Below are 60,948 nucleotides of genomic sequence, written 5' to 3'. Positions count from 1 at the left end.
AGCAGGCAGGCTCCTGCCGCGCTGCCCATCATCGCCCCAGCGAGAGCTGCCGGTTCAGGAAGGAGCGGTCTCCACCCCTGCCTGTGCCTCTGTCTCTGTTTGTGCGTCTGTCTGCCTCCCTACCCCATGTGTCGGGTGCCTGGGGCTGGGAAGTGGCCGGGTTTGCTTGGCAGGAGCGCTCGGCCAGGACTGTGCAGCTCTGTTCTGGGAGGTGGTGGCTGGGCTTGTGCTGCCACCGTGGTCTTGCCATCTCTCTCCTCTCTGGATGCGTTGCCTGTGCCGAGGCTGGTTTATCAGCATGGGTGGGAGGGAGATGGGGCTGGCACTGATCATCTTGCTGGCCCCAGGGCAGCCTGTGTCCTCCCCGAGCCAGCTTTAAGCAGGAGAAGCAGTCACCTCTGCCAGCATGGGGACGGCGGGGCACAGGCTGACCAGTGGAGCTGGGGCTCTGGTCCACTCCTGCCTGAGCTGGGGGGGTGGTGAAGCGGCGCCCCACTGGTTAAGTGCTGGTTTATTTTGCCTGCTGCTTAGCAGATAAGTCCCTAATTGCCAAATAACCGGAGGAGCCTGTGCCATGGGCTCCCAGAGGATCAGCCAGGCTCTCTGTGGGTGTCCCAGCCCATGGACAGGGCACCCCGGCATATTTGGCTCTGCAATGGGTCCTGGTGCTGGGCACAAGGGGCACAAGCTGTCCTTCTGGCTGGTGGCCCATGACCAGGCGCAGAGCAGGTTGGCTAGCTGTGTCCAGATGCAGGTGAGGGAGCGGCTCCATTGTCCCACAGGTTGGGCCCTGACAGCATCACACCCAGTTCTTGCAGATCCATGGACAGACAGGACATCTTTTTTGGTAGAGGTTGGGACAAGGAGTGCCAGAACGCACTCAGATGGTGACCACCAAAGCTGCTGATCTCTGTTGCAGAGCAGGGAAACTGAGGCAGAGCACGGCAAGCACTGCCAGCTCCCCCAGTGTCACCTGGTGAGGTTGAGGAAAGGGGCAAGGAGAGGACCTGTGCTGGTTCTGCAGATGCTTATGTCATGTTTGGAGGAGGTATTGTGGTGCGTAGACATGACTTGAACTACGCATGAACACCTAGCTGGCCCAGCCAGGGTCCCATGTTGCCCAGTGCCTGGCATGGTGATGTTCCTTCTGGGAGGGCAGGGATGGGACCCCCCAGTGTTGGAGAGCTGGGACAGTTGGACACTGTGGAGCAGGAGGAGCAGCTGCACTGGCCTAGAGAAACCCTCTGCGATGTCTCTTGGTGGCCATGTAAATCTCTCTGTGATGCTGGGTGGCATCTCTGTGCCATCCCATGCAGGGATGTGACTGCTGGTGACCGTGGGCGCTCCTCCCTGCCCTCCTTCTCCACTTGTCTGCTCTTGTAGTGGGAGTCCGTAGCACGCCAGCTGGCAGCAGCTGCCAGGGACATCCCCGGGTGATGCTTGGCCGATTGCCTGGAGAGCAGGACCCTCCTGGGAGGTTCCTGTGTCTCCAGTCACCCTGGGGAGATGGGATGTCATGGGGGAGCACGTTGAGGGCTGGCACCTGGGTCCCCTCCAGCCCCGCCAGGTCCCCAGGCTGTGAGAGCCAGGGTGCGTGATGGGTTCCCTCAGGTGCTCGGTGCTGGCTGGGCAGCAAGCTTTGGGGAGAGGGAGTGGGGAGACATCGATGTTGGTGTGTGGACAGCTGGGACAGCCCAGCACGGCCAGGCTCGAGGTGGGTCCCCAAATGCATGGTGGAAAATTCACGTGCACACATCTCTCCAACACTGCTGCTCATCCTCTCTTTGAAACCCACGTGCACATATTTAATCACCTGGGGAGAGTGGGGGGAAATCTTTTGCTGAAAACCCTGTTCTCATTTTTCTTGAGAGGAAAAAATTTCCCAAAAATACCCTGGTTCCAGTTTGTTCCTCTGCCCATTCCCTGAGGGCGCTGTCGCTGTGCATGTCTGGGGTGGGGAGCGGGGGAAGTGCATCGTGTTTGTCAAAAAGTAATTAAAGCTGGGGTTAATTTTCCTGGAGGAGGGTGGGACCCTGGGAAGGTGACAGGCGCGAGTCTAGAGCTGAGCACATCAGAAGCTGCTTTCTATTGTGGCTGTTGAGCTAAATATACCCACGGACGCACATAGCTGTTCCCACATGTCTGCTGCGCAGGCTCCCGGCAGGGTGAGCAGGGTGCTCGCACTGCCTCCCACCCCACTGGGGACACCCTGTCCCCCCAAACACAGTGGGTTTTGGCCCTCCCGGGCTTTGCTTGCTGCCGGCCAGGCTGGCGAGGAGCAGTGGCTCGTGCAGAGCCCCGATCTGCAAAGCGTCTGCTGTGGTCGCTGCGCCGGCTTGCCAGCGATGCGGCTTCAGAGGAATTAATAGCTGTGTTTATGAAGCGCCCAGGGAGGGGAGATGTGCAGTCATTAGCTCTAATGACAGCTGTTTGCCATGGTGCTTGGCTCCGTGTTCCCTCTTTCTCCGTGAGTCCCCCAGGACCGGCCAGCTTCCCGCAGCTGGCACGTCCACCAAAAACCAGAGCTGCTGTAGCCCTAACACATGCCAGTGCCTGCGCCAAAGCAGAGCTGTGCCTGTGCGGGTCTGGCTGCTCTGCACCCAAATTTCTCAGGGAGGGGTTGAGTGCGGTGGGTGGGATGCAGTGGGTTGGGATGCTGCCAGAGCCGGGAGCCCAGCACAGCCTCGCCTGTCCCCTTCCCATCTGCCGAGTCCATGGCTGGGTACTGCCATCGGGCTGGGTGGTGGTTTGGTATAGACGGTTGTTTTGGCACTGGGACTGTCTCGTCGTGTTTTTGCATTTTGCATTTCAAGCTTTTGTAACTACAGTTTGATCTCGCTGCCTCTCAAGCGAGCATGGCTGGCTGCAGTGCATCCCGGCTGCCCGCTCGTACCCTGGCAGTCCCTGTCAGGGCTGCTTTGATGTATTGATCAGTGTCTGTGTGCAGCCCAGAGCTTGCTGCCTGGCCAGGGGCATGATGGTGAATGAGCCAGTATAGGCCTGGGGATGCTGGCCGGCCCCATATGGGCCATGCTGGGCCATATTCAGCTGTTGGTGCAAGGGCGGTTTTAAGTGCAGGCTGCATGTCATTACCGGGTCTGCCTGTGCCATGGTACCCAGCCCTGCCTGTCACCTCGGCTGCGGAGGTGGCATCACTGGGATGCACCAACCTCTTTTCTCAGCCACAGATGGATCAAGGTTGTTGCTGGGTGCAGGAGTTGAACGTCCCCTGCACAGTTTGCTCCACACTGCAGGCAGAGGTGCTGCTGGTCCCCTGCCCACAGCAGCCAGGGTTCCAGCATGGGCCATGCTTGCATCCTTAGGACCAGGCTCATGTCCCCCAGGACTGGGGTGAGCCCTGAGGCTGCCCTCAGCCCACTTCTCTTCCTGCAGGATCCGTCCCCAGCTGTCCAAAGAGAAAATAGAGGGGTGTCACATCTGCACCTCGGTGACACCTGGCGAGCCCCAGGTGCTGCTGGGGAAGGACAAAGCCTTCACCTACGACTTTGTCTTTGACCTGGACACATGGCAGGAGCAGATCTACACAACATGCGTGGGCAAGCTCATTGAAGGCTGTTTCGAGGGCTACAATGCCACCGTGCTGGCATACGGCCAGGTACATGTTCTGCCTGCTCCCTGGGCTCTAGCATGGGCATTAGGCTCTCCTGCAGCATTGGGTGCTGGGGATGCTGAGATGGCACCTACAAAGGTTAGGGAGGGTGGGGAGTGTATAAGCTCCTGGGTGTGGAGGGGACAGAGAGTTATCCCTGGGCTGGGTGAGAGCTGGGGCAGGGGATGGCCTTGCGTGGGAGGAGAGGGAGGCAGGGCTGGGGTGGGAGCATGGGAGCCGGTGTGGTGGGGATCGGGGGGCTCAGTAGAGGCGTTTGGGGAGCCTGGGGTGGCAAGGGGAGGTATGGGGCACAGTGGGCAGAGCTGAGCCTGGGAGGGCCCAGCCAGCTCCCCCCTCACCGTCTCTTCACAGACTGGTGCGGGGAAGACGTACACCATGGGCACTGGCTTTGACATGAACATCTCTGAGGATGAGCAGGGCATCATCCCACGGGCCATCGGCCACCTCTTCAGTGGCATCGAGGAGCGCAAGCGGGCGGCACAGAGTCAGGGTGTGGCAGCACCCGAGTTCAAAGTCAGCGCCCAGTTCCTGGAGGTGGGTGACAGGGGGTCTGGGTGACACTGTGGCCCTGCCCTGTCCTTTGCTTAGCTCCCATGTCCTGGGCTCCTCGAGTCCTCCATGTCCTGGCTGCTCCCCAGCTGAGCTGGACCACACAGCAGGCATGTGGCTGGGGATGCGTGCCAGAGCAGAGGAGATTCAAAGCACCTGAATGTTGTTGACCTTATGATGACCACAAGCCAGGGTGGCACTTTCTTGGCTGCAGGGAGCCCCCACCATGGGAGGGGGCTTGTGCCTTGGTCCCCTGGAGATTCAGGGGGCTCTGGGCTCCCTTACTCCTCTTTGAGGTCAAGGATAGCAGCGTACCTGCTCCCCTGGGTCTGGACCAGCGTTCCCAGTGAAACAAGGAGAGGAAAAAGTGCCATTCTTTTGGGGATTTGAGGAAGGGCTGTGTTATTTCCCATGTCCTTTGGTGCATCTTTGACCCTGAGAATGCTTCATTGCATCCTTTCCCGCCGCTGCTTTGGCCTCTCCATTTCAAAAGCCTGTTCTGTTAACTGCTTCTTTCCCTGGAGGAGTTTGTCCCAGAAAGCCTGTGGATCTTGTGGGTCTGCAGCAGTTTCCCTGCAGGCTGGTCCTGGGGTGCAAGTTCAAGATGGGAACTGGTTTAAGGCCCTGGTGAGAAAACATAGGGTGGTGTTGAGCAAAGCTGAGTTCCTGAACAAACTTAATCTGGTTGGTGTCCTGATCTAGGGTACGGCCCAGAGGAGACAGGCAGGCAGAGAGAGGCCCTGTGCTGTTGTCTTGCCTCCATGTGCTTTGGTGGCCATCACATCTGGGTTCCTTCAGATGTTGATGGCCTGGAGAGGGGAAGCAATGCCCAAAGTCACCTCCTAGCCTGGAGGGCTGACCTCTTCGCCGGATAAATCCTTCCCAGTCAGCTTTCCATCTGCAGAGCCCTTGTTAGCTCCCATGGTGCTGTTGTGTCTGGCCACATCCTTCGCTCCCCACCACTCGGCCAGTGTGAGCCCCTGGCTGCCTTCCCATGCATCCTCAGCTTCATGGGGCTCCACTCTGGGGAACCTGTGGGCTGGGATGGAAATGGGGACAATTTCCTGCCTGTACTGAAGTCCTTCTGGGGGATGAATCTTGTCAGGCTTTCTCCCTGCTGGAGAGTCCCCTAACCCTGTTGGGGCTGGGTTACAGTCCCGCCTTCCCTGGACTGTAGGATCAGATACTGGCCTTCAGCCCAATGTGTGTCCCCCCCACCCTATGCAATACACTTTCCCTTCCCTCTCAGCCCCCCGTGTCTCTCTAGGAGATCCTCTGCTGTTCAGCTATAGTTTCCCTTGCCTCATTTTCTCCCACTCAGTTTGGGATGACCTGACACTGCCCCAAGGAGCTGGGTGACCTGTTAGCTGGGGTTGGGACATGTGAAGGATGAACTCTGGGGAGGGGATGCCTGTGCTGCCTCTGTCCCAGGCCATCCTAGGAAGTGTCTCTGCAGACCAAGATGTCCAACGCAACCCCAAGAGCACCTGGGGGTGACGGAGTAGTGGCCCTGCATGGGGTCACATCAGCTGCCGTGGGGATTTCCTGTAGCCTTTCTCTCTCTTCACCACCTCTGACCCCTGGTGGCTTTGGCTCTCAAAATAGCCTCAGGGATGTTTGTCCAGTGGCTGCAGTGGAGGATGGGAACAAGGCTTCCTCTGCTGTGTTTCAAAGCCACTCAAAGGACACAAGCAAATGGAATGAAGCTGCATCGGGGGAAGTTCAGATTGGACATTAGGAAGAGGTTCCTCACTGAGACGGTGGTCAGTCACTGGAACAGGCTCCCCAGGGACGTGGCCAGGTCACAGCACCAGTCCTGTCAGAGTTCAAGGAGCATCTGGATGATGCATTTAGTCACATGATTTACTTTTAGGTAGTCTTGCGAGGAGCAGGGAGTTGGACTTGATGATCCTTATGAGTCCCTTCCAACTTGAGATATTCTATGATCCTATGGTTGCGCTCCCCAGGCCAGCTGTGCCCAGTGGGACACTGGCAGCCCAAGGGTGGGGGGGCCATCTGCCAGCTGGGGAGGGTTGAAGGCTTTCCAAGGGCCCTGTTACATGTGGGGAGGGCAAAAACCTGTTGCCTGATGGCCCGGTGACCAAGGCCATTGGAGCCTCTTGAGGGCATTGCCCACTGGTCCACCCTGCAGGCATAGACATCAAACCAGGAGCTCTTGTGCCACTGCACCGAGACCTGTCCTACAGCCACCCTTATCCAGGCAACGCAGGGAGGGTTTTGTGGCAATAATGGCTCTCCTGTGCCAGCATGGGCATGTGGCTGCACAGGCACTAGTTACCAACCCTGCTGTCCCAGCAGTGGTACAGGATTTGGCACTGCTGATCCCTGTCCTGTGACTCTCCTCCTGGGAGCAGGCTATCAGAGCAGAGTTTAAACCCTTGGGGAGCCTGTTTGCACCTGGGGCAGCCAGGGATGGATTAGCCTGATCTGCTCTGCTGGCCAGGAGCCTGCGGTCCTCGGGTGACCTTGCTCTCTGTACTGGGACTTGGGTGTGAGAGGGTGATATGTGGCACTGAGCGGTGGGGCAGGGGGGCAGACGGGCAGGGGCATCCCTCCACCCCAGGGTGAGAGAGGATGCTGCAGGGTCAAGATACGGATGGGGGCGTCCTCTGTCAGCTCTGGGTCCTCAGGGTTTTCCCTGCTTGTCCAGTTCTCCCTGGTCCCCCTTGACCCCTTTCCACCCAGCAAAGGTGACCTCAGGGAGCTGTGGTGGGAGAGGGGCTCTGCTGACTCATGTGGCCTGCAGCTCCCCAGGTGAGCTGGGAAGGCTGGGGGGGATGCGTAGCTCCCGGGTGTCCGCTCAGGCTCAGGGGACAGGGCTCTGAAAGTGTCCTGACTCCCGCACAGCTGCTTGTGTGGGCCAGGGACACGACAGGGTCGGGCAGCTGGAACCAACCCAGACTGCAGCTCAGAGCTTCACGGGGCAGACAGGCACATGTATGCACGCTGCGCATGTGCGTGTGCACACACACACCATTCCTTCTGGGCATCCTGTCCTAGCGGGGTACCCACACATACAGGTCAGAGCTTGTCTGTGCATCATCTCCTATCTGCCCGCACATGCTTGCATGTCCTCTCCTGCATGCACACCAGCTCTCCTGGTCAGCCTTGCCTAAGCACACACATGTGCAGGTGTGTGTGAACACACATGCACCCCCAGCTGTGTGGCCTCTCCTCCTGGCTCTCAGGACTGCAGCAGCAGGAGGGCAGAGGGCAGCTCCTGTCGGTCCTGCTGTGCTGGGCTCTAGCAGCCTCCTGCTTACTACTACTCACCCTGCACCCACTTCCACCCCACTCAGCTTTACAACGAGGAGATCCTGGACCTGTTTGACAGTGCCCGTGACCCTGATGTGCGCCACCGCAAATCCAACATCAAAATCCATGAGGATGCCAGTGGGAGCATCTACACCACAGGGGTCACATCGCGCCTCATCAGCTCGCAGGATGAGGTGAGTGTGGGTCGGGGCAGACATGGAGAAGGGATGGCAGCTGGGTGCCCACTGGCCAGGGACATGCTATGTGGGGACAGGCAGGTGAGGGGGGGATCTCACTTGGGATGGGACAGAGCAGCCCCGGTGTGATGCAGGGAGAGATCGGTGTGCCCGTGGGGCTGCAGCAGGGTGCTGTCCTGACTCAGTAGCGGGGTGCTTCAAGGTTTCATTCTTCCATGCCCCACGTCATTGCAGCTGATCCAGTGCCTAAAGCAGGGGGCTCTTTCCCGCACAACCGCCAGCACCCAGATGAATGTGCAGAGCTCCCGGTCCCACGCCATCTTCACCATTCACCTGTGCCAGATGAGAGTGTGCACCCGCCCGGAGCTGGTGAGATGTGCTCCTGCCTCCTGGCTGGGCCTTTGCTGCATCTGATACCCAGGCAATGTGTGGGGGTCCCTTGGAAAGGGGAGAGGGTTTGAAGTCTTGCAAAGAGAGGCAGGGCTTTGTCTTGCTGCTTTCCAGTCATGGCCAGCGTTAGCATTTAATGGGAGCTGAGGTCTGCCCTGGAATAGCCTCATCCAAGGCAGGGATGGTCTGGCCCAAGGGATGGCCCAGAGCAAGCTGCTCTTGGCATCCTCTCCCCCATCCTTGAGGGGCTGGATGTGGAGGGTGAATGCTCAGGCTTATGCTGACATCTGAGTGGGGCCAAGGGAGCTGCTGCCTGCTCTGGCTCCGTGGTGGTGACCCTCTCCATGTGTGCGTGGCCACAGGTGAACGGGGAGGTGACCAGCCTCCTGGACGGAGCCCAGCCCACCACCGAGTATGAGACCCTCACAGCCAAGTTTCACTTCGTAGACCTGGCTGGCTCAGAGAGGCTGAAGCGAACGGGTGCTACTGGCGAGAGAGCAAAGGAAGGCATCTCCATCAACTGCGGGCTGGTACGGCCCTGGGCCCTGACGTGCAAGGGGAGAGGGGAGGCAGGGCCTGCCTGGGGGAACCTGGGTCACCTTTGGGTCCTGCTTGGAGCTGCTCCGGGCTGTTGGGGTTGCTGTTGTCTCTGCTGGCGTTGATGCTACCTGGCCCTGTAGGCAGGAATGTGCACAATCCAAAATGTCAGGGGTGAGGGCACTGCTCTGCTGCTGAGGGCAGGACATTGGGGAGGGGTACAGCTGGGCACAAGGATGCAAGTCCCCAGAAGGCCAAGGTCTGCTGACTTAAGCTTAAAAAAAGTCCAGGGCTTGATGCTGCATGTGGGAGAGAGGCACAGCCCAGGGAAAGGGCGGGAATGCTGAGACTGGCAAGGGAAGCCCCATGCCACCACCTCTTGCACCCCAAACCTGTGCCACAGCACACACCCCAGGCCTGATGTGCTGGCTACGTGATGGCTATATTCTCAACAGGAGCTGTATTTGGGGTGGGGGGGTGTTTCTTTGTGTTGGTAGCTGGCCTTGGGGAACGTCATTAGTGCCCTCGGAGACCAGAGCAAGAAAGTTGTGCATGTGCCCTACCGCGACTCCAAGCTCACCCGCCTGCTGCAGGATTCCCTCGGGGGCAACAGGTAAGGGGGTCCCAGGCCAGGACTGAGCCCTGCAGGGGCTGTGCCCCTGCAAATAGGGCCGAGGGTCTATGGAACCACGTAGGAGCTATTTCAGGACTCAAATGCCTCAGGGGTTGCCCACTGGGGAGGGGATGCCTCCTGGCAGGCAGTGCATGACTTTGCAGATGTAAAGACTTTGGCTTCTCATGAGTCCCAGGCGCAATTAGCCAGCTTTGGCAGAATTAGCTGATGCAAAAGACTCTGGAGCCCTTGAAGATCTGGGACTTGGCAGGTGGTGTTGCCCAGCATGGGATGGATTGAATTCCCTGCCTGCTTTGAATGTGCTTCTCCAAAGAGCCCGTTCTTCCCCAGCCATCCTGGTGTGTGTGGTCTGGGTGGTGGAGGTTGGCTTTGCTCAGTGCTGTGTGATGTGTTGCTCGTGGGGTCTTACTGGTGCTCTGGCTCTGGGAGGGACTGAACCCAGTTTATACCTTGGTTGTAAAACACAGAAGGGCCTAGGATGAGTGTCTGGGGGCGTGTGGCCTGTACTGGGTCCCAGGTTTCCAGGTGCCGAGTTGGGGTGGGGTGGGGGAAACTGTCCTTTCACCCTGACCTTCACCTCCCCAAGCCAAACCATCATGATCGCCTGTGTGAGCCCATCTGACCGGGACTTCATGGAGACCTTGAACACGCTCAAGTATGCCAACCGGGCTCGCAACATCAAGAACAAGGTGGTGGTGAACCAGGACAAGACAAGTCAGCAGATCAGTGCCCTGCGGGCTGAGATTGCCCGCCTGCAGATGGAGCTGATGGAGTACAAGGCGGTGAGTGGCCAAGCGAGCCTGCAGAGGTGGGATGGAGGCAGGAGCAGAAAGCCTCCTCCTCATGTTTGAATTGGGGTGGTTTTAGCGGGAAAGACCCTCCTGCCTACCGTGTGCTGCCCCTATTGATAGGGGTAATTGCTAGGAGAGGTCAAGAGACAGGGGCTCAGCTCCTGCCCTGTCACAGGTAGGACCTTGGGCAAGTCTCTTGGGGATGCTGAGGCAGGGAGAAGCTTTGAAGCATCTCTCACCCTCCGCCTGTTGAGTTCAGGCCTTCCTGGTCCTTAGATTTGCCCCTGCCCCTGTTTTGGTAGCTGCGTCTGCCCCCAGGGATGCAGTGGTGGGCCCCAATGTCCCAGCTCGCCCTGTTCTCAGGGACTCCCCTCCTGTCCCCACAGGGCAAGCGTGTCATTGGGGAGGATGGCTCAGAGGGCTACAGTGACCTTTTCCGCGAGAATGCCATGCTGCAGAAGGAGAACAGTGCCCTGCGCATGCGGGTGAAGGCCATGCAGGAGGCCATTGATGCTATCAACAGCAGGGTCACCCAGCTCATGAGCCAGGAGGCCAATCTGATGCTGGCCAAGGCAGGTGAGGCTGGGCTAGTGTGTGGGGTGGTGGGTCAGCCCAGCCAGCATAGCTGGGGTGGGTGCTCCAGTACAGCCCATGTCTCGCCTTGATCCACCCACGCCTCTGCTCCTCCAGGTGACGGTAATGAAGCCATTGGTGCCCTCATCCAGAACTACATCCGGGAGATTGAAGAGCTGAGGTGAGCCAGGCATGGGGGCTGGTGGGTCACCGGGGTCCACGCGCTGGCAGGTGCATGGTGGGGTCTGAGCCCAGGTGCGGCCCACAGCTCCATCGTCCAGTGTCACTGGGGTTAGTCGTAAGCCCTGAAGGAGTAGCAGCCGAGACCACTGGGGCTGTGGGAGTCCCAGCCTTGGTACTGGGCAGTGCTTTGGCCATCGTCATCCTTTGTGTGGCCGTCAGTGGAGGGGGAGATCCTGGCAGGAGTGCCTGGTGTCTCCCAGGGACTGCTGGCCTCCTGAAAGCTGGGTCTGTCCCAGTCTCTTCCGCAATCCTGGGGCCCTGTCTTGCAGCATGCTGACCTTCTATCCCAACATGAATGGGAATGGCTTTGTGGTGACTCTGTCCCTGGCTTACACCATCCTAAAACCAGGCAAGATCCCTTCCTCTGGGGACAGTGGGATGTCCCCGCTTTGATCACATCCTGTCTCTACTCCCTAGGACGAAGCTGCTGGAGAGCGAGTCCATGAATGAGTCTCTGCGTCGCAGCCTCTCACGTGCCTCTGCCCGACCCCCCTACTCCATGGGCTCGTCCCCAGCATCTGGCTTGGGTGGCCTGTGCAGCCCCGCAGCTCCGGTGGAGACAGAGGCCTCCGATGTCCTCCGACGGGCCAAGCAAGACCTGGAGCGCCTGAAAAAGAAAGAGAGGAGGCAGCAGAGGAAAAGGTGAAGGCAGCTGCTGTGCGATGTTGGGAAGGGGGAGGCTGCATGTCGGTCCCTGTCTGTCGTTGTAGGGTCAGTTATCCTGCTTCCCCTATCCATGCTAAAGCAGAGCACTGAGACAGCCCAGACACCTGGGTTCCCCTCCCAGTGCTGCCTTGTCCTTTGTCTCCTTTTCACCCACCACACAATCCCGGAGGCTGTTTTCCCCAAAGGGTCCAAAAGCACGAGGCGAGGGGGGGCCCGGCAGGACCCGTCCCCGGGCTCTCCCATGCTGGGACTCACCAGCAGCCCTCTGCTCTCCCCCAGCCCAGAGAAGGAAGCATTTAAGAAGCGGCAGAAACTGCAGCAGGACAACGGGGAAGAGACAGATGAGAACGAGGTGGAAGAGGTGAGCGAGCTTCGTGCTCATACTGAGGGGGGGCGTTTGGGTGTGGAGCATTGTCATCGCCCATGTGGGAGAGGGACCAAGCCTAGCCTGGCCCTGCAAGCAGGCTGGAGGCATTGTGGAGCTGAGGACTCCATGCTGGAGTAGGGGGGAGCTGGATGCTCCCCAGCCAGCCCTGCTGTGGAGTGAGAGCCCACATCTTTTTGGGCTTGGTTTCAATAAGCATAGGTGAATAGGGGTTGGGCGATGCAGTGCTACTCTGCTGGGAGGGAATGGATGCAAGGATGGATGGGGCACAGAGCTGCTCCTCTCAACAGTGTATGCTGGGGGTCCAGAAATGGTGTTGCAGCCCCTGGGCATCCTGCATGGGAGGCTGAGTCCCATTGTGGGGGCTGCAGCCCATCGCTGTGGGGTGAGCTCAAGTCTGGAGGAGGGAAGAGCTCCAGAGAGAAAGGCAAGGCCATGCTGCAAGCTGAGGTTAGGCACTCGTCTCTTAGGAAGAGGAGGAACAGGATGAGAGCGGCTGTGAGGAAGAGGATGGACGTGAGGATGAAGATGAGGACTCGGGCAGTGAAGAGAGCCTGGTGGACTCGGACTCAGATGCAGAGGAGAAGGGTAAAGCGCAGAGCCACGCATGCAGCCCAGGATATGGGGGTGCATTTGCTTGTGTCTCCTGGCACTGAGCTCTGGTCCTGGGAAGGGAGAGTCCACTGGGATGCCCCAGCCATGACTCCTCTGGGGGGCTTGGAAAAGTACCAGGGTTGCTGCAGGGAGTCTTCAACGCTCTTTGGGGTGCTGCCGCTCCCCCGCAGTGTGGGTTCCCATGGGCTCCCTCTGCCCTCTCCTTGTGCTGTGGCTCAGCGAGGCCATGGGAGCAATGCTTCCACATCCCTCCCAGCCTGACTGTCTCCCACTGGCCTCCAGCCGTGAATTTCCAGGCCGATCTGGCGGATCTGACTTGTGAGATAGAGATCAAGCAGAAGCTGATTGATGAGCTGGAGAATAGCCAGCGGCGCCTGCAGACCCTCAAGCACCAGTACGAGGAGAAGCTGATCCTGCTGCAGAACAAGATTCGGGACACACAGCTGGAGCGGGATCGGGTCCTGCAGAACCTGAGTGAGAACCACCTTGTCCATGGGATCCCATCCCCACAGTGTCGGGCCCCAGTCCCTGCTCCTGCCCAGCTGACTCAGAGCCAAAGCATCTACCCCCTTGTCGTGGTTTAGCCTGCAACACTGGCTCTGGTAGAGCTTCGCCATCCCCCTGCCTCTGGCTGAGCCCCTGGGACCCCTGAGATGCCGCTTCTCTTGCCATAGGGGTGGGACTAGTCAGCTGAAGAGCTCCTGACCCCACTGGTGCTGGAGAGGTGGCTGGAGAGGATGGCGAGGCAAAGCCTCTTCTAGTCTTGAGCACCACTTCATGAGATGTGGGAACGCTTGGGGAAACTGAGGTGCTGAGGGGCACATGAAGACCCCAAAGACCTAGTGATGTAGCTGATTTCTAGGCTCAGCAGGGCAGGATCACCCATGCACATGGCTGTAGGTCTAGGTCTGCATCTCCTCTCAACCCAGCAACTGTGCTGTAACCCACTGTCCCCACCCTGTGCTGAGCCCTAACCCACCTCTTCCAGCAGGTGCCCCCAGATAGTCCCCAGCCTGTGATGGGGCCAGAGCAGAGGGATGAGGGACGGGTCTGGTGGGATGGGGAGGGAGCAGTGCCTGTGCGTCCAGGCAGGGTGTGTAGGTGCAGGAGGAGCCTGGGGTGTGTGGCCATCGCAAGCCCTCTCCTTGCTCCCCCAGGCACCATGGAGTGCTACACGGAGGAGAAAGCCAACAAGATCAAAGCAGACTACGAGAAGCGGCTGAAGGAGATGAACCGGGACCTGCAGAAGCTCCAGGCAGCCCAGAAGGAGCATGCTCGCCTGCTGAAGAACCAGTCCCGCTATGAGCGGGAGCTGAGGAAGCTGCAGGCGGAGGTGGCAGAGATGAAGAAGGCAAAGGTACCTGGACATGCCAGGGCAGGGAGGGCATCCCCGGTCAAGTCTGGCTCCCTGCTCAGAAGCAATGTTTTCCACTCCTGCTGGCAAGTGCAGGACATCTGTCTGTCTGGTGGGTGGGTGCCCTGGGACAGTCGGGTGCCCACATCGACACGCAGTACCTTCCTGTTCCAGGTTGCGCTGATGAAGCAGATGCGAGAGGAGCAGCAGCGGAGGCGGCTGGCAGAGACAAAGAGGAATCGGGAGATCGCGCAGCTCAAGAAGGAGCAGCGCCGGCAGGAGGTGAGAGCCCAGCCTGCCCGCATGCCACTGGGTGTCCCTGTGCAGGGGGGGAGCTGAGCTGAGCTGGCTGGGGGTGGGTCTTTGTCCCCCTCTGACACTCTGAGGTGCTCATAAATATCAGTTGGTGAAGCTCGGGGCCCCTCTGCACGGGGGCCGCAAAACCCGAGTAGAGCACACCTGGCAGAATGGCTCCCAAGGGCTTCCTGCAGCTCCCAGTGTGGTTGTGGGAGATGCTGTGAGCTCCCTGCCATGCTCGGGGGGCAGTGTGCCATCAGGGTCAGCATCAAGGCTGGAAACCTGCTTGCTGTTAAAATCAGAAGTGAGACTGTTCATGCCAAAGTAACTGCTCCAAGCTTTGGTGGTGGGAGCCCCAGGACTGGGACCATCACTGGGGTGTCTGGGCAGGACCCCAGGGGTGTCTCTCTCTCTCTCTTTCTTGTGCAGTTTCAGATCCGGGCTCTGGAGTCTCAGAAGCGGCAGCAGGAAATAGTGCTGCGGAGGAAAACCCAGGAGGTGAGGGGCAGGGGGGATTGCCTCCACATAGCCCCCAGCCCCCATGGGGGCCCTGGCCCCAGCGCTTGGCTTGGAGACACCCCATCCTCCAGACAGTGCCAGCTCTGGGAGTGGGTTTCCCAAAAGGGTGGGAGGATTTTTATGGCTCAGTAATGAGATGGGAGATGGTTGCAGGCAGCAGAGGAATTGCCCATCTCCCGGGGCAGCTGAGCCTGGCGGCAGGGGATGGGTTACGAGGGAGAAGGGAGAAGCCCATGGAGTGCAAATGGCCTTGGGGCTTCGGGTCTCCAGAGCTGCCACTCTTGGTCCCATGGGGACCTGGCGGTGACGGTGACAGGTTTGGACTGGGGATGCCCATCTGACACCCTCTCCTCCATCCCTCCTCTGGACAGGTCTCAGCGCTGCGCCGTCTAGCCAAGCCCATGTCAGACCGGGTCGCGGGCAGGATGAGCCAGAAGCCAGCCATGCTGGACTCAGGTGCAGAGGTCTCGGCCAGCACCACCTCCTCTGAGCCTGAGTCTGGTGCTCGCTCAGTCTCCAGCATCGTGCGCCAGTGGAACAGGAAAATCAACAACTTCCTGGGAGACCCCTCATCCTCCGTGAATGGTGCTCAGCCCGCCAGGTCAGGGCAGGGGCTGCGCAGACGGGTGATGAGGCACCCCAGGACTCCCATGTCTGGCTTTTGGCTGGTGGTGGAGGTTGAACGCCAGCTTCTTATTGTGCATTTGGGCCACGTTAGACCACTGACCCAGTGACAGGCTGTGCTGGTAGCGTGTGACTGACAGTCACCTGGGCTTGAGCCCAGTGCTGGCCTTCCACGAGCATTAAATGCCACGGCACAAACCCTGCTGGTCTCATCTCTTGTCCCTCTTTTTGCTAAGGGGCAATGGAAAAGTTGGGCAATCCAGAAACAATGCGGAGGCCTCCTCTGCTCATGGCCACCCAGAGCCCAGGCATCCTTTTGGGGTAAGCACAGCTTTCCAGGCCGGTCACCCATGTGCCTCTTCTCCCCTCTGGCTGTAGGAAGAAGTTCCCCAAGAAGGGGGCTAGCCAGACCTTCAGCAAAGCCGCCCGCCTCAAGTGGCAGTCACTGGAGCGGCGCATCTTCGACATCGTCATGCAGAGGATGACCATCGTCAACCTGGAGGCTGACATGGAGCGGCTCATCAAGGTGATGGTGGCGCTGGGGACAGAGAGGGCTCGGTGGTGGGTGCAGGGCAGGGGGACAGCTGTGTCAACTGTGCCAGTCCACCTCCCTTTTCCCTCAGAAACGTGAGGAGCTGGCGCTGCTGCAGGAAGCATTGCTGGGTAAGAGGGCGAAACTGCAGGCAGAGAGCCCCAAGGAGCAGAAAGGGCTGCAGGAGCTGAACGAGGAGATCGAGGTCCTAGGGGCCAACATTGACTACATCAACGATAGCATTTCTGACTGCCAGGCCACCATCATGCAGATCGAGGAGACCAAGGTGGGTGGCTGGATTGGGCCCAGCTGGCAGGGAGAGAGCAGGAGCATCCCTGGGAGGTGAGGGTGTCCTTGGGCATGGCCAAGCTGGGCACCCCAGAGTCCTCCTCTGAGCGGTGTGACACATTCGGTGGGGCTACACCCCCACAGTCACTTCTCATTAGGTGACTAATTGTGGAGGGGAGTGCTGCCAGGTCCTTGCACATCCATGGACAGGCTGCTGGTGCCCCGTGACCCACCACCCCAGGATGTAGGGAAGCTGCAGCCCCAGTCCTGCCCATGAGCTGGAAACATCCCGGGGAGGACTGGGTTTTTTTCCAGCAGAAACCCTGCAGGTTTTGTGTCCAGTTCTGACACTGGGCATGCCACAGAGACACTGTGCAGCTCCTGGCTCCCCTCTACTGGTTGCAGCCTGTGCTGGAGGCTGTGTGCTGTCCCAGGCTTGTCCCCAGCTGTTACCTAGGTTGCCGGGGAAGAAGGGGCTGTTGTTAATTCACACTAGCCTTTGGGCTGGCGACCTGATCTGCTGTGGATTCAGTTGAGGCTGGTGTCTGCACGTTAGGGTCTAATTAAGTTTTGGCACCAGGATTCCTGTAGCAACACAGAAGCCCTTCAGGTTGCATTGGCCATCTCCATGGCTGGATCTCCCCAGCAGCCACTTGGGCAGACTGAGGAGAGCGCATATCAGGACTGAGCAGTGCTGGCAGGGCAGTGGAGGTGCTGTGATGGCTGCGGTACCTGTTCTGCCCATCCCACGCCCAGCAGCAAAGCTCCCCCGCAGCATCCAACGCCCGTCCCTCCACATTTCAGGAGGAGCTGGATTCCACGGACACCTCAGTGGTGATCAGCTCCTGCTCCCTGGCCGAAGCCCGGCTTCTGCTGGATAACTTCTTGAAGGCCTCTATTGACAAGGTGCGAGGCCAAGCCGGGACCCAGATGCACGATGGGGTTTCCTGTAGCTTGGGGAGGGGAGCAGGGTGCCAGGGTGGGGACCTGGTGGTGGGGTCCTGAGACACCTGCCTGAGGCCCAGCGTGGCCATCCTTCCCCAGGGGCTGCAGGTGGCACAGAAGGATGCCCAGATCCGCCTGCTGGAGGGGCGCCTGCGGCAGACGGACATGACCAGCTCCTCACAGAACCACACCATCCTGGACGCCCTGCGGGAGAAGGCCGAGTCACACCCTGAGCTGCAGGCCCTGATCTACAATGTCCAGCAAGGTGGGACCCAGGGCTGCTGCATCCTCGGGCCAGGCATGCTGCCTGTGGGGCGAGGTGCCCACCCATGCCAGCCCCCCAGGAAACACCTAGAGGTCCCACAGCTGGGACCAGCATGCCCAGGGCTGCTCCAAGGGCAATGCTGTGTGGGGATGTGTGCTCCAGCCACCACGCAACAGGGACGAGGACCGGGTCCCCGCCCCCAGCTGCCCGGGCTGCCCCCTCCACCACGCCATTCGGATGGGGCTTGGCATGATGGGGTCCCCTCTGCGCTGCTGATGTGCTGTCTCCCTCCTGCACAGAGAATGGCTACACCAGCACGGACGAGGAGGTCTCAGAGTTCAGCCTGGCTTCAGATGGGAGGTGAGCGCTCAGCCTAGCCCTGCCTGAGCTGGTGGTGGCTGGGGAAGCCAGGGGTGGGGTAGTATGTCTGGTGCTACCCATGGGACCTCGCAGATGGACATGGATGAACAAAGCCCCACCTAAGCTTTCCTGTGGTGCCCAGCCCTTGAGGAGAGGAGCAGAGATGTCTCTTAGACACCCCAGCAGGATGTGAAGACTAGGTCATCCCTTGGAGAAAGCGTGCTGGGGAGCAGGGGGTGACCCAAGGAGTCTGGTGGGCCAGCGGCAGCCAGCTCTCTAAAAGGAGTTTGGCACTGAAGATCCATCTTTGCTCCCTTCTCCTTGCAGCATCTCCCAGTGTTTCACCATGAAGGGCTCAGCAAGCCAAGATGACTTCAAGTTCAAGGTTAGTTGGTCTTTCCATGTGGCCCTGTCGCAGGGAATGGGAGAAGGGATGGAAGGGCATGTTGTTCAGTGATGCTTCAGGCCTCCGCACTGCAGTCTGACCTTTGGAGAGCCAGGCTTAGCATAAGGCAGTATGGCTGGTCTCTGGGTGGGGTCAGCTCTAGGCAAGGGGGAGCCTCCTGGTCCTGTGGCCCTTTGAAGCACCAGAGACTTGGGAAACATCCAGTGCATCAGCCAATACCCTACAGATTTGAGTGGGCACCAAGGAGGTCCCTGTGCAGTGCTGCATCCATTGTGGGCAAAGGTGGAGGAAAGCGCCCGTTGTTCTGCAAAGGCTGTCACATTTGCATAGAGTATGGAGACCCAGCACTGTGACAGGCATCCCAGCGTGATGCAGGGGGAACCCACCTCCTGTGGCCAGAGAGCACGAGCTGTTCCACCCCACAGCTCTGTGGCTGCTCCTGCTGTCCTCCCCCTGTGCTGCCTGTGTCTGAGCCCTCTGCCCTGCTCTAGGGAGAGCCCAAGCTCTCGGGGCAGATGAAGGCAGTGTCTGCTGAGTGTCTAGGACCCACACTGGATGTCTCCACCAAGAACATCACCAAGTCCTTGGCATCTCTCATGGAGATCAAAGAGGATGGGATCAGCTTCTCCATCCGAGACCCCTATTACAAGGAGAAGGTGTCACGCACGATCAGCCTGCCCACACGAGGAAGCACCTTGTAAGCATGGGGTGATGGGTCTTTGGGCATTGGGAGGCATGAGCCAGCAGGTGGGAAGCTGTACACTGGCTGTGGAGTTGCAGAGCAGTGAGGGTGAGCCCAATTCTGCATCTGTCCAGGCTTGTCTGCAGCAACCAGTGGTGGATTTCTCCAGTGGGACTTGGGGAGTGTCTAGGAGTATGTTGGTATCCTCTGCAGATGGAGAGAAGGGTACTCCAGGAGGGAAAGAAGGGGGGTGTGTGAGGGTCCCCAACTCACTGCCCTGGGTTATCAGCCTTCTTGGAGGCTTCTTAGGTTGCCAAAAGCCTCCGCGCTCAAGGGATGACTGAAGGCATCCTCTGATCTTGTGATTGTGACACCAGGGCAGCCCAGCTTCTCCATTTGGTCTGCTGGGGAAGGACATGGGTGTTCAGCATGGAGGGATCCCAGCAAGAGGGGCAGGCACCCACTGCTCTCTGTTTCACTTGCTTTAGTCCCAGGCAATCTCGTGGCTCGGACACTTCACCTCTGACAAGGAGGAAATCCTATGACCGTGGACAACCTGCCAGGTGAGCTTGGGAGCTGGAGAAATGGTGACATGGGCAGGGAGAGGCTGGCTGGGCCAGCTCTTGCTGGGTCCTGGCATGCCAGGTAGCTGCCAGGTGACCAGTTCCCAAGTCACGTGTCCCTCTAATCCTTCCTGGCTCAGGCCTGCAGATGTTGGCTTCACGCCTCCCTCATCCCCACCCACCCGTCCACGCAACGACCGCAATGTCTTCTCTCGTCTCACGAGCAACCAGAGCCAGGGGTCTACCTTGGATAAGTAAGTCCTGGTGCGGCAGGAGGGCCTGAGTGAGGGCGACCCATACCATAACAGCAAATGGCATGTACCAGGTCCCACGGTGGGGTGTAGGAGCACAGGACCTGGATCAGCTCCAGGCCAGCCTCCTGCCACCATTTTCACTCCCTGCTCCTCTCCATGAGGGAACAGATGGTTTGCAACAGCCATGCTGGACCTTTGCCCTGTCGTGCCTGCTGTGTGTCTCCTCTGAGGTGGCCGCTTGCAGGAGCTCGCAGTCCTGGCCTCTGGCTAAGCCCTACTTGGAGACACAGCAGTGCCAGACTTGGACCACTGGAAAAGGCTATGGAGCAGGATGGGGTGAGGTGGGATGGGGGCTCGCAGGAAGCTGAAGGACTGGCACCAACCCACAAATGCTGCTCCAGCCTCCCAGCTCCCCCTGCAGCAGGTCGGGCAGCTGCCCTCATCTTGGAGCATTGCTAGCAGCACTGACGTTCCCTGATGAAGACCTGCTGTCTGATCCTCACATGCTGTCCTGCTCCTCTGCCCTCTCCCCTGGTTCTCCATGTATGCTTCTCTTTCTCCCTCTCTCCCCTCCTCCTCCTCCTCTCTGTCCTACCCTAGCTTGGATGCAATAACAATCCTCCATCTCTGACTCCTCTGCTGCCTCTTCTAGTCTGGGTTTTCTCCCCCATAATCCTGCTAATTTTCTGCCCCTAGGTCTGATGACAGCGATTCCTCTGTCTCGGAGGTGCTGAGGTATAGACAACTTTCTATTTATTATCCCTTCCTCTTCTTCTCCTCCTCTCCATCTCATGAGTCCACTCTCCCTTGTCCCTGCATGTTCCACCTGCACCTTGCTGCTGTCCCGCACCTCCCAGCTTGTGTGTGCTGTTCCCTCCTGGCGTGCCACCTCCAGTATCTGACACTGTCCCCTCAGCTGCAAGTTTGAACCATTCCTACTCAGATCAGCCCTTGGAAACGTGGCACTGGGCTCACCTATGGGCACTGGCTGCTTTGGGGTGGCAGCACGTTCTCCACCAGTGCTGATGCGCTCTTATCAGCATGACGCCACCATGTCCCATCCTGTCCCCCAGCTCTCCAGCAGGACAGGGTGATGCTGGGGAAGGGGACAAGCAACCCTGGGCCCTCCCAGTGTGTCCTTCTTGCAAGCATCTTCCAGGCAAATATCTCCAGGTGCTCCCCACACCTGGCTGTGCTTCCCTGGTGCTGGGTTCTGGGTAGGTAGATCTCTTTCCCAAAGAAACCAAGTGAGTTTGTGGTGCAGAGCTCACCTTGGGGTTAAGGTGCTCCTGGGCTTGTCCTGCTGCACCCTCCTGCCTATGGAGGTTTCCCAGCACAAGGGGCCACCTTTCTCCCATCCTTTAGGAACATCAGCCCTCCAGCACCTGGGTGTCCCCTCACATTGTCCATGTCCTGAGTTCCCACAGTCACTGGGGAGGTGGTACCAGATGGGTCTGTGCTGCATCACCTTGGGCAGTTTGCTGTCAGGCAGCAACGCAATGTCCATTGGTAACATCTCACCGTGGGGAACCAGGATTTCCATTTAGATTGAGTGTCACCTCAAGACTGGTAGAAACACTAGGGGTCAGGGGAGGGCTGTTTCAGTTTGTAAGTGCAGCTGCTAACTGAGAAAGAAAGATCACATGCATGTGATTTCCAAACCCAAATTAATCATAGAATCATTTAGGTTGGAAAAGACATTTAAGATCATTCAGTCCAACCATTAACCTAACACTACCATGTCCACCACTAAACCAATTAAGGGGAGAGTAATAATTAATTTCATGATTCTTGGCTTGGTGGCTGGAATATTTTTTTAATGAAAGTAAAACTAGGAATTATTAAGGTTGGAAAGGACCTCTAAGATCATCAGTCCAACCATCAACCCAACACCACCATGCCTACTAAACCATGTCCCAGAGTGCCACGTCTACACGTTTTTTGAACACCTCTAGGGATGGTGACTCCGCCACCTCTCTGGGCAGCCTGTTCCAATGCCTGACCACTCTTTCTGTGAAGAAATTTTTCCTAATATCCAATCTAAACCTCCTCCGATGCAACTTGAGGCCATTTCCTCTCATCCTATCACTAGTTACTTGGGAGAAGAGACCAACACCCACCTCACTACAACCTCCTTGCAGGTAGTTGTGGAGAGCGATAAGGTCACCCCTCAGCCTCCTCTTCTCCAGGCTGAACAACCCCAGTTCCCTCAGCTGCTCCTCATAAGACTTGTTCTGTAGACCCTTCACCAGTTTCATTGCCCTTCTCTGGACACGCTCCAGCACCTCAATGTCTTTCTTGTATTGAGGGGCCCAAAACTGGACACAGTATTTGAGGTGTGGCCTCACCAGTGCCGAGTACAGGGGGACAATCGCTTCCCTGCTCCTGTTGGCCACACTATTCTTGATACAAGCCAGGATGCTGTTGGCCTTCTTGGCCACCTGGGCACACTGCTGGCTCATGTTCAGCCAGTGTTTGTCCTCATGACTAATGCAAACCTTATGTGGCCTTGGGCCTGCCCTTCTCCAGCCCTGTGCCTCAGTTTCCCTGCCTGTAAGAAGAGACTAGCACAACTCGGGTTCCCACGGCTGTGGGGAGGCTGTGGTTTAGGATGCCAACTGGGAAGAGCCGTTGGTGACCATGCAAACTTGGGTCTGGAAGGGTAGGGCTGTTGGTCCTCAGCACCCCAAGCACTGCTAAAGTGGAGGGGATTGGCAGATGCTGTATGCAGAGAGAGAGGCAGCAGGTGTTCCTTGGAGGAAAGATTGGCAGTTCTCCTGCCCGGAGCCAGTGGTGAGTGCAGGGCTTCCACAGCCATTCAGGGATGCTGGGTGCAAATGCCGGTGCTGTCCTTTTGTCACCCTTGTGGTCTTATGTAAAGGAGTGGGGCCCTGTATTCAAATGTCACCAGTTGCAGGCTGACAGCCTCCAAGGAACTGGGGTGCTGGATATTGGTTCTGTGAAACATATATCCCAGCAGAACTTGGCTTCAGAAGGTGTAGTTTGTCCCAAACTGACCTGAGGACCGATGAGCTGGGTCTCCTGGCTCCTTGGGTCTGTGCTGGCCAGCTGTGAGAGGTTCAGCAGGAGAGCAGAGGCTACTGGGCAGCCCCCCTTTCCCAGTCTGCATTGTTGGTGCAGAGGCAGTAGGCAGGGGCTGCTTCTGGGGAGATTCCCAGGGTTTCACAAAGGCCTTTGCTCAGACATGCTGGGTTCAGATGGAGGGGCCCATCTCACTGCCAGGCGGTGGAAGATGCTTGGGGTGAGGCAGGTCTTGCTCTCCCATGCCCCTGAGACTGTTAGTGTGGTGTCTTTCCACACATACCCCACCATGCTTGTTCTTTCTTTCCCACGCAAGGGGCATCATTAACCCGGTGGGTGGCACCAAGAATGCCCGGACAGCCCCACTGCAGTGCGTCTCCATGGCAGAAGGACACACCAAGCCTGTGCTCTGCCTGGATGCCACCGACGAGCTGCTTTTCACTGGGTCCAAAGGTGCGTGACGGATGGAGAGGATGTGGGGGTTGCTGACCTGCAGACACCATAGGAGCAGGTCGGCACGGGGGAATACGTGAAGTGCTGGGCACCATGGGGATGGTTCCTCCTGGGCCTCTCTCCTGTCCTCAGCATTGAGCCTGGCCCTGCACTGCCCCGGTGCTGGGGCTGGCTGGCTCCTTTCCTCTGGCCCTGTGGGTGCAGGGACGCAATGCTCAGAAGGGGTATTGCCCCCACGCCACCATGACCTCAGAGGGACCTCTCCCAGCCTGACACTCTTGGGTATGTTCCTCCTCCCGCAGACCGAAGCTGCAAAATGTGGAACCTGGTGACAGGCCAAGAGATTGCTTCCCTCAAGGGTCACCCAAACAACGTGGTTTCCATCAAATACTGCAGCCACACGGGGCTGGTGTTCACTGTGTCTACATCGTACATCAAAGTGTGGGACATCCGGGACTCGGCCCGGTGCATCCGCACCCTCACGTATGTGGCAGGCGGGAACAGCTGTGGGGGGGCCTGGGCACTCTGGGCATCTCTGGCTTTGCAAGAGGCAGTCCCAGAACCTACTGGGGCTGGGGACAGGGCTAAGTACCAGCTGCTTTAGTGCCAGTTTGCAGTGCTGCATCCTTACGGAACAGGGAGACTGGGAGAGAGCTTGGGGTGAGGGAACCCGTGGGGACTTCCTGCACCAAAGGCTCAGAGTAAAGAGCTTTGAAGAAATTTGCAGCTGCTTCTGGGGATGGCTAAAAGAGCCAGCAGCTCCATAGAGGAGGCACAGCCCCTAACAGCATTGTGGCTGTTACAAGCTCACCAGTGGGAAACTCAGATCTTTATGAGGAGTTTGAGGACCAGAAAGGAGCATGGGACAGGCTGTAGCTATGGTCTGCTGGTCTGGAGCAGGGCTCAAATGTTAGGAGAGTATGGCAGGGCAGGGTTACCAGCTCAGTCCAGCATGGAGCTCTTTTCTCCATCCAGCCTCAGCTCATCTACCTTGGTCTGCAAGTGCTTCTCCCTTGGTGCAGAGGCCAAATACCTCTGCCTCCCTGTGCTGACTGCCACCGCTAGCCAGCTCTTCCTGAAGGAAGCAAAGAGGAGTGGGAGGAAAGAAGAGCAGCCCTCAAATGGAAACCAGGGCAGGATGCTTCATGTCATGCACATACCCAACATCCTTGGCTCCCTCTGCAAAGAGGGCATGGGCCTAGGGGACAGAGGTCTTGTTGATCCCACTGTGGCCAGAGAGATCGTGATAACCCTAGGGCCTTTCCCCGATGTGGGACCTACCTGTGCCAGCCCGGAGCCAAGAGCCCCATGCGGTTCCTCAGTGGGGCCTCAGTGGCTCTTATCTCTGCTTATCCTCCCCCCTTGACCTCTCTCTCCCTTAGATCTTCTGGACAGGTGATCTCTGGGGACGCGTGTGCTGGGACCACCACCCGCACTGTCACCAGTGTGCAGGGGGAGCACCAGATCAATCAGATTGCTCTCAACCCCACTGGCACCATGCTCTATGCTGCCACTGGTAACTCCGTCCGCATCTGGGAGCTGAGCAGGTGAGGGGGTAGTGGCTGGGGTGGGCAGGACAGCTTATGGATGCTGAGTGGACACTGTCTGCTCAGAAGGGCCTGAAATGACTCCCCCCCAGGGAAAGTGAAAGCAATGGGACGCAAGGGGTGATGAGCAGCAATAGGGCTACCTGGAGTGGGGGCTTTGTCCGTGAGCTGGACAGAATTTAGGAGAAGGGGAAAGACATGTGGGATGAGCAGCAGTACCCCTCTGGTTTTGCCCTTGCCCCCTCCTTGCCAGGTGGGCACTGGGCTGCTGACCCCTTGCTGCAGCATAGGCTCTGTCACCAGATGTTGGCATGCCCCAAGGCTGCCTTCCTCCCCCCAGCATCACTAGGAAGAGGGCTGTCCCTCTTCAGTCCCCCAAAGGGAACAACCCCTACTGGGGGGCTCCAGGGCTCTGGGGGTCTCTGCCTCTGAGAGCCCCTTGGAAGAGCTTCAGCACCTGGGAAGGGGCTGGCTGACCGATGTTATTGAACTCAGGTTGCAGCCCATCGGGAAGCTGAGTGGCCACATCGGGCCTGTGATGTGTCTCACGGTAAACCAGACGGCGAGCAACCATGACCTGGTGGTCACAGGCTCCAAAGATCACTACGTCAAGGTACTCTCCTCCTTGGAGAGCAGAGCTCTGTGTCCCATAGGGAAGCCCAGATGTTGGCAACCCCTAAGGTCTCTTCTCTCCTCCTGAAATCTGAGCCTGGATTCTGTTTTCACCTCTGCATGTGAGGTTCTTCCGTATCTCCTCAACCCAAATCTTGCCTTCTGCTTGGTCCACAATAGAAATGCACCTTGGAGATGGATTTGCATTTCTTTCATCCCTCAGGCTCTGTGGCTGGTACTTGCATGTTATGGCTGACCCAGATTAGCAGCTTACCCTGTTCTGCTCAGTTCTCCTCCCCGATACAGATGCTTTGTGCCTGCTCATTCACAGCTCCAGCACAGCAAGAGCTTGCCCCTCCCTTTTAGGTTTTTGCTAGTTTTTAGCAGGTTGAATTGAAGCTGGCACCAGGGGAGTGAAGACGGATGAGATGATGGGGGAGGCAGAATCCCACTCTTCTGACAGCTGCAAGCTGTTAACTTGGCTCATGGAGGTGTGTGAAAGCTCACCACAAGTAAAAAGAGCAGAATGGGGGCTGTCTCTGGTGGCAGACCTCCCCTGATGGTGGCAGGACCCCTGGAGAGACCACAGTCCCAAAAAAGCCTCCACTGGCCAATGCCCACTCCCCTTTCCAGCATCACTCTGGGTGCCCTGAGCCTAGAAAACAGAGGGTGATGGCCAACTTCTCCAAGAGAGCATCAACTCTGTTTCCAGTGCCATCTGGGGTCTTTCACCTACTGTTTTTCCCCCAGGTGTTTGAGATTGCTGAGGGCATGGTGGGCAATATTGGCCCCACTCACAACTTTGAGCCCCCTCACTACGATGGCATCGAGTGCCTGGCCATCCAGGGAGACATTCTTTTCAGCGGCTCCAGGGACAACGGCATAAAGAAGTGGGATCTGGAGCAGCAGGAACTTATCCAGGTCTGTAGGGGAGCGTACAGCACAGGTCCTTGGGGTAACGTGGGGCAGAGGAATGCAATCTTCTGGGGGCCTGGGGGGACCTTTGTTCAGGGACCTGGGGCCAGTGTCCTGCACTGAGCTAACTAGGGAGGGCACTCCCATTCCTGGGAATCTGGCAGTGCGTGTGCGAGGTGGCTCCGTACCCCCATAAGTTTGTGCTGTAGGGCACTCAGGGTTGCCAGCTCCCCCTGGCACACAGGCTGCAGCATCAATTGCAGTGCCGGGTGTTGTGTTCCTCTCTGAAGACAGGATTGTTGTCTCCTGCGCAAGGGACAAAGAAAGCCCTGACTTTTGAGTCCATCCCCTTGGCCTCCTAACTTTGCATTGTTAGCCCTGCAATCCAGATCAGCCCCAGGGCAACAGCGAGAATCTGAGCCTCCCCGGTTGGGTGCATGAGGCTGCTGGTGGTGCTGCAGATGAGGTTGGTCATGATCTCCACTCTGTGCTCGTACCTACAGCAAATCCCCAATGCCCACAAAGACTGGGTCTGTGCCCTGGCCTTCATCCCTGGCCGCCCCATGGTGCTGAGTGCCTGCCGAGGAGGCATGATCAAAGTCTGGAACGTGGACACCTTCACCCCGGTTGGGGAGATCAAAGGGCACGACAGCCCCATCAATGCCATCTGCACCAACTCAAAGCACATCTTCACTGCCTCCAGGTGAGCCCTGGTCTTTCTGCTCCCTAGAGTCCCTGGGGGTGGGAGACCCCTGGGCTGAACTGTCATCCCCGGGCCTGGGTGGGTTTGCGCTGAGTGGACAGGGAGCAGGGAGAGAGGGAGGGAGGGAAGGGGGAGTCTCGCAGCTTTCTAGACCCTCCACTCCTTCATCTCATCTTGCCCACCTTAGCCTGCCCTGTGACATGGCCTGCCTGCTGCAGTGCCAAGAGCTATTCCCGCAGCCGTCCTCTGCCCACACTGTGGTGATGCCCCGGGTTATCCCCCACGCAGGGACCCCTCTCCCCTGGGGCTGGGCATCTGCTGCTGCTCTTGGGGAGCTCTTTGGCAGCAAGACTCTGATATCCCCTTTTCGACCATGTCCCTTTTCTCCCTTCCTTTTTCTCTGTCTCTCTCTGTCTCTCCTCCTCCCCACCTCCCATCTGTGCCACAGTGACTGCCGGGTAAAGTTATGGAATTACGTGCCTGGGCTCACCCCTTGCCTTCCACGACGCGTCCTTGCCATAAAGGGCCGTGCTACTAGTCTGCCTTGACCCTCCTGCTCTTTCTAACTGTCTTGCTCATGCACTCTTCTTCTGTCTTTTCTTTACTTTCCTTTTCTCTTTCTCTCCACCTCTTTCTCCCTCTGTCTTTCTCTCTGTTGCTTGCTTTTGCTTCTCTCTGTCTTTTTCTTTCTTTCTCTCTGGTCTGAGCTGCTTCTTCACGGTATGAAACTATTTTGCGTTTTTTCCCCACTTTATAAATCTCTGGTAGAATTTACTTGTCCCTTTTGTCCCAGCCATACGCCCACGTTGTTTTGTTTGCTGCTTTTTTTTTCCCTTGCTGAGTGCCCACATCTGCTGTGGCAGCTCTGTGGAAGCTGTGGCTTGCATGGATGGTGGGGTGGGAGTCAGCAGCCACCCCTGAAGCAGCCCATGCCCTGGGGAGACCAAGCACAGCAGCTCCCTGCAGTGTCACTGCTTTGACCTAGTTAGAGCTCATTCAAGGGGTGCAGGAGTCCTGTTGTCAGGGTCAGCCCTGGAGATCACCATTTCCCTTTGTCCCCAGTTACTGCCAGTGGGGTGAGCTGGAGGCTGAGCCCCATTGGGCCTGCCTGCTCCCCAAAACAGATTGGGCAACCTCCTGCCAAGAGAAAAGACCCTGGAAGTCTTGTGGGCTGCATGCTGCCACAGGCTGGGGGTGGGCAGCATTTCTCCTTGCAGTGCCTTTCTGCAGTGTGTCTGCGGGGCTCCTGCAGGAACCCCTGGGTCACGCTGTCCCTCTCACCTTTGTTCCTCAGTGACTTGACAGTGAAGCTCTGGAGCGGGAGGAGGTTACCTACGGGGTCGAACTAGGAACTGCAGAAAGACTGGAAGACATGACAGGAGGGTGAAGGTCTTTGTGCCTGACCCAGCGGGGTGGATGATGTCCCATCTGGTACTTTGAGCACTGCCAGCTCCTGTGAGGAGGCAGCTCTGTGGGGCACTGTCAGCTCCACCTTCCCTCCTACTGAGGTTTCTTGATGGTTTTCCAGTGACCAGGAAATGTTTCATCTCTTCTCACCCACCCTGCTGCAACACCTGCCGGGACTTCTGGGGGTCAGCACTTCTTGGCTCCTTTTCAGAGACACCCAATTCCCTCCTGCCACCATGGGCTCACATGGCCTCCCCCATGATGTGCTTCTTCTGTCCCTGTTGGCTCCGGGGCTGGTTCCTGCAGGAGTCTTTCTCCACTCCACAGCCATGAGGACATTTGGCATCTGCTGGCCAGAACCACAGCATAGAGGGGCTGCTTCTTCGGAGACATTACTCGTGGGACAGCCTCTCTGCTGTGTGGGGTCTGCAGAATGATTTCCAGGTGGTTATATCATTCCCCATCCTCTGTCTACCTGTCCCCAGCGACTGGAGGTGTGCACCTCTGAGCTCCTTTGCCATATCCCAGCTGTGGAGGCAAGGCAAGCCTGGAAAGATCTCCATCAGGCAACTTTCAGACAAACCCTCTGCAGTTCTCTTCGATGTTCTCCAAACCACAGTCGTAAACTCAGCTGACCCACGGCTCTTGGGCTTTTCCCCATGTGCCCACCCTGCTCTGCAGTGGGGAAGGGAAGGCCTGCTTAGCCCTGCTCTTGATACCTTGGCCCTCAGCAGGGGTTTTGTGGTGGGTTCCTGCAGCACATTAATGCCCTTGAGATGGAGAAACAAAGCAAGAACAGAGGTTACAGGGCAAAGAACCAAGGCTGGATTGTCACCCTGTGACCCATCTTGTTTTGCCATCACTTGGTGCTGGAAGCTGTAACTCCTTCCCCCAGGCTCTGCTCTCAGCCTTCTACCAGGGAGGGGGCTAGCTCAGGTTTGGGCCATCAGCCCCTGTGGATCCAGAAGCCAGAGGGGGCCCAGCAAGGCACGGAGCAGCCAGAGTTCGGGCCAGGATGGAGTCGGCTGTGCCAGGAGTGGAGTGAGGAAGGGGTTGCACACGTTGGTCTTGCACAAGTCCCCTGATTCACCCCACGCTTGAAGGACAATCCTGCAGTGGATGATCTTGCACAATCCAGTGTCCGTCAAAGGCTGGGGGCTCTGTCCAAGAGTGTGTCCCCAAGGACACAGCTTCTTCAGGCTCCCTGCTCACTCTCCTGTGCAAGGGGCTGGCAAGGCCCTGGTCTCACACTGGAGCTTTCCTCCATCTCTCCCGTGGCTCACTGGACCATTCCCTGCTCCATCCTGTCCTGGGCCAGGCGGGGCCTGTTGTGGGATGGCCAAGGAGACCCCAGGAGTGCTGCTCTTGCCTCACATGCTCTCACTTCCCCTTTGTCAGAGAAGCAGCAGCCTTGAACTCAAATTTAAGGATTTCTCCTTGTGATCCCACCAGCACTGAACTGGGATCTCAGAGGCCAGGGGCTCCAGGACCCGCCCCATAAAGCACAGACCATTTTCCCTCTGCTTTGTCCAACCATGGTGTCCCACATACCAGCCCCAGGTCATTTGCCACCAGCCCTCGTTAAAACCATTCCAAGTGGAGCATGGGAATTCCTCCACATCTTGAAAGGCAGGAGCATCTCTGTTGATTTGATGGGGTGGTTTTGCTTTTTGAGGGGAAAAAACCCCATCCTGCTGACTTGCCTCAGTGGAGGGCATGATGGCATGTGTGGGTGCGACCCTGCCCAGGACAGCGACCCAGTCCCTTGTGATCCTGTCCAAGCCCTGCACAGCCCAGGACTGGCAGCTGTGTCAAGGCAAGGAGCCCTCCTGCTGCTGGTGGAGAAGTGCTGCCAGTAGCAGCAGCTCTGGGCTGTGCGCCCTGCGGAACTGGAGGGGGCAAACAAAAATGCACGGGGCACCCACCAGAGTAAGGAACAGATGTAGGGGGCTGGAGGAGGTGTTACCTTCCAAGCCTGTCTTGGAGAGGGTTTCCCTGCTCATTCCTCAGCCAGTTTAACCTTTGTTTGGCCAGAGGGGGGGGTGTGTGTGTGTGTTTAACTGTCTGTAGCCAGGTGCACTATGTGCATCGGTGTCTGCACCAAGATCTGCCAGTGCCTGCCCTGAAACCTCTCACTGCTCCCTGCTGAAGTCGGTGAAGGGACCTGCTCTTGGGCGGCTTGGGGTCAGACCTGCCTTGCCTTTCGCCACCAGTTTCTTCCTGTGTGTAGGCTCCAAGTGCCTGCTTAATTGCCCAGGGCTGACTGACCAATCCTGGATGATGCTGAGCATCCACCTCACTGCTGTCCGGTAGCACATTGAGGGGGCTTCAAGGCTTTCGCAGCCTGCAGGTGGAGGGAGCTGGTACTGTGGCACAGCAGCAAGCATCCGGAGAGAGGGGGGTCTTTGAAGCGAGGGGTGACTGTGATCCCATAGCTCTGTGTGTGTGTGTGTATGTGTGTGTGTGTGCGTCTTAGTATCTGTGTGGGTTGGTATTTCCCATGCAGGAGAGCGTTTCTCGGGTGTTGATCTGGTTTAGCTACCTCATGGTGCAAGCTGGGTGCTGTCGTCATTCGGTTTCGTTTTGGGGATGGGGTGGAGAGTTCGTGTTTTTAGTTTTTAATTCTCTTAATTATTGTTATTGTTACGGTTTTGACACTTGAATTTGTCCTGGGGACACATGGCCTCACCCCCACCTCGCTGCATGTCTGAGCCACCCCTCGTGTCCCCCTTCCTGCCTCCTCCTGGGCAGCACAGCAGGACCAGCATCCTGCTCTCCCCTGTGCTCCCAGCTCTCACCTTTGCAGTGGGATCCCCCAGCTGAGTCGCAACACTGAGGTTTTGCTCCTGTTGCTTGTGGGGGGCTTGGACCAAGGCTCAGCATTGTTGCCGTTAGTTATTGGGTTGATTTGCAGCCTGGAAGTGGTCTCTCTTGTCCCTTAGAAGGATGGAAAGGGACCTCTGAAAGGCTCCACTCAGCCTGTATTCCTGCCTCTGCTCTCACAGATACTCACTGTGGATGCAATGAAGCCTTTCTTGTCTGGGAAATGTCCATGCAAAGCACATCACTGGAATGGACTGGCCTTAGTCCCCATTTTCCAGAGCCTGCTGTAATTTGGTGGCAGCCTGGAGCGGCAGGGAGCTGGTGCTGTAAAAGCCTCTGTCCAGGCTGGGGGCAGTCTGTGAGAGAAGCTGATTCTTGTGTGTGATGTTTGATTTTTCACCCCCAAAACATAGTTGAATCTAGATCCTGTCCCAGGCACTGACGATAAACCAGGGTAACCCTGGAGCCCCCAGATTACCCCCTACTTGGGGCTGGGGAGCTGACACAAGGCTGTACCCCGCTCCCCTGGCTCAATGGGGTTTGTGAAGGGGCTCGCAGCTCTGAGCCACGCTGTCAGGTTTGGGGGCAGGTTCCCTCAAACACTATAAAGCACAAGGTCCCCACATGCAGGTGGTCTAGCAAGAGTGGTCCCTCGGACTGTGGTCCTTCAGAGCGCATTTTGGGGCCATTAGCTTGGACAGCTGAGGTGGAGGTGGGGTTAGGGATGATGGTGAGGGCTGTTGGCCTGCCAGAGGTAGCAGGTGAGCTGTTGCATCCTCTTGCACTGTGCTGGGGTGCTCCCCTAGGGCTCAGGACTTGCACTGCTGTATAGCTTAAGTCCCTTCCTGTGGTCTCTGAGCCCCTCTGCCAGTCCCTCCAGTGCAAGGACAGTTTGGAGCTGCCTTTGCACCATGCACCTCATTTTGCTTCACCCTTGGGTGCCTTGGTTTGTGCCAAGGGTGTGATGATACCTGCAGTCCAGGGAGGTTCTTCCCTTCCTCAAATCACTGGATGATGCTTTTATCCCCAGGCCCTGACGCTTGCTCCATGTGTCTCCTCCCTCCAGCACAGAGTGGTCAGCTCCAGCCTCTGCTGAGGGTGTAGTGCTGACCCAGAGCTGAGCTTTGCACACAGTGGGTAGAGATGACTCGGGAGCCCAAAAGCACTGGGCCCCCAAACTACTGTGAGCCCACCCAGGGAGCATGGGCACTGCCCCCTCCCTGGCACCCACAGCTCTTCTGGCACAAAAGGACAGGCTGGCAGTGCCTCTCAGCCTGGCCAGCTGTGGGGAGCGGGAGCACCAGTGTCCTGTCCCCCCCAGCACCTCCAAGCACAGCTGCTTTGGGGTCTCGCATGCTGCCTTCTGCCTTGGTGCTGCAGAACCAGTGCCTGCTCCCCAGGGTGCTCTCCCAGTGCCCCTATCCCAGTCCCAGTCCTTCCCCTGTCCCATGCTGGACGGGGTCCAGGTACGATCCCTGCAGAGCACAGGGCTCCCACTTGCTTTTCAGCAAGCTCACTGGAGCTTTGCCGTGTCCTGCAGGCCTGCACACCCTCCCTGAGCCCCCTTCACCCTCCTGGAAGGGGACCCCTGGCCCTGGCCCCCTCCACGTGCTGCATGCTGCTCCAGCTGTAACTGGGGGGGAGCCCAGCACAGCCCCGACCCCCTAGGCCCTGTCCTGGCCTCCTGGGCCTCGTCACCAGAAAAGCACAGCCCTGCACCTTCCTCCTGCCCACGGGAGCTTGTCCCCTCATCCAACAGCTCTGCCCCTGGTGCCTGCCAGCTGTTCCACATCCCCCACATCCTGGGACCACGCAGTATCCTCTGGTCCATCCCTGCAGCAGGGCTTGGGCAGCTGCAGCGTCGCGTCGCCTGCTCCGTCACCCCTTCCCGCTGCACAAGTATCACAAATAGCAGGTGCCTTTTCTTGCTCGGAGCTGTTTTCTAGAGGCCAACTCTTGTGAAGGCTGGTTTTTTTTTCTGCTGGGTCATGCAGCCCAGCCCAGCGGTCTGGGTTTGTCAGAGGACAAGGCGTGTACATATATTTTATACCTCGATGTGTTTCTGTAAATAGTGTAAGTTATTTCAGTCTCATGATGTACATGTTTTTTCAATGGCTGTGTTTGTTCCTTGCCTTTTTGTCTTCACAAATAAAATGTACTGAAATGAAGTGACAGAGTAGAGATGGCTTTGAAGAGGGGAAGAGCACAGCCGGGAACTGCCCATCCCATCCTGATGCACCTGCCAAAGGGGCTGGGGGAAAGGCTGGGTGAACTGATGCTGCTGCAGCCCTTCTGGCCCTACTGCGTGTTGTGAGGTGACCTGCATCTTTACAGGCGCTGAGTCCACAGGCAGACAGGGCAGATGTGATTACTCTGGGGGGAAACTTAAGGGGCTGAGGTGGAGGAAGCACAGACCCAGCCGGGCGGGCTCTGCCCCTCTCTCCTGCCGAGGAGGAGGGGAGGAAGGGGGCCACCCAGGCTGTCCCCAGCCAGAGTAGCAGCCAACCCCCGCAGAAGTCGGAGCATCCCCAACCCTGCAGCATCACATCACCCCCTCTGAGGGGTCCCCAGGTCCCCACGCTGGCAGGGCCCGGGGACTGCGGAAAGGTGCGGTGGGGCAGGGGCTCGGGTGCCTCCTGCCCACGGTGGGAGCCCACGCCGCTGCCCGGTCCCGGGGCAGCCGGGGCTGGGGCCCGGGGGGCGCCGGACGCTGCCCGTGCGGAGCGGGGGGGGCCCGGCCGGAGGGGCGGCGGCGCCGGGGCCAGCCGGCAGGGGGCAGCCCCGGCTGCGGGACCGCAGCGCGGCCGGGGCGGGGGCAGCGGGGCCCCCCCGGGCTGCCCGGGGGGGTGCGGGGGCGGGGGGGGACCCCGGGGGCCAGCGTGTGGTGCCCGCTGGGGGCCCAGAGGGGACCGACGCTGGCACCAGCCCGTGCCCCCCCCCAAGACACGGGGCAGCCAACCTGCCCCAGCCCCAGGTGCTGCAGGGCGGGGAGAGGGGCAGCAAGCTGTCCCCCCAGCTCGGCAGGGCAGGGCCTCAGCCCCAGCAACCGCCACTTTCTCTTTCCCAGCCAGCCAGCACTGGTTAAACTGGTCGGACAGAGCAGCCGAGCGGGCAGCTGCCAGCCGTGGGCTGTGCCCCCGCCGACCACCCCGGATGCGGTTTCTCCTGGCACACGCCCCGCTCCCCGCTTGGGGCACCCCAGCCCCTGCTGCTGCCGCGGGCTGGGAGCGGGGGGCCCCCGGCCCTGGGCTCAAAACGCAGCCTACAGTGCTCGTCCTCAGAGCAGTGCCAGTCCAGCCCTAAGGGTGTCCCTGGAGGGGTGCCCGGAGCCATACCAGTCCCCGCCACCATGTCCTACGACACCCTCGGCCTGTGTCACGGCTTATCTCGGTGTGAGCCTCTGTACCCACAGCCACACCACAGTGCTGCCAGGGCAAACAGAATCTGTGGGGCAACAAATGTGGGGGTATGATGGGACCAGTTACTCCTGGCAGTAGCATCCCCCTCCCACCTGGTGTCCTGGCCACTTACTGCACCACAGACCCCTTTTCTTGCTGGCCCTCATGTCACCAACTCACTCCAAACTCATGACCACCTCTTTCTTGCTGCAGCAAGACACCAAGCCTGGGCTGGCAGCACCCTGTGCCATGCTCCCCACATGCCTGCAGGTGCCCTAGGAGCTCAGACCAGCAGCAAGGGGGACAGCAGGGGCATCCCTGGGAGCCACCGGCTCTGGTGATGAGATTGTGGCAGCCCTCTGCCACCCATCCCCAAGGTCAAGGAGGAGTTGTCTTGAGCACATCAGTGCTGCGGATGCTCCTTGGCAGTGGAGGGTCCCATGGGCACATCCAGCATCTTGCTGCTGCCCTGTGGCTCTGGGGAGGGCATGGGGACACCCCAGAAGAGGTTTAGGCTCTCCCATGCTCCTGGCACAGCATCTCAGCATCTCCAGGGAGTGTCCCCCACTGTGATCTTCTCCCCATGGCCCCTTATAGGACCTGGGTTGTGACACATCTGTTGGGCAGGTGGGCAGGAAGGCCATTTCTCCAGGTCAGTAAAGCTGGAGGGTGGCTGCAGAGTGTTGGAAAGGATTGCTCAGGTCTGCTGGCTTCCTGGCTCCCAAACACAAGGGGAAGGAAGGGGGCAGGCCGGGCCCCAGGGGGACCCAGAGGGCTCCCAGCATGTCAGGTATACCTAAGGGGCTGGGGGGTGTCACCCACTGAGGGCACCTCTCCCATCGATGGCATAGCCCAGGTGCATGGACTGACCATGGCACTTCCCCAGGGTCTGCTGTGGGTCTGCAGAGAAGGGAGGCCTGGGAAAGAGGATGCTCAATGTGGTCTATGCCAGAGAGCCCCATCAGGCATCCGATCAGATCCCCTGGGGTGGGGGAGAGCCGTGAGTGGGCTGGGCAGGGCTTGGGCAGGAGACTCCTAAATGCTACATGCCCTCCCCATCATCCCTTGGCCTGTGGCCCAGGGCACAGCACAGAGCTGGCATGTCCCACTCTGCACCAGAGACACCCGCATTTCAGCAATGGGTGGAAAAATCTTCCCCAGGGGCAGGTTTCTAACCACAAGCAGTGGAAGCCCAACCAGGCGGCCAGGTCCCAGGGCACAGTGGAGCCCTGGGCTCAGCTCCCAGCTGAACGCAGGCTTAAGGCTCTGTGTCTGCACAGCACCAGTGTTTTCCCTGGTGGTCTTGGCTTGCCCCGTGGCAGCGATGGCAGGGGCTGCTCCCGGGTGTGAGGACATCGCTGTGGGATGCTGTGCCCAGGAAACAAAAGGGCCTGGCAGCACCCAGCACTCGTGACTGTGCTGCGGAGGAATGAAGCTGGAGCAGGTGATCAGCTAGCGTGACCCGGTGCCTCCTGGCTGGCACGCTGGCCCTGCCTGCCCCGGGGCCACAGCACAACACGGCAGGCCAGGGTGACATGACAAGGGGGATGGGGTGCACAGCCACCCTGCCCTTGCTGGCCCAAGGGCCAAGGTAGAGCATCCATTTTTGTGACAGTCTGTCACCACTTTGTCACATGAGATGGTTGGCTGCCAGGCACCCGTTTGAAGTGACAAGGACCTAGAGGTGGCTGCGTGATGCCAGGGTCTGCCCTGCTCACAGAGTGTCCTAGGTTTGTGCCAGCCCATGTGTGGCATGGGTGTGGCTGGCTTGGCAAAGTAGCAGCACTGGACAAATGGGTGCCAAGTTGTTGGCTTGGACTAGCCTGGGGCTCCTCTGCCAGCACAGGGCTAAAACCAGCATGAACATATCCAGACAGGGTCCGAGTACCCCTGCCCAAGAGCCAGAGTGGCAAGAGACACCAGAAGGTAATTCCCCAAATGCATCCCACAACCCTGCCTTGCCCCTTGGCATGTGTCCTTGGTGAGTGTATGTGCCTGCCTGCGCCAGGTGCTTGTGAAATGGCATGGAATGGGCCGTCACAGCTCTGCAGCCTGTCCCAGACCTCCCCCAGGCAAAAATCGACCCATCCTAACAGAGAGAGCAGCAACACTCGGCCACCTGCCTGGTCTCTGCTCTATCCCCACGCAGACCACCCATCCCCACCTGAGTCCCGCTCCCAGCATCTGCCTGGCTTGGTCACTGGGTCCTTCCTCCCACTCTGGGAGAAGCTGTGCCTGTGCCAGACGGGAGAGTGACCGAGCCTGTGCTCCAAACATGGCCAAGGCACCCATGCAAGCACCCACTACAGTACAAGGGCCGGGCTGCCCTCCCGAGCAGGGGGATGCCGCACGGCTGGGTGGGTGCCCAGGGCAGCATTCCCGGCCCCTTTGCCCCGGGCAGAGCCCCAGGGAGGGATGTGCAGCCCCCAGGGCCCGCTCCAGCCCTGCTGGGTATGTTTGCTTGGCAGCGGGAGGTGAGTGAACCTGCTGCTGCGAGCAAACAAACACGAGCCGGGCAAACGGCAGCAAAGAAAACACCCCGCGAAGCTGGTGTGGGTGAAACTCTGGGCACCAGCAGGGCAAGGGCTCTGACAATGATTAAACTGGCCAACCCAGATTTCCCGGCAAGGCAGTGCTGGGCTGGGACCCGGTGGTTCATATTATGCAAATCACCTGGATCTGGGAGCATGAACGTTTCGGGCTGGAATTCCCCTCGGGCCGCCAGATCGCATTACGACGCCTGTGCTATAAAAGAGGAGGCGCGGGCAGGGCTTGCCCATCGGCACCAGCCTCCCCGGGCCCATGAGCAGTGGCTAGCGGCCGGGCAGGGCAGGGCGCGCTCCATCTCCTCTCGCTGCTCTCTGGATTAGCTGCCGCTCCCAGGATTGCCATCGCAGAAGGTACCAAAGCTTTTTCGTCCGGGGCCTGTTGATGTCCCCCAGCCTGGGACGGCTGCTTTGCTCCCCTCTCCCGTGCATCTTCGCTCTCACCAGGGATGCGCTTGGTCTTTTCTCGCTGCACATCTGTTCTCCCACCACAGCTGCCAGCCCTTTCAGGCGGCCAGCAAGACAGCGGTCTGGAGGGGTCCCCCTCCAGCCCCCAGGTTTTATCAAGTGAACAGCAAGATTTGGCTCTTCCACGAGGGCCGGGCAGGGGCTTGGTCCTCTCCTGGCTGCAGGGTTACTGGGATGTGCTTCTTGCGACTGGTTGAGAGGACTGGAGCTGCCGGCACCGGAGTCCCTGCAGCAGGCAGTGGGGCAGCAGGCTGTGCCAGCCCAAGCACTGCTGTGCTGTGGGAGCGCTCGATGACTGAGTGCCCTGCAATGCCCGTCCCCACGGAGGGGCTGTGCAACACCTTTCTCTGCGAACAACCTGCTTGCTGTCCCTTTGTGCTGGCTGCCAGTGGAGCTGGTGAGGCCAGGCTGCTGGGGACGGGGCTCTTCTGCAAGCACGGTGACGCCATGTCCCCGGTTTGCTCCAGCTCAGCCTCCCTCGCTCCTGGCCCCTGGGGCGGTGGTGAGTCAGGCCCCAGCCCCAGCCGGCGGGTGCTGGGCGGGTGCTTCTGCAGAAGTGACCTGAGAGGTGACGATGGGTGGAGGGAGGGAGAGCCCGGCCTCACCCAGCCAGGTCCCTGGGGTGCTGTGGGCTCGGGTCCCCTTGCCTCCACAGGGCTGGGGCTCACTGTTGTCTCTCGGCACAGAGCTTGATGGCGGGATCTTGCGAGATTAGCAACATCTTCTCTAACTACATCAGCGCCATGTACCAGCCGGAGGAGGTGCAGCCAACCTTGGACATGTTGGGACACCTTGGGGACGACAGCACCCTGGGGCTGAGCCTCCCCACCAGCCAGCCCCCGGCACAGGGCACAGGTAGGACCAGAGGAGCAGTGGAGGCTGCACAGGGGAACCAGCACACAAGGCAGCAGTGAGGCAATGCAGCTGGCTTGGACGAGCATTGCAAGGTCTTTGAACCACTGAGGCAGGTCAACAGCTTCCACCATGCCTCAGTTTCCCCAGGGGTGTGTTGGCTAGAAGGTTGCTGTAGGAGACCCTGGGTGGCACCAAGTGTGACTGCTTGGAGCACACCAGATGCATATGGGGTATGAGGGAATCATTGCCCTCCTCCCCCAGCACATCCCAGGGGATGGGCTGCCAGGGCTCACCAGGAGAGCAGTTTGGAAGTACAGTCCTGGTGACAGGGGTCCCGCTCTGCCATCATGGGATGGCCCTGGGGGAGGCACAGGCAACACACCAGCAGAGCAGGGCGGATCCCAGCAGGGACAGGACAAATAGCACCGAAACGGACGGTGGGGGGAGCATCAGATTGTTGCTGTTCCCCAGGACAGGAGCAGGGCAGAGTGAGGTGACCCGGGAGCAGGTGCTTAAGCACCTGTTAGTCCCATAACCCTCCAAGTGCAGGGCCCGCTGTGCCCCGTGTGATTGGCATGGGACCAGACCCGGTGCCCAACTTGCAGCCGTCAGCCCCCGCGTGGCACATGATGCTGGCACGGCTGCCCTGCCCCTGAGACCCGCTCTCCGTCCCTTGCAGGCAAGCCGGAGTGGTTCAGTGAGCTCCCATACTTCTGGACCAAGGTACAGGTACTGGAGTGGATCAGCTACCATGTGGAGAAGAACAAGTATGACGCCAGCTCCATCGACTTCTCTTGCTGCAACATGGATGGGCATGCGCTCTGCCACTGCACCAGGGACCAGATGCGCCTCATCTTTGGGCCCCTGGGGGATGAGCTCTATGACCGCCTGCACGAGATCAGTGAGTGCCCCAATATCCCCTTCATCCCCAGGCCTGGCAGCTTGAAGCATGAGGCTGACACCCCCACACGCTAGTGTGGGGACCCCCCAGGACCCTCTGCTTCCCAGGCACTCTGTGGAGTGCTGCCTGGGGGAGGTGGCACTGGGGAGGCTGTGCAGGGGGACGTGGGGGCGCAGACCAGAGTCCAGGCAAGGCTGGGCTCAGCTCCCATTCCCCTCCATACCGAGTAGGCATCGCTGATCCCAGTCCCCCCACCTCTGCAGCCTCTGACGAGTTGAACTGGATCATTGACTTGCTGGAAAAAGAGGATGCAACTTCCCAAGAGACCTTCCTGGACCCCAGCCACCTGGGTAAGAGAGGGGCCCCGGCCAAGTCTTTTTTTTCCCAGGGACCACATGCTGATGCAGCCAGGGCTAGCCCCTTCTTCCCTTCTCTGCCCCTTCCAGAGCTGGGAAATCCCTGTACCAAGGACTCCCTGGAGGACATGAAGCCCACAAACCCTTTCCTATCCACAGACTTCACCTGCTTGCCTGGTGCCATGTCCCCAGGCAGCTCCGATGTCTCAGGTCGGTGTTTTGCCCAGCAAAAAGCTCCCTTTGCTTGTGCTGATCTGGGAGATCAGTGGGGAACTGCCCTACCACCAAGGGAGGGTTTGGGTCTTGCACCAGGCTGCCTGCAGGGGCCTGGGGTGGGAGGATTGTGGGGGCGAAGCTGGGGGGAAGCCAGGGGAAGCATCTCCAGATGCCAGCAGCTGGCAGTCTGAGCGCTGTCTCTTTGCCTCTTAGGACCTGCAATGTCCCACAGCCCCAACTCCCAGGACTCCGGTGGAAGTGACCTCGACTTCGATCCCACGGAAGCAAAGCTCTTCCCTGAAGGTGAGTTGTTTGCTTCCCTCCAGGAGCTAGGAGAGGAGGGCTTGCTCCTGGGCACTTCCAGCAGCTGCAGAGCACACGCCATCTGGCAGTGATTTAGGGACAACACCTGAACATCCATCCTCACACTGGGAAGGAGGGAGGGGGCTGGTATTCTGTGCACCCTGGGTCTGTTTCTCTCCATTGAGCATGATAATGGTGCAGGTTCTGGGGCAGAGCTGGGATAGCCAGGGCAGCAGTGAGCTTGGTGGGAAGGGGTAAGTGGTGGCAGCTGGGTGAAGGCTGTGGCCAGAGATCCTAGGCACTGAAAGCTGTGTTCAGTATTGATCCCAGCTGGCGATGATACTGGGAATACCAGGGATGCGAGGAAGAAGCAAGGTTCGGGGAATGAACAACATGCTGCCCTAATCATGGTGGCACGGATGAGGGTGGGATGAGGCTGGAGGGAATGGGGAGACCTTGCTCTCAGGGGTACCTGAGTTCCCTGGTACCTGGGCCTGAAAGAGGGTGCAGCCTCTGATCTCTCCCCCCACCCCCAACCAGCTCTCCCCGGTGCTTCTGCTCCTGAGGAGGGGGGGGAGCTGCAACCCAGCAGGCTCTGCACAGCATAATGTGTCCTCTTGTCTGTGTGCACAGATAGCTTTGCAGGGAGCAAGAAAGGGGACAGCAAACACGGCAAGCGGAAACGGGGACGGCCCCGAAAACTCAGCAAGGAGAGCAGAGACTGCCTGGAGAGCCGGAAGAGCAAGCACTGTACGTGGGCCCTCCAGCCCGGGAGCTTGGACTGACTCCCCCAACCTGGCTCCATGGGGGGGAGATGGGAGGAAGGGCCATGTCCACTGGCCATGCCCCTTGGCAGGGGTGTTCAGAGAGATCCAAAGTGCAGGGACTCGCAGAATCTTCCCTCCTCTACAGCTTGTTCTCATCTTCCAGCCCCAAGAGGTACCCACCTGTGGGAGTTCATCCGGGACATCCTGATCCACCCCGAGCTGAACGAGGGGCTGATGAAGTGGGAGGACCGGCGGGAGGGCGTCTTCAAGTTCCTGCGCTCAGAAGCGGTGGCTCAGCTTTGGGGCCAGAAGAAGAAAAACAGCAGCATGACTTACGAGAAGCTGAGCAGAGCCATGCGGTGAGTGCTCTCCCCTGTCCCCACGGGGAACCTGCCCCACAGGGCTGGGTCAGACCCACCAGGGCTCAGCCTTGAGCCCCCACAGCAGCTCCCCAGCACACGGGGCTGCATCCAGAGCCCTGATTCCAACTCCATCTCCTCCAGATATTACTACAAACGAGAGATCCTGGAGAGAGTCGATGGGCGACGGCTGGTGTACAAGTTTGGGAAGAACTCCAGCGGCTGGAAGGAGGAGGAGGTGCTCAACAGGAACAAGGAGCTGTAGGAGTCCTGGATGAGCCGGGGTCTGACAAGCCCCTCGGGGCCAGCCCCGAACTGGGCTCCTTGGCAGGAAACTTTGCCTGCAACTGCATCTGGAAGATGCTGCCCCGTGCAGCATGTGAAACTCCAACCCTTGCATGGGCATGCTCGTGCGTGCTGGTGACTGCTGGCACTGAGGTGTTTAAAGCTAATATTTTGGCTCCAGCTGGTTATTGTAAACCGTTATTTCCCTCGCTGGATTCGTACCTCCGACTGGAGTTGCAGTGACTTTGGCTGTTTCAAAGCCTGGACAAACACAAAGGGGAAGAGAAGTTTGAGTGGCAGCTGGCCCCGCAGTGAGAGCCCAGCAGGTCTCCTGCTGTCACCCACCCCCTGCCCCAGCAGAGGGGCAGCACCACTGTCTCACCTGTAATCAGAGAGACCTTGCCCCAGCTATGGGTCCTCCCTCATCGCTGCTTGTGCCGTGCTGAAGATGCCCGCCATCCTGTTTGCTCTCTGTGGGATGGGTGAGGCCCCCCTGTGCAGCAGCTTCTCAGTGTGGCACCTGCTGAGAGAAGACAGGAACATTATGGAGCTTCACCTGGCCCTGGAGAGCCCTCAGAGGGAAAAGGACTTGGGACAGCAGGGCCACTCCGCGTTTCCAGCCCAGTTGCCTGTACCTAGAAACAGGCCTTTTCCCCAAAAGTAGCTTCTAATTTATGTAAGACCAAAAAAAAGCACAGAATGAATGTACAGATATATTTTTTCATGAGTAAGATGTTCCTGTGTGAGAGTGTGCATTGTAGGGCACACACATGTTTTGTGGCAGGTGGTGATGCTCAGCTGGACTGAAGCGATGTCACGGGGGCACAGACTGGCTCTGTGTCAGCCACAGGAGGGGGATGCCAGCCCAGCCAGGCACCCAGCAGGTGCATATGGTTTCCTCCTTTTCAGATGGGAACATAAGAGGAATAAATTGTTTGGTTGGGTTTTTTGTACCTCCCTGTCATTTTGCTTGTTTTTCTTAAAGACATGGTGGGGACCAGACATGTTATGTGGGATGTCCCATTGCATCAACCCCATCTGCCACCATCCCTCCTCCCTGCTGTGGCCTGGACTTGCTTGTCATTCTGGCACAGGGTCTTCCTTAGGGTGAGGTGGGCTGCTTGTCCCTAGGCTGATGGGAGTGAGATCTGGAGGTCTTGCCTCAAAGCCAGACATGCAGGGGCACCTTACACCCACTCCCAAACCTTGGTCCTTCTGATGACCCTCCAGAAATTCAGCCCTGGCACTCACCTTTGCCAGAGAGCTTTCCCAGAGCACCGGCTCAAAGCCAGAGTTTGCCAGTCACATGCTGCTGGGAAGCAAATTCTGGGGTGGTCTGGTGGGGTGGGGTCTCTCTCAGGTCCCTCCACATTAAGCTCCCCAGCCTGGCTGGGTGTCACAGGCTGCAGGAGGACCTCCAGCCCCTCTGGCCAGTGCTCTCTTCTGAGATGTGAAGGACATCAAGAAGAAGCACAGGCACTGCAATATGTTTAAGGTTTGCTCATCGTCCAGTCTGGCTATTTGGGAGCCTCTCCTAGGACCTGGGTGCCTCTCAAGGACCACAAGTTCAGGAGGAGAGACTGCTAAGGCCTGCAGTGTAGACAGCCCAAACACATCATCTGCTTCTTGCTCAATGGCAAGACCAGCCTTCTTCAGCTAGCCCAGCCATGAGGAGGCAGGGAGGCAGGACCTAATGCAAAAGAGAGGGAACTAAGTCCTTCAAAGCAAGGTCTCACATGGACCATCTGCGGTGCCTCCCCTGGGCTGTCCTGCCTGCAGCAGCTGGAACTGCTCCCAGTCTGTCTGGCCTCAGCTTGTGAGGCTGGTGGCTGAGAGCATCCCCACTGCCAAGCCACTGTGCTGCCTGGGGAAGCCCAGGCCCCTGCTTCACCAGGACGTGGATAACAAGAGATGGGTCCAGGGGCTGGGGGAACCACAGACCCTGCTGCAAGTCTCCTGTTTCACTTCCAAACTCCTGGTGGCCATGGCCCTTGGTGCCCTACTTCTCTGCTGGCAGCCCCCAGGCTATGGGCTCAGTGGCAGCTGCAGGACCTCCTGGAGATGCTACAGTGGCATCAAGGGCATGACTCACCAGCTTTGCCAGGGGCAGGAGATGCCCATGGGCCAGAGCCAACCTCTTCTGGGTGAGTTCAACTGCTGTTTACATGAGGAGTTGCCTTGCTGGGATGTCTGGTCTCTTGAGGCTGTGTAATGCCTGCCCTTGCAATTCAGTAAGACATAAGAGGGGGTCTGCAGTCATGCAAAATCCCAGGGATGACAAAATCATATAGAAGATCTCCATCCTTTGCCTTCTAGTGTGCTGGGCTGATGTTGTACTGCTCCCACGTCCACATGCTGAGATGAGACCATCAGGGTTGCCCTGTGGTGCAAGAAGAGGTCCCCGTCCCTGGGTGTGAACCAGGAGCCTGTCCGTGGTCTGGGCTGCAGCCAGACCTCCGTCACGTTCCTTGCGTAACCTTCCCCAGGGAACAGGTTTTCCCGGCTGGTGTCTGCTGGCTCCAGCGAGTGGAGGGTGCTCCAGGCCCATCCCTGACCTCCTGGAGCTGCCATAAGGAGCAGGCTGGACGGCGTGGCAGAAGAGACAATGCCAAGATGCTTGGGCTGCCCACACAAGCAGCATGTGTTGGAAGGGGCCAGGATGGTGCTTGGTGGCAATCAGTGAGTCCAGGGAGGGGACATGGCGAGCAGGGCAAGCCCAGCCCCAGGCCAGGTCTTGCAAGAGCCGCCTGTGCTCCTGGCTGCTGTCCCTCTGAGTTTGGGGTTGTGGGTGAGGTGTTTATTCTCCGTCAATAGATAACCCTGGCAGGTTGGCAGGGAGAGGGGAGCGCTTTGTCACGCAGCCTGTTGCCCTGCCAAGCGCACCTTGTTTGCTCAAACAGTTTCATTTCTTTCCCGCTGCGGTTTGTGTTACCTAACTGGCCTGGGACAATGTTTAACCAGCTCCGGCAGCAGTAGGGAACCTGTCTGCCTCGCCTCCCATGCCCCCGGTGTCCCCACCGCCCCCACCACTGCCATTGCCAAGTGGGGGGCACGCCAGCCGGGAGGCTTGGGGCAGAAGCAGGGGGTCTGTAGACCACTCAGCTGTATGGTCACCCTGTGCCAGAGGAGGAGAAAGAGGCAGGAGTGTGCGAGCACGGGCTGGGGGAACCAGATCCTGCAGCCTCCCATGAAGTCTGTGTGCGTCTGTGGGGTGAAGAGCCAGGTCGACTAGAGGGAGGCAAGCAAGGCCAGGCACACACACATGTACACACACACGTGCACACACACTCAGGGTAACCCTTACAGTAACCTCCAAGCCCATATTGAGCCAACCCAGCAGAGCCTCCCAGCACACCGGCACAAAAAAAGATATGATTTATTTGTTTTCTTAATCTACTTGGATGTGCCTGGATTTTATGGCTGTGGCAAGCATGGCAAAAAATGGAGAAAAAAAGGATTTTCCTCCAAAACAACCTCCCCTCACACATTTACACTGGGGTCTGCTGGGAGACCTTTCCCACCAGGTGGTCCCAGGTTGATCATGTTTGTTGCACACAGTTCCCATGGAAATATCTTGGTTGCCCTTCAAGTTTGAGCATTAAAGTGGGTTTTCTCTCCCCCAGGATCCCCCAAAGGGGCACAGGGGACATTGCTGATCCCTGATCCCAGTTAGGGAAGAGGAGGCCAGTTTGTCCCAGCCAGTGCTCACCTGGGACCTGTGGGCCCAAAGCAGGCTGCTGTGGCTGAAATGTGGCAAATGGGAGCAGAGAAATGGGGTGAGGTGAGAGGTTTCAGCTGGGCCAGCAAGAAGGTGTCCAATATCCCACATGCCAGACCATGAACTACCCCTGAGCACAACGGCATGACCTGATTTTCCAGCCAAGCTGGACTGTGGCCATCCTTGCAGCGGATCAGGGTAGATGGGAATGTGGTGCGGACAAGGGCAGCCTGCGGGAGGCAGAGACCATCTCCCTGGGACCCCCTGCTTTCCCTCCCACTCCCACTGCAGTCCCTACTGGCTTTCACCCTTTCTTACCCTCCTGCCTCTGGCTCAGCATGATCGGGGAGCAAGACTGAACCCCATACTGGGGGCATGGGGTCCCAGCTGCCTTCACATTGCCATGTGCAAGGGACCTCCCAGTAGCACAAGGATGGAGACCAGCCCCAACTTCACAGGGAGGGCAGGAGGAGAGAGCCCAGGACTGGGGCCAGTGCAGAACCTGACCCAAAAGGAAGGTTGGCTCAAAATATCTTTCTTTTTTTTTTTTTTTTTTGTCTTCTTTCCTCAGTGGAAACATTTATTTGGTGGGGCATTTCTTTGGTGTGTTTCTCCCTGGGGTACCTGGTCCAGGTGGGAATCAGCCCTTTGGACTCTGGGAACAAGCTTGCAGAAAGAAAGGAAGGTGTATATTGTTCATTCTGGTCCTCTTAAAAACATCCAGGGGAAAAAAGCCTTGGAAGCCTGTGGGAGATGTTTCTTGCAGCTGGACTTCTGCAGCTGTGACAAGAAGCCCTCTCCCCACTGGATTTCACCTGGCACGGCCCTTGCCAGTCCCTGACCAGCCCCGGGCTTGCTTCATGCCACCCAGGCTAATATCTCCCAGGTTTCAGGACTGGCTGAACCTGGAGGAGGTGTGCAGGATTTAGCATGGACAGAATCAGGCTCCAGAGTACCCAGACTCTGCCATGGAAATTGTTAGAGAGCAAAAGTGTCAGGCAGTTTGGGTTGCCCAACTCTTTTGGGTGCTTTTCCAGCAGTGGGGCAGATTAACAATCAACTGGCATAAATATGCCTGGAGAAGCATCCTCCTGACGGGGCACCCCATCTGCATACCCCTGAGCTGACCTGGGAACAGCCGAGGGTAGAGCACAGGGATGGCAGAGCAGGGGAGCCACTGTGGCAGGAGGGGCTGTGCTCTGGGGACAGACATCCACTGAGCTGGGAACTAGGTACACCTCAGGGACCAAGGGCATTGCATGGGAGGGGATCTCCACACTGCACGGGGGGAGTGAAGGGTGTGGGGCAGGTTGCACAGCTGCAGGTTGCAGTCCTGGGAGAGGTCTTGTGGAGGGAGCTTTAGGGGCTGTGCTGGGGGCAGGAAGGCAAATGCTGCTGGGGGACATGCTGTGAGGAATGGGGGTGTTATATACCTGCACTTCTGGAAGCTGAATTATATGAGGGGAGTGTTGTTGCTCAGGTGTGAAATGGAGGGCAGAGTTATTGTCTAGGGGATATATATCACATAGGAACTGTGAAGGACAGCACTGCCAGGGGTTCGTAGCAGGGTGCTGCCATGGCAGGCTTAAACCCAGCCAGGTTTCAGGGCTGGGCTGCATGCCTGGGGCTGGGCAGGCCCCCCAGGGCTGTGTCCCTCTTCCCCGGGGTAACAGCAGTTACCTGGGCTCCCAGACAACGCTCCCCCCTGCCTCGCAGCCCAACAGTTTCTTTGATAATTGCTTCCAGCAGTAGCTGCCCCGGGGGTGTCTGGCTCGTCCAGGAGAGCTACTCGCTGACGGTAACTCATCTGTTAAAACCCTGGCCTGTTTGGTTGTTAAACAAGAGAGTGGCTGTTCCCACTGTTGGAACGGGGAAGCCGCTGCTGTGGCTGCCTGGAACCAGAGACAGCAGGCAGGGAGCACCAGTGCACACTGGGGAGCACCCCCAGGGCATGGGGGTACCACCCTGGGGCACGCCACATGCCTCTGCCTGCCCATGCCCATCTTCCCCTTTCCCTGTGGTCAGCACTGCATTCAAGCTTCTATGTCCCACCCATCCCTTGCCTGCAGCCAGAGCTCCTAGGGGTCTGTACTAGGAGGTCCTCTGCTTGCCTCCCTGGTATGCCAGCACATCCAGGATGGGGCTGGAGGGTTCAGGCTCCCCAAACATTTGGCTCCCAGTTGCCCCCATGGTGATTCATGACCAGGCATTTTCACTGCAGCCTGGGAGCAAAGCAGAAGCTGCTCTGTCACCCATGGGGAGGGATCGCACCAACCCCATCTGTCCTGTGCTGTGCTTACTGCTTCTCTGGGAGTGGGGCTCTGCATGCAGCTTGGCCATGCTGCACATGTGTGGCTCCTGCTAGCCACATCAGCTCATCCCTGCTCCTCAGGACCAGATCTGGGGGCCGGCTCCCAGTCCAAAGCTTTATTCCCACCCAGGTCTGACAAAGCTGCATCTCTGCATCCTCCCCAGCTCCTGTTCCCTGTGCAGATGCTTCCCCTCCTGCAGAAAATGCCAGATCCCAGACTGCCCAGGTCAGGATAGATGTTCAGCCCTTGGTCTCTGGCATCCTCAAAAGGGTGGCACTGGTGGGTTTTCTTGGGTGGATGTCTCCCAGGTTTCTCCCTTCCCCTTCCTCCACCACTGCCACCAAAAATCCCAGTCCTGTTTCATTGTGAAACAAAAAGAAACGTTCATTGCATTATTGTTTCCTGGCCAGCTCTACCCTTTATTGTCCACCAAACATGGCACGGAGCCTGGCACTGCACCAGCTTGCAAATGGAGTCACTGGGCAGAGAGCATGAGCTGGAAAGTCCAGAAACAAGAGATCATGAACTGAACGCCCTCACCAAGCTCGTGGCATCAGCGGCAGGTTGGCAGATGCTGAAAAGGCTGCCCAGGGTTACTGCAGCCCAACTCCCATCACATATACGTTTCACTTCAACAGACCAATGCCTCCTGAGATCTCCTACCTTCTCACAGGCAATCACGCACCTCTTAGCTCTTCTCCCCGCTTCCTGCTGAGCAGATCATGCAGAAACAAACACAGAAACCCTCTGATGTGTGGTCCTGAAAGCCTTGTGTCCTGGAAAGGCTTCTTCCAGGCTTGGTGATGAGAGCACATGGGGATGGGGACAGTTGCAGACACTGCAGCTGGGGAATGTGGGGGACAGAGCTGTGTTAATTCATGGGCTGCAGCTCCCAGCTGGTATTTTCTTTCCTCCAGCTTGTGCAGATTCATTTCACAGTGAGGTCTCCAGTAGCCCTGATCTCCTCCATTCGTTGCTCACCTTCCCACCCTGCCATGGTCATGTGCTCACCTTTAAGTTTTCAGCTGAGAATCCAGGTAGTAAATTAAGGTGTTTGAGCCCACCAAACCATTTTGACCCCAGTTCAGCAAGGCACTGGTCATTGAGAAAGCCACACTGAAAGCCACAGTTTTGAAAGCCAGTGTGGCCAGGACACTCCTCCTGGCCTGACCTGCCTTGCTGCAGCACAGAGGTGTATGAGCAAGGCTGTCCCAGCTTCCTGCCTTCCCCTGCTGAAGCACCCCAGCACCCCATGACAGAGCACATGAACACATGCAGTCAGAGAGGAACAAGAGGGGAATGAGGCGGTGGAAAGGGAAGAAAGATGAGGAACACTGGTGTCCGAAATGCTTGAGAGAAGATGCAAGGGAGTGGTGGGAGCTGGAAGACAGAAGCTGACCGCCACACTGCAATACCACGTTTCTGGGTGCCTAAAGAAGCTAGACACATCGGGAAACATCTACTGAGCATTTTATTGTGTCCATCAGACCTGGATGGAGAGTGTAATCTCTCTCTGGGTGCTCTAAGAAGAGGTCTGGGGGGTTCCTGGCCTCCAGCACCAGGTATGGCATGAGGACTGCCGATGGCCAGTGATGTTACAAGAGCACCTGGGGGGGGAATAGAAACCATCACAGAGTCAGCGTGTCACTCTGTGGTGGGCCATGGAGGTCAGGACTGTCATGGCAATGGACAGGAGTGTCACACCCCTCCTGTGTCTGTTTCTGGCAGGGCTCAAGAGGTCGGTGGGCAGAGATGGAAGACATGTATAAATGAAATGTCCAACCTGCTGTACCGTATGGCATGGTATGGTATTTGCCATATTTCCCTGCCTGCTGGTCCCTGAAATTGATGGCTGGGCCAGTGGGGACATCCCCAGCTCAACCTCTTCCAAAGCTCCTAGGAAAGTACAGCACCAGAGAGCATAGCTGTGCCACAGGGCAGGGTGACCCCCGCCAGCCCAAGTGATGTATCCTGTCATTGGCCACGAACAACAGAAATTTCCAGCTGCCTGGTGTGTCCATACCGCCGAGACAGGGATGGCGGTGCCCTGCTGAACTGCGGGCACACCCGCTGAGCACGAGACACGCTCTTGCGTCAGCTGTGCTCTCCTCCAGAGCCCCAGGGCAAAGGTCTGCTTGGGGTGGTGGTGGCAGAGCTCCCTCCTGCTCCAAAGGATGGGGTGAACCAGGGGCATGAAGATCTTGGCTGAGATGAGATGAGATGAGGATCTAGTCCGGGTCATCCCAACACAAAGCCTTTGAGGATGTCCCTTTACGTTGATCTGGCTGGGGGGCAAATCCCCTTGACTAGGCTTTCTTCATTCAGGGGACTGACCCCTAGGGCGGCAGGGCCTTTGCTGTCACAACACATCCCAGGGCAAGGTGACTCCCATTTGCTGGCAAGCTCCGGTGGCCACAGTGTCCAGGCCACAGATGCCAGTCTCAGCTGGGGTGCATCCAGCTGGCCGAGGTGCTGTCATCATGGAACAACATGGTGGCAGCTCCTGTGGAATATTCAGGCTCTCCAGAGAGCTGGCGCTCCTCTGGCTTTTGCCTTCAGGACTGCAAGTGAGCAAGTCCAGGCCTGAGCCTGCTTTCAGGCAAAGGGTGGGTCCTACAAGAGGATCTCATTGCTCCAGGCCTTTCTAAAATGAGCTGAGTTTCAGAGCAGGCTTTGCGGGAGCCACCTCCGCCACTGCAATGCCATAAGACATGTTTTAGGGGGGCCAGTAGGCTGAACTGATAAGAAGCCCAGTGCCTGAGCCATAGAGAGGTGCTGCTAAGCTTAAGGGGGGACGGGGACTTTGCGGCCAGGTCCTGTGGGATGAGACCATAGAGCATGTTCACCAGCTGCACTGTCCCAATGAAATCTGCATGCCCCAGCGCCATACCCCACCAGAACAATCTCTGCCCATGTACTAAGGACAGCCTCTGTGTTAGTGGCACCAAGCACTTTCTGGTGCATGAGCAGCATCTGATACAATTGCCACAGCACAGCTAATGCCCATCAGGCGACATACACAGGCTTCCAGATGTGGAGATGCCAGAGCTGCTCGGTGTCCCAGTCTTTTTCCCTGTAAATTCCCAGTGTACCCAGCTGAGCACAGCAAGACCCAGCTCTGTCTGGCACCAGGCTCCAACTGGTGCCTTTCTGGGGGTGCTGGCCTTGTCAGGAGCCAGGGTCTGACCCTGAGCAGGCAGCAGTTCCACCACAATGGACAGAAAGTGTCTGGCCCCAGGTCAGCTTCTGCCAGTGGCCAGGATGGTCTGGGTAAGATCTATAGGGGCAGATGGGCACTGACTTCCCTGGGCCATGCAGGGGAAGCCCTTCACCATCCCCACCCCAAGAGGGTGCTGGGAACCAAGTGCAGGAGACCCTGCTCCAGCCATGCTGGGAGGGAAGGGGTCCCAGCATGTGCCTCAGGGGTTCTTTGAGCACAGAAGGAGAGGAGACAGGCACACGGAGGGACTGAGCATCCGTGGGCTGCAGCCCCCTCTCCTTGGGCGCACTCCAGCCCTGAGGCTTTCCAGGGTCCCTGGTGCTGGGAGCCCTTTCCAAGCTGTCCCAGGGAGCCGGTCTCAAGGGTCGCTCTAGCTGCGGGCAGGTCCCCAGCCTTTGTGCCGAGACCCATCCTGCCCGCATCCTCCCTTCCCAGAAGTGACGGTGGCAGGCCATGGCAGGCGGCCAACCCCACCTGTCTGACAGGTAGAGCAAGGGTGGAGGCAGCTGCTGGCACCCACTGCCTGCACGCCTGCTCCGACCTGCCGGGGCCCTGCCAGGGATCACCCTGCTGCAGTGGGCAGGAGGAGCGGTGCCCCTGGCCAGCAGTGCCACCCTGCAGGGACAGCACGGCTCTGCCCCTGACACAGAGGGAAATTGGGAGGCAACACACTGCTGGGGGGGTATCCTGCACTCTGGCACGTTATGCACAAGCACACTCAGTTGCACACACATGACCACACACGCAGTAGGTTACACAGCGACAGACACACTTGCAGACATACAGTTACAGATGCATACAAATGCGTGCAGGGTGTGTTACACTGGCAAACAGTCACAAATGCAGATACACAACAGATGTGTGCACAGTGTGACAGTTACGGACACAATTACACACAGACACGCAGTGCATTGGAGGCACACAGGTACACGCACAGTGTGTGAGTTGCAGGTATACACACAGACACATGTAGAGTTACACACTGCATTACTCAGGCATGTAAACAGTTACACACATGTTACTCACATGCAGTTACTCACACAAGCCCCCACACAACTCCTCACCCGTGGGCACACACACCCCTCACCCCCAGACAGGTTGCACCCAGCATGGGGGTAGCCCAAGTCACACTCGCGTCCCATTCCCACCACCCACAGAAGATGCCCAGGTGTCCCCCAGCCCCGATGTGGCCATCAGCTCACTCCCAAGCCTGTCTTCTTGCTCCCAGCTCCCTGGGTTGGGAAGGGCTTTGGGATGGGCAGAAATCGCTGGGGGGTGCTGATGGGGCCAAGGAATCACAGTGGTGTGTCATGCCCTGCTCCAGCCATGGGCCAGCTGGAAGCAACAGGCAAGGGCACCTGAGGATACGGAGTGAGTGCTCCCTGTTTTGGGGCAGCAGGAACCCCCAACAGTCAGGAGCCAACCACAGCCCTGCCTGTGAAAGTGCAAGCAGATCATGGGTGGACTCTCACCCATCCCTGGTATTTTGGCAACAGGTGGCAATGCCAGGCCTGTACCTGTGGGAGTGCTGGCCAGCACCCTGCCTGCTCTGGCACCCATCCACCCAGCATGTCACCAGCAGGGACTGCGAGGGCCTGTTCGGGGCACAGCTGGGCAGTGTCCAAGGGCTGTGTGATCGCACACTGTTTATTTTCCTAGTTTCAGTCACCACGGAGCTATTGGTGACCTGAGCTCAGAGCTGCAAGGACAGACTCTCCTGGGGTCAGGGACCTCCAGCACTCACAGCACAAACAGCCTCCAGGATCCAGCTGGGCCACTCCAGCCCCACGCAATGAGCCTCAGCATCTTGCCCAGCCACTTGCAAACAAGCTGAACAGCTCAAGGTCTCCCAGACTGGCTGCAGACATCTCGACCCCTCTGCACACAAAGCAGAAGTGTGGGCTGTGCCTCTCCTCCAGGCAGAAGGAGGGTCCTGTGTACTCTTGTTGCTCCTGCCTGTGAGATGCAACCCAAAGATCCCATGGGGCCCCTGCCTGACACACCGACACTGCACCTCCCCTACCCGTGGGGTGCTGCCAAAGCTGTTCCAGCTTCCTGGGTGCCCCACAGGCTGGGGTGAGCGTGCCATGCAGCTGCCCAGATGGAGAGGTAGGTGGGCACCCCTCTGCCCCAGCAAGCTGACCACAATGGGTCATTCACACACCAGACCAACCAACTAGTATTTTAGTTTGCCAAGGCAAAGGCCACTAAGCATCCCTGGGGCTGTGGGGTGAGTAGGACACATGGGTCCCAGAAAGCAGGGGTAGGATGATGGAACTCACTTGGATTAAAGCAGCAATCAGGTCTACCATGAGGCAGACACGCTGGCCAGGGTTCAAAGCAAATGACTGCAGCTGGGAGGTGAGGAAGGTTGAGGGTGCAGCATAGCAAGAAGTGACTTGGCACTGTGCAGACACCCAGGCTAAACTACTGATGCACAGGGTGGTGGGGAGACCAGATGCTCACCCTGGATCTACAACAGCACTTTGGGAATCTAGATGCAGAGCCTACAACAGTCTCTAGCTTGATGTTCTCCTGTCCCCAAACAGCAAGAGCAAATCCCATTTATCCTGAGGAAACAGGCACCTAACAAGGGCTGTGCCACAGAGAAAGCTGGATGGGGAGGGGGCCCTTGGCTGCAGCTCCCATGACCCCATGATTGTCCCACACTGTCCCTGGGGTGGCGATGAGCTCATTTCACTGTGGTTACCCTCCTTGCTGCATGCCAGGTGCTTTGTCATGAGGCAAGAGGAGGAGTGGGAACAGGTTATTCAAGGTCTGTGGGGCCCAGGGCAAGCACAGGTGAGCGCAGGAGCTGGGGGTGTCTGGGGGTGCAAGAGCAGGGGAGTCAGGCAGGGTGCAGCCCCCTCCTCTTCCCACAGGAGCTCTGGGGAGGTAGGCGCTCAGGAGCCCAGTGCCAGTCACTGCGATATAGCCACAGGGCACAGATGGGGGGAGCGGTAGACTTTGCCCCCGCCTACAAGGTGCGGCAGAGAGGCTGAACAGTCTGCAGGGCATAATTATCATCAAGGCCGGAAAAGGCGGGTTGGGGTCAGGACGGGTCACATTTGGGTCAGACTGGGAGACCTGACCTGCACTGGATCAACAGAAACCCCCTGTGACGGGTTTTGCCGCATGAAAGCATCCCTCTACTGCTTGGGACGGGACCTTCTTCCTTGGCAGTCTGTGTGTAGGGACACACTGTCATCTTCCCAGCCTGAAAACTTCTGGGTTAAATGTCTCCAGATGGACCAGAACATTTTCCACAGCCCCAGGAGCCCCCTCCTGCCCTCACCAGGCTCTCCTTTGCCACCAGATCACCAAACTGGGCAGACTCCTTTTGGTGGGGCCACGACCCTGCAGGGCTCAGGGACCAGGCACAGCAGCCCTTCTGGTGTGCCATCCCGAGGCATTGGACCTCCTGGGCACCTTGGAGACCTGGCGATGCTTCGCGGGAAGCTGTTCCACCTCTTCCTCTCCAACACCTGCTTTTCTTGCTGGGACATGCCATTGCCACAGACTCTGCGGACCCCATGCCCACCCCACGTGCCACTGGGGAGGCTGCGGTGCTGCGCCCTCTTCCCCTGCACCATACACCCACCTCCACCCGCAAAGATGCCTCGCTCCTCTCATGCACACCCCAGCCCTGCACACACATACTCCCTCCCCATACTTGCACCCATCTTTTCTGTGTGCCTATGTGCATACACACATGTGCCAGCCCCTGGGACTGTCTGGTTCTTCTCCCCTTTTTGTTTCTGGGATCCCATAAACACAGTGAACTTGCAAACACCCATCCTCCCCCGAGATGCAAACCAGCGTGGGTGATGGGATCCAGCCCTAGGCAGGGTAGCTCAGAGCACATGTCTGCAGGTTTCAGCAAGCCCAAGGCTCTTCTCTGGAAACAAAACCTAAGGGAAAGAGAGGGAAGGAGCATCCTACCACAGTGTCCCCCATCCATGTCCCTCCCTGCTCGACCCCTTGGTCTGGTGTTTCAGGTGTTGGAGGGGGTGTTGGCTGCTGACCCAGAAGGTCCCCTTGGAGGAGTCAGGGCTAGAAACATGGTACCACATATGGTCTGTACAGAGAAGATGTGGCCTTAGCTAAGGCCTCCAGAAAATAGAGGAGGGGTCGGGGAAGCCCTGTGAGAGCTGAGGATGCTCCCAGAGTCCACCAACCCCGCGCTGCCCCAGGCCTGCCCTGAGGCTGCAGAGCCACCATGCCACCAGCATGCAGCCAGGTGCCGGTGAATGGCTGGTGTGGCCCTTGGCTCCATCCCCAGCCCAGGGCAGGGGGCCAGCAGGGACCTCCGCCCTGGAGGCTGAGGGACCCCACAGGTCCCCCTTCTTGTGGACAGGTCAAGCATTGCCTTCACACCATGTCTGGTCCTTGCTCCAGCTGCTTGCCTGGGAAATGACTGCAGCTCCTTCCTGCCCTGATGGTGGTTGGAAATTTTCTCTTTTCCAGCTGAAATATGGCCACAGAAGCTGTTGTACATTCACTTCTTCTGCGACCTTTGTCCATAGCCAAAAGAGCTGTCCCCCACTCCTGTGAGCCCGTGTGAGTCCACCACACAGGGCTGCACCCGCACCCCAAGATCTGGGGATGGGGGGAGAGCAGAGCCTGGGGGCACCTGCCCTGGTTGGGGGCAGGGGGGTGCCCTGGGGAGAGGTGACCCCATAAGATTGCTCTCCAGGCACCAGTCCAGTGAGGTGGGCAGGTAAGCACTGCAAAGGAGAGAGGGTTTGGGAGAGCTTGCAAAACTGATTTCCTCCCAGGGGTACTGCCAGGCACAGCTAAGCTGCATGGTGCCCTGTGGAGCCAGCACCAGAGTGGGTCCCTGGGTCCCTCCCTGCCTGACCTGCAGTGTCATACCACCACTGCTGAGCCGGAGCCAGTGTAACGCAAGCACTGTTTGTATTGTGGGAGGTTTGTGTGTGTGTGTGCACGCGCGTGTACGTGTGGGCAGGGCCCCCAAGCATGGAGCTGAGCAAGGACGTCATGTCAGCCAGGGGTGCGGCACCGCCCAGACATTAATTTTGCAAACAGACATGGGGTCATGAACTACATGAAGGGCAGATGTGGGTTCTGCCAGCGCCTGGGCTGAACCACACCTCCCTTGTCCAGGTCACCCCAGGAGAGCAGAGCAGCACTGGGGTACAGGGGGAGGATGGGAAGACGCAGCAAAACCTTCTGCCCTGGATAAATAAAGCACAACACCAACTCGTGAAACTGAAACGTTTTGGGACTGAGGATTCCCCCCAGCCAAGTGCCTGGCGGGTTTGTAAAAGCTGGGACCGCATTCCTGCTCACCTCCCCCAGCAACGGGCACGTGAACCTGGGGTTCATTGCCTCTGGCAGGACTCCCAGTGGAGATGTGGGAAGCCAGGAGGTTCCCAGCACCCACCCAGATCTCCAGGGCAGCTGGAGACCTTGCAATCTTGCTGGGTCTCCCAGGGCTGCTGATGGCAGTCAGGCTTTTAGCTCCGCTTAGCCATAGTGGTCCCCCACACCACTTACTTGTTCCTTGGTGCAGCAACAAAAGCCAGAGGCTGGATGTCCTGGCTGAGGTACCGCTGCCTCCCCTGGCTTTGAGAGTACAGCTGCCTCCCTGCCCTCACCACAGTCCATGGCCCCAGGGTCTGAGGACCCCACTCTCTACTATTCTGCCTTCCCATCCCAGCCGTCTTGCGGCAGGAGACATCAGGGCACAGCGTGGGAAGATGCCAGGCCACCTCGTCAGCCTGAGCAGGCGGCTGCCCAGGACAGAAGCCATGCATGCAGGCAGCCAAGCATGGCCCAGCTTCCCACCCTGCAGGGATGTGTCAGCCCCACCATGACCCCACTCCTCCAGCAGCTCTGGGAGGTCTCTTGGTTGCAGAGGGCATTTTGGGTGCAGAGGTGGCTGCAGCTCAGGTCTGCCATAGGGACGGGGCACTGTGGACCTGAGGCAGCCCCCTGCCAGCAGCACAGCTATGGGGCCAGGGCTGCAGGCTCTGGGGAGCTATGTTCCTTTTCAGATATGTGCTGTTCCTGAAACTAATTTGCCTGCAAATCTTTTGCTCATGATATAAAAAGCAACACTGACAGTGGCAGTGGAGACCCCAAACCAAACCCCATTTCAAAAGCCCTCTTTTCCCCCCAGCCTGGAGCCCTGTGGTCCTTGCACCATGCTCATCTGCCTTCTGCCCTCGACCCGGCTGTGGCACAGAGCCTGTGCGTACCCCGGACAGCAGATCTAGGGATTAGCGAGTGTGGCAGAACTACTTACTCCTCTGAACACAGGACTGGATGAGATATCCACTCTGGATGAAGGCAGCACTTTGCCCCCATTTCCCAGAGAAAGGACGGGCTTGTGGGGAGGGGAAGGGCTGCAGGACCCCCTGAACTTCACTCCTGTCTTCCTGGGAGCAGGGTGGTTCATACGGCACCTTTGGGCAGGAGCCCTGCAGCCTTGCAGGCTTTGCCTGACACTGCTACATGTGCCATGGAGTTTGTAGGCTTGTCTCCAGCCCTGCACCTTGCTACCCACACTGCTAACTCATAGCCTGACCTTGGGCTGGTGACCGTGTCCTCTCTGTGTCATTGGGCTTCCTGAAGAGCCAGCTCAGCTCAGCTGCAGGCTGCCCAGCTGTGGAAATTCCCCACCTCTCTCCTGTCCCTGGGACCTGCTCTGCCTTGGCACCTGGGCATGCCAAAGGCTCTGCCCCTGGCCAGCCCTGCACGCTCTCCCTAGCGGATCTCAGCCCCTGGAGAACAGCCCATGTCCTGACTGTGCAAAACCCTGCGGATGAGCAAGCCCTGAGAGCGCCGGAGGAGGAGCCTGGCTGCAAACACTGGCCTCTTTGTAATGGCTGGGAGCAGGCGAGTGCCAGGCTCCTGGTATTTATTTGTTTATGGAGGTGAATGCTAACAGCTTGTTTGAAAGGAAAACGTGCACCTTGGGGCCCTATGGACAGCCATCCCTCCCCTGTGCCTGCACCCCTGGCCATTGCCACAGCCAAACCCAGGCACCCCACACAGTGCCCCCCAGCTGGGGCCCTGGAAGGTGTGAAGGGCTCAAAGCATCCAGGTCTCACCCAGTCACCAGCTCAGAGCTGGTAGGTCACCCCAGCCCCCCTGCAGGCTGTTCGGGAAGGGTGAGACGGCAGCAAGGGGAAGTGATAGATAGCAAGAGCCCAGAGCCCAGGGTCCATGCAGTGCTGTCCTGGGGCCAGGACCCAATGCAGACACCACATCCAGCCCTTCAGGGCTTGTCTGGATCTGCCCCAGCCCTGACACGAGTTCATCCCACATCTGAGCCAGCCCATGGAGTGCTGCACCCACATGGGCAGCTCCTCCCTGCCTTTGGTTCATGAACGTGACAAAGATGCAGCTGGGCTGCAGCAGAACGGTTCGTGTGACACCTGATGTCGTCTGTCTCATCATCCCTCTACTCCTGGGACTGGGGGCAGTGGCCAGGGAAGGAGAACAGGTCAGCTTTGGGCTGTCCTGCAGCCAGAGGAGCTTTATGCCTACCTAAGGCCCAAACTACAGCTCTTGGCTGCCATGAGACTTCACTCCCACCAGCTTGGCAGCAGCAGAGCTTTTCATGGCAGGAGCTTGGCTGGCCAAACCCACTCCCCACCCAAGGTACAGCTTGCTCACCTGTGAAGCCTGGCTGCAAACAGGAGTGTCTGTCTGTTTTGGGGGCAGGCCAGGTGGTAGGTTTGCTCGAGGGAACTGGATCCCTATGTCAGTGAGGGTCACCCCACTAACCACGGTGTCACCCTGGCTCCTGCCTTGGCCACCCCATGCCTGGTCCACCTGGGCACCTTCTTGCCCAGCAGTGGGGATGGGACAGCAGTCCTGCCTCCTCTCCAGCAAGGAGCATTGTCAGATCCTTGTGGGAGCTCCTGGCAGAGTCACACCCAGGTGGCCCCGTGCTGATCATGGCCGCAGATATGACTCTGTCCAGGAAGTGTGGTATTTTTGAGTCAGGACCAGAGAACCGGTGCTGCCTCTCCAGCACCACAGGAACCCCGAGGTATTTCATCAGCGTGTGCTCATTCTTCGCTGCTAGTGACCTGCAGAGAGGAACGTGTGCTTCTGGGGACACTCCAACTCTCCTGCCGCTTAGTGTCCTGTGGGAGGATTTAAGGCACACGCTGACGAGCAGTAGGATATGATGGTGTGAGTGCGTGTGGTCGTGCCCATCAGTCCTTCTGCAGCTTGGCTAGTAGTCTCCCAACAGCACACTGTCATGGCCCTTGTGTCTAGCAAGGCTGGGACAGGTTCAGTGGGAGCAGGTGAGATTTAAGCTAATGACCAGGAGAAGCTGATCACCAGCAGTGCTTTAGGACTGGGTCCAGCAAAGCAGGGGAGGGCTGTAGGAGCACCCTGATCTACTGTAGCTGCTTCTCTGAGCCCAGCTCATGCTGGTGATGGGGTGGCCCAAGCCAGCTTGGACCACGTCCAGCCTTGTCCACACACACAGTGCTGGACTTGGCTGGCCTGGAAATGGCCACAGGAGGGCAATGACCACACAGGACACCCAGACAGTGCTTGTAACAAACGGCATATCGATTGAGACCCCTACTGCGTGGAGCTGGTGAGCCCACATAACCCAGTGGGTCATCCTCCAAGTGCAGATCTGGGATGTTTCTTCTTTTGCTGATATAGCACTGGCTTTCTTCCAGTTTGGTTTAAACCAGTTCACAACTGACATAAATGAGCACATCAACCATCCTATTTCTGCTGAGAAAAGACACCAGCACCAACCAGTATAACTTTACTGCCTTGAATTCACCCCAGACTGAGACTGGAGTGGTTTTGCTCTGTCATCGGCAGACTTGGGTCTGTAGATGTCTTCACATTATCCTTCTGGACTTGGAGAAATCAGTTCAAACCAGCCCATCCATTTGATCTGTGCAGTTTCCTAGTGGGGACTTGCCTGGGAGAAGCCTGATGAGTCTGTTGCTGGCTGAGCCGGCAGCACTGGGGATGTGGGGTTGGGTCTTGGGGTGCTTGTGAGCTCTCCCTGGCTATTAGCCCTAGCTAGCTGTGAGCCTGCAGCCACCAAACAGAAGATAGCAAACCCTAACAGCAAAAAGCAGAGTTCAGAGCCCTGCCATGGCTGCGACCTTGTCCCTGGGACAATGATGGCATGGAGGAGGGATGGTACAGGTTCAGCATGCATGGCTAGACTGCTATGGACCCGGGGTGCACCCCCCTGCTCCCAGCACTCACCCTGTCATGGCAAGTTGCCTTTCCCATGTAGATATTCTTGTGTCATCACCACCACCGTCATATAGGGGTGACAGCATCCATGGAGTAAAACAGATCTGTTCACCCCAGAAAACAAGGCTGGTGAATCTCTCCCATATCCTGCAACAGCCCTTCTTGCTTCAGCAGTCGTGGCTCGCCAGGTCTCCCCACCCTGCAGCCTCCCAGCTCAAACTGGATCCAGATTTTTATTGCAAAGCCTGCAACAGGGGGAGCATGGGGAGGCAGCAGTGGGGACACAGCCAGCTCTGGCCCTCCCTGCCAGCTGCTTGTCTCTCCCCACACACTGTTTGCTCAGTGCTGGGTGCCATGTGAAGGCAAACACGGCTGTGCCGGAAGGAGCAGAAATGAGGGCAAACAGAGCCTGTCGCAGTCCTGCAGCCTCCTGCCACAGTGAGTGGTGTTTGGGGGGTTCCCAGGCCACAGCTGGAGCCGATGGCACCCCAGGGCCCCAACAGCCCCTAATCTGTTCCCTGAGACAGCTCAGAGCACAGCGAACAGGAACCACCATTTAAGGGTCCCTTGTCCCAGGAGGAGAGCTGCACAACCTGCAGTGTGGGAGATCTCAGCCCAGGGGCTCCAACTGCTGCAGCCCCAGCAGCATCCCCCCACTCGGCCCTGAGCCATGTTCAGAGCGCAGATTTAAAACTGTGCCATGTAAGCCAGGGAGACCAAGCTCCCAGGGACAGAGAGATTGGTGGCTCCTGAGGACAGAGGGACAGTCCTCAGTGGGAGGCTTGTTGATGCTGTCACACTAAATTTGCCATCTTCATGCACTGTCCTGAGGAGCAGAACCTGGACCGGTCAGTCCCACTGTGGGGGAGCGACCCTGTGCCCCAGCGGCAGTGTCCCCACACCCTGCATGCAGCACCTTCTCTCTAAGCCCCAGGCACGTCGTGGGC

The 60,948-nt window shown here is 58.3% G+C and overlaps 2 protein-coding genes across 2 annotated transcripts; both read left to right on the top strand.

The window, feature by feature from the left end:
• Positions 1 to 655: 655 nt before the first annotated feature.
• On the top strand, positions 656 to 28,387 carry KIF21B (kinesin family member 21B). Its single transcript, XM_009483923.2, has 36 exons — positions 656 to 754; positions 1,872 to 1,990; positions 3,394 to 3,616; positions 3,983 to 4,165; positions 7,501 to 7,650; positions 7,888 to 8,022; positions 8,406 to 8,573; positions 9,078 to 9,193; positions 9,801 to 9,996; positions 10,392 to 10,581; positions 10,696 to 10,759; positions 11,239 to 11,463; positions 11,767 to 11,848; positions 12,343 to 12,460; positions 12,770 to 12,961; positions 13,645 to 13,844; positions 14,016 to 14,123; positions 14,568 to 14,636; positions 15,029 to 15,258; positions 15,660 to 15,807; positions 15,905 to 16,099; positions 16,906 to 17,007; positions 17,146 to 17,311; positions 17,611 to 17,671; positions 17,999 to 18,056; positions 18,569 to 18,774; positions 19,248 to 19,322; positions 19,463 to 19,576; positions 20,273 to 20,311; positions 22,935 to 23,071; positions 23,374 to 23,554; positions 24,454 to 24,618; positions 25,114 to 25,231; positions 25,981 to 26,151; positions 26,649 to 26,848; positions 28,143 to 28,387. The coding sequence occupies exons 1-36, from the start codon at positions 656 to 658 to the stop codon at positions 28,195 to 28,197; spliced, it is 5,058 nt and encodes a 1,685-aa protein (XP_009482198.2). The 3' UTR covers positions 28,198 to 28,387.
• Positions 28,388 to 38,182: 9,795 nt separating this feature from the next.
• ELF3 (E74 like ETS transcription factor 3) lies at positions 38,183 to 41,512 on the top strand. Its single transcript, XM_009484660.2, has 8 exons — positions 38,183 to 38,345; positions 39,025 to 39,246; positions 39,510 to 39,596; positions 39,693 to 39,812; positions 40,032 to 40,121; positions 40,755 to 40,871; positions 41,052 to 41,247; positions 41,392 to 41,512. The coding sequence occupies exons 1-8, from the start codon at positions 38,183 to 38,185 to the stop codon at positions 41,510 to 41,512; spliced, it is 1,116 nt and encodes a 371-aa protein (XP_009482935.1).
• The last annotated feature ends 19,436 nt before the right edge of the window (positions 41,513 to 60,948 follow it).

This window comes from Pelecanus crispus, chromosome 17, assembly GCF_030463565.1.
Source record: "Pelecanus crispus isolate bPelCri1 chromosome 17, bPelCri1.pri, whole genome shotgun sequence".
Taxonomy (NCBI): domain Eukaryota; kingdom Metazoa; phylum Chordata; class Aves; order Pelecaniformes; family Pelecanidae; genus Pelecanus; species Pelecanus crispus.
Note: the sequence above shows the minus strand (reverse complement) of the source record. Positions and strands in the feature narration are given on the sequence as shown.

What these genes read in the sequence shown, in the direction of transcription:
- KIF21B (XM_009483923.2), top strand. Translation starts at nt 656, where the DNA reads ATGGGTCCTGGTGCTGGGCACAAGGGGCACAAGCTGTCCTTCTGGCTG. An exon ending in TGCATCGTGTTTGTCAAAAA is followed by an intron (nt 1,991 to 3,393) that starts GTAATTAAAGCT and finishes CTCTTCCTGCAG; the next exon opens with GATCCGTCCCCAGCTGTCCA. An exon ending in TCTCCATCAACTGCGGGCTG is followed by an intron (nt 8,574 to 9,077) that starts GTACGGCCCTGG and finishes TTGTGTTGGTAG; the next exon opens with CTGGCCTTGGGGAACGTCAT.
- ELF3 (XM_009484660.2), top strand. Translation starts at nt 38,183, where the DNA reads ATGGCGGGATCTTGCGAGATTAGCAACATCTTCTCTAACTACATCAGC. An exon ending in TGACCGCCTGCACGAGATCA is followed by an intron (nt 39,247 to 39,509) that starts GTGAGTGCCCCA and finishes CCACCTCTGCAG; the next exon opens with CCTCTGACGAGTTGAACTGG. An exon ending in CCTGGACCCCAGCCACCTGG is followed by an intron (nt 39,597 to 39,692) that starts GTAAGAGAGGGG and finishes TGCCCCTTCCAG; the next exon opens with AGCTGGGAAATCCCTGTACC.